Source organism: Prinia subflava, chromosome 2, assembly GCF_021018805.1.
Source record: "Prinia subflava isolate CZ2003 ecotype Zambia chromosome 2, Cam_Psub_1.2, whole genome shotgun sequence".
NCBI lineage: Eukaryota > Metazoa > Chordata > Aves > Passeriformes > Cisticolidae > Prinia > Prinia subflava.
In genome coordinates this window covers 12,977,058-13,049,146 of record NC_086248.1, presented here as the reverse complement: position 1 = coordinate 13,049,146, position 72,089 = coordinate 12,977,058, and the positions used below count along the sequence as shown (strand labels likewise).

The following is a 72,089-nucleotide window of genomic DNA, read 5'->3' as shown; positions in this document are numbered from 1 at the left end:
AGAATCTACAGAAAGCCTATTACACAGAAAAATAAGTATAAGGGATAATTAAAAGGTGAAATAGAGATGGGGATGCATAACAGCCATTAGATGAAAGGGACAATACTGCAGTAAGGTGGTATTTAGTATGAAAATATTTAACAAGAGGAAACTAACCTTTATTTCTTAATGCTCCTGGCCAACACAGAAAAGGAATTTTCTTCCTCAAAATCGATTGAAATAAGAAATTATCCTTGGGAAATTTTCAAGGCATTGTTACAAAATGGAATGCTTTGGGGTTTTTGGTCTGTTTTATTTTATCCCCAGATAGTGTCAGTATCAAAGTTTCATTTTCTCGTGTGATAGGGTTAACCTTATTATTTTGCAGGTGGATCTCTGCACCCCTGTGGACTGTCATGGGCTGCAGGGGCACAGCTGCCTCACCACGGTCTGAGCCATGGGCTGCAGGGGAATCTCTGCTCCAACACCTGGAGCATCTCCTGCCCCTCCTTCTGCTCTGACCTTGGGGTCTGCAAGGTTGTTGGTTTCACATATTCTCCCTCCTCTCTCCACCTGTCCTTCTGCAGCAGTTTTTTCTCCCTAACTCTGTTATCTCAGAGGTGCTGCACTGTTGGTGATGGGCCAGTCCCTGGCCAGAGATGGGTCTGTCCTGGAGCTGCCTGGAATTGGCTGTGCCTGACACAGGAGAGGCTTCAGGCAGCTTCCAACAGAAACCACCCCTGGAGCCTCCAGAGGCTTGCCATGCAAACACAAAAAATGCATTTGGAGAAAAATGCCTTCTCTTTCTTCTGGAGAAAAATGGTTTTTGCCAAAATCTTATGAGATTAATGGAGGAAATGGTGGCAGTAAAGGTAATGATGGAAAAATACACCCAAAGGATACAGAATCTGCTTGTTCATTAGGGAAAAACATCACATTTCTATAGCTGTGACCTATCACTGCCATCAGATTATACAAATAAATTGCAATTAATAAATCTGTTATTAAATACATTGATCAATAATAATTTCAATAATTGCATAATAATAACAACCTAAATGTTAAATAGTTATTCCAAAAAATGTAGAGCAAAATAAAACAATAAAACATCAGAACAGTTATTCCTGTAAGGTCCAACGGTGATCTGTACCTACACCATAATGTGATATATTTGCTAGTAATTACTTAGCAGCTTTTGATCACCACACAGTATTGTTAGCAAGCCATAGGGATTGCACTTGAATTGAGAAAATTGAAACCCCATGTACTGAATGAGCATAATAGACTGCTCTGTGTGTAAATTATATTTATTTGGCTGCAGCCAGCAAGATAAAATGCTTAATCTAAAAAACTAATAATCACAAACCAGAAATTCATCACTATAACTCATTTCTGTGGTACATATTACAAATTAAAAAATAAACACTAGAGGAAACCATCTATAAAGGATCCCAGAGGCTCTTAAAGTATTCTAAATGAATCATAATTTAAAAGCTGAACTATGGTAATATTACTTTATTGATGGATTGTGCTCGTAAGTTGTGACTGTGCAGATAAATTAATGTTTTTAAAAATCAGAAGCAAATAATAGAAATATATTAATGGTGCTATTGAAATTCAGATCTTAAGTTTCATAATTTTATTTGCCTTCCTCATGAAAAGGTTTTTCCACACAATTAAACAATCATTAGTCATCTTTAATTGATGCAGGTGCTTATCCTGCTTTCACTGAAATTAGAAAGAAAATTTTATGTGTTCAAGAGTAAAAGTAAAATAGTAAAAGTATTGTTTCCACTGGATGGATAAAATAAGATACAGATTTCAGAATGCAAAGATTGATTGAAAATCATACAATAGAAACATAGAATCTTTTAGGCTGGAGGAGATCTCTGAGGTCATTGAGTCCAACTGCTAACCCAGCAAACCCAGGTCCACCACTTAACCACGTCCCCAAGTGGCACATCAGTATCTTTTGAATATCTCCAGAGATGATGGCTAAACCACTTTCTTGAACCACCTGTTCCAATAGCTGAACAACTCTCTCTGTGAATATTTTTTTCTTATATCCAGTGTAACTTTCCCCTAGCACAGCCTAGGATTGTGTCCTCTTGCTGTGTCACTTTTTGCCTGGAAGAAGAGACCAACTCCCACCTGGCTGCAGCCTCCTTTCAGGGAGTTGTAGAGAGTGATAAGGCATTCCCTGAGCCACCTTTTCCTGACCTGTGCTCCAGATCCTTCCCCAGCTCCACTGCCCTGCTCTGGACAAGCACCAGCACCTCGATGTCTTTCTTGTGATGAGAAGCCCAAAACTGAACAGAGGATTTGAGGTGCAGCCTCACCAGTGCCAGGTACAGGAGGACAATCACTGTCCTTGTTCTGCTGGCCACACCATTTATTTCTCATACAAACCTAGATTCCATTGGAAGATCCTTCTTGGCTATTTGGCCACATGCTGGCTCATGTTCAGCTGGTATATCTTCTATTGAGTGAAAAAAACCCAAAAAACACTGCTATATTTACAAAGAGAGTTATGAGAAAAATGAATGTTCCATTTAAAATTAATTAGTCACTTGTGCAGGCTCTCATACTGATGAATAAAATAATCTTTATTTTCTGAATTAACCTAGAGTGGTCAAAGACTACATTAAATTTGAAGACTACAATCCTAGATCAATATTATTTTTCTTGGACATTCTCCTGCAGACAAACTGCAAGACAGTCAGTGCAGGGCATATACAATTACATGATTGTCTGGTTGTAATCAATAGAAAATATATTATCAGGTTCCTGATTAAAGTTAGAACATATATTGATCTATTGATTTACTTGTTAAGCTTACTTACAAATATTTCCACTCTGGAAAGCGTTGGCATCTATATAACTGGTCCAAAAGTAATAAATTATAATATATCACTTTTCAATTTTGGTTTTCTTTAGGAAATCTTATCCACTGAAAATGTTGTCAACTTGTTCAATGCATTTCTTGGCCCTCAAAATTACATCCACAAAGTAGAATGGTATAAACATAATCTTCACAGGTACTTTGAACTTTCTCCTTGGAAATAAGTGAGAAAAAAAATCATTTTACACTAAGTCAGTCTTTTCCTACCTATTTTAACTATTAAAATAAATGTTAGTAGGGGACAGAGTGAGACCATGAAAAGAAAAAAGATAGATGCAAATTTAATAGCTATACTTGCTAGTGTCAGGCCAAATCTTACAAACATTTCCACTCTTGATATTGCACAGGAATAGTCATGTTAAATTTGATTCTGTAAATCATGAATCAGGAATATTAAAATCTTAAATAATCACAGTCTGCAATTCCTTTTTTACAGAGCCTCTAAACTCAAAAAAGGATCTTGTTGATGTTAATTAGCAGAAGAGTACCACAACAATGGCAAATGAAGTACAATTTACAGGTGACTCGGAAGTCTCACAATTAATTGATGATCAAGATGAAATTTAAAAGAATTAAAAGCTGAGTTATGTCTATTACACCTGACACATAATGATCTGGATGAGAAAAAACTATAACTCCTACCTTTGGCTGCATTAGTAACATTTTAATACCCAATTAAAACATCCATAAATATTTATCAGTTTTCATATATATGTGCACTCAGTAAAATATAAACCAAGATTCTTCCACATGATGAGAAACAACATAATTTTAAATGATAAGGGGTTTTTATGCCAGTAATGACAAATAAATCAGTCTTCAGAAAGTCTGTTTCCAGTTGTCATGCTAGAAGTAGCTTAAAAAATTATCATATCTATAAAGGGTGGGAATGAAGTTCTCAATTCTATTCATGTTTTATACATTAAGCAATTTTTGGATTAAAACACCCAGATTCAATCTAGGAAAGGAATATACCTCATTCTTGATGCTTGTCCTTAAAATTCTTCCTCATTAAAATAATTTTTTAAAAAGCAATTTTCTTCTGTTCTTTAAAACAGATGAAAGTGAATCAGCTTTTTTTTTCATTCACCATGAATCTAACTATCTATAGTTAGAACATATGTTAGCTTTTTAAAAATTACATACCTGGTCAGAAATTACTTTAGCTGAATTTAAAAAGAAATAAAAGTAAAATCTGAGCTTTTCAGCTTTACTGGAAACATTTTATATATCCATCTTGAAGAACATATCCATCACATTTTATTATAAATGTGAGGAATCTGTACATGTTTAACCATCACTTGAAGCTAACAAGGATTCATGCCTTTTTTATTGGACTCCATAGGGATTTAAGCTAACTCAAAAAAAATGCTGAGAACTATTTTAAGAAATTAAAATCTGGATGTGAATCCAAGTAGTATGTTTGTTGTAAACATTGGTATTTATAATATACTTATAATGTATTCATATATATTTATATTCAAAATATATTCTGTATTAATTTTGTCTTACTGCCAAATTTACTGCATTTCTTTAAAGTGCTGGTAAGAATACTGTAGCTCATTACCAATGACATTACATTGTGCTCAATCATGTATCTATATGAATTCTATTTAATGAGTTGGAAATGCCAGTAGATTATTATTATTATTAGTGAAATGGTGAATTTCTATATTGAAAGAGCCCAATTATAACCACCTGATAACATTCATCACCTGCTCCCAAACAAGGTGATGAGCTGAGAAGGCTTACACTTAAAATGCTCCCTCAGAATAGGAGACTTTTATACAAGGATTTTAATAATCCCTATTTAGAACAGAGATCAAAGTATCTCAGATATCAGTATCAGATAATTTATGATCAGAGGAGATACTTGGACTGACCTTGTCATGTAATGCAAGTCAGGTAAAAGCAGCAATAAGAAAATGAAGTTTCAATCATTTGTCAAAAATTAATCATAATACAGATAGTTGTATTACTAAATTTTGATTTGAGTTTGACCTCAATGGAAATTTGGTGTAAAAGATGGTGCTTTATAAATTTGTCCTTTTGTGTTTTATGTATAATTTGAAAAGGCAGTATAAAATAGGTATTTTTTCTCAATACTAGATGTAACTAATTATGAACAGCAAATGTTTTTAAAGCAGAAAATTAATTTACAAATTTTTTTCCAGTTCTCTACAATAAGTATGAAAACCAAAAAAACACAAGTGCTCTATGAAAAATACCTTTCTGCTTCTGTGTATACATACATATAAATATTTTTGTATTGAATAGAGGCATTCTATTTTCAAGAAATATCTATTATAATTTACCACTCACCTGATGCAAGAAAGTCAGATGCAAAGGGCTTTTTATATCTGTTCAGTACTGACTATTATTTATATTTTAATCCTGTTACTGATGTTTTGTCTATCAGAATGTAAGTACATGAGGTAAACTCCAATATAGCTGAAGTATTCTGCTGGAAATTCTTAGGCCAGGTGAAAATTCTTGCTGGCCCATATATTTTCAGTCAGATGAGCAAAAAACTGGGGTAATGAGGGTTTGGAAAAGGAGGGTTTGGAAAACTGCAGTGAGATTTGTTGCAGGAAGTTAGTTTACTACATGAAAATATCCATTCTATTGTATGGACACTTAAATATATAGACTTCATAGTTTCAGGAATAAACCAAACAGAATTTATACTATTTCTAAATACATTGATATATATATACATACATATATATATATATATATATATATAAACTGTTAATTATAGCTTTACATCATTATCATGATTGTCATGACTTTTTGAATGAATGGGAATGACATTCCCAGGATTTGAAATTTACTTCAGACAGTGATCATGGAAGAATATTGTATAAGTTGACAACAGAGGAATGTATTTCTCATAAAGTGATTTAATTAAAAAGCACAATTAAAAATTAAAACTGCTAGGAACAGTAATTGCTTTACTTAAATGGGAGTGACTATGCCAAGGAAATTAAGTAATGTTAATAAGGAAGTAATTACTGAAGAACCATGATAACCTTACTGAGATCTAGGCAGTGTTCCTGAAAATCTTTTCAGACTGAATGACTGAGTTGACTGATTCTGTAGTTTATATTTTTGCGTTATTTAAACTGTATGATGAATATTTTAATTTTCGAGGATTTTAATTTCCTTCTTATTCTCTTGCTGTTACTTCTTCATACTGAAATGAGTAAGTGAAGCCATTCAAAACTTTTTTTTTTCAAAATAAAGTTTACCCAAAGGATCAGATTTGTAGTCAGTCTTCACTCAAAATGCCTTCAAAAACCTCCTGAAACTTCATTTATTATCAATAGATACTCCTGAAATATTTCAGTTTTGGCATCATTGTTAAAAATAAATTTTAAAAACTTTATTCAGTATCCAATCTTCATTTTTTCTTGGCAGAATAATCCTTGATTATTTTCTATTGTGAAAAATGAACCAATAATAAAACAGTTGTTCAAGATGGAAGATTCTGAACAGAGAGATTAATATGCTTAAGCAATTGTTTGATATTTTTCTGACAGGAATCATAAAGAATTTAAATCCATTTTTACTGGAAAAAATTACATTTACTCAAAACCTAATGTTTCATCATATAATATCCTTGACTACAAAGTTTTGTCAGGCCTTACCTACCTGAGAATTTACCTGCTGCATCACTAACTTCTCTAGATCCACCAACTACTTGCAAGGACAGCTATTGTTGCTCTCTCAAAAAGGGATCCAGGCTCCTAGATACATTAACACTTTCAAGCTGACACTGTCCCAAAACCAAGGTGCCCTCATTTAACCCCTCGCTTCAACATTTTTACTACTCTTTGTTATTTCTACTTACTGAAAACACATCTTTATAACATCTCCAGAAAAGCTGGACATGTTTTATAGTTATAAGAAAAGGACATATTTCTGTCCTGATGGAGAGAGAATATTGGCCTCTTTTATTTCCTCATTTATTTAAAAAATAAATTAAGCTAGAGCGCTTTCCAGCTCAGCTGAGAACACAGAAAGCATATCACAGTCAAAAATAGGCAGAAGAGGAGAGGTGGCTGCAGAAATACAAAGGATCTTGGCAGTTCTTGATATGGATTCACAATGAGAAAGCAGTTATTAAGACACATCAGAATAACTCCTGTTTTTCATAACCAGGCAACATCTACCCTTTTTTGCTGAGCTCATAAGGCTGTTGTAGATTCAAAAGGTTAATATAATTTTTTCATAAAGGACTATATTACATAATGCCAGTGTAACTGCAGACTCAGCTCCATTTCTGCTTCCTAACTACTTTGCCACCCCATCCTTTTGCAGCCCCACTCATCACTACTTCTGTAAGAGAGGTCACTCATGGCCAGCAGACCCCAGATTACCTCTCCTGTTAGGACAGTGGGAGCCTGGGAGTCATGCTCTGATGTCTGTTCAATGATAGGGCACCTGCTGTTTGCAAATGCAAAACAGTGACTGGTAACTAACCACCATCTCTTCATCCTCTACACTTTAATCATAAGTTGTTTCAAATTAATTTGTTATAGTTTTCTATCCTTTTTGCACTGTGCATTTTGTTTTAATAGAGTCTTACATGCTTCATTGCTCACTGTGGAAGTGTAATCATATTTTTTGGCCCTTCAGTGTAAGTTAGTGTCAATGACAAAAAGATCAGAGCTGGAAGAAAAACCTCCAGAGCTGCCAAATGCAGTTTTTGGATCCCAAAGGCTACAGGGTTGGGATTTAAAATACAGCTGAATCTGGATTCCCAGCTTCAGGCCAGTGGCTGCCAGAGGCTGCACTGTGAGAGCTCAGTGACATCAGGGAAAAGAAGGAAATGGGGGGAAAATTATGGGTACTTATTTTAATGACTTGCATCTGCTATCTATGAAATTTCCCAGTGCAGGCAAAGAGCTGTCAGAAATTTGCAAAAAAATTTTGCCAGAATATTCCCTACAATTTTTCACTTCTGGTTCATGTAGGTTAGCAGACCAGACTCAGTTGGCACAGGTTGTAGATATGGCTTTACTTGATCTTCTGCTCCTGTTCTTTTTTATGTGCCCCTTTTGCTTTTGCAAATACCAAACAAAATTGAGACTAAGTAAAGAAGAGTGATTTAAGTCCATTCCTCCATGAAAAACTTATTCCCTGGCCATCTGGCAACTCCTTAGGTGGTAGCTAAAGATGTAATGGTGACAGATGAGGTTGCATTTGTGAACTTTATGAGCCATGGTAATAAGAATCTCCAAGTGTTCTTCCAAGTAACAACGGCACAAGGGCTCCATTAATCTTGTCTACACCAGCACCACAGTAACACACAGATGTTTCCCTGTTGTACTCTAGGAAGGTGGTGTGAGCTGGGCCACCTTGTATTTTGCTAGGCCACCTGACAGTGATGACAGTTATCCACAGACACATTCCTGTAAAATGGTGGGATACCATCCCTTTTGTTTCCTGAAGGATAACTGTTGGGGAGTCTGTATAGATTATGTCTGTGTCATCAGTATTGCCAGAGCAGATGAGATGTTCACTGGGGCAAAGCCTGATATGATTGCACACACCACTGCTAAAAGGTGTCATGGATCAGGAACAGGGAAGGTTGATTTCCAAAAGTTTTTTGAGTCCCTGAATTTACTATTGGCAGAGCAATGGTAGATGAGATTGTAAGCTTCCAAATGAATGAATTAAACTGTCTTCTTGACAGCAACTTGTTGCTATACCAGTCCTTTTCCATTTTCTTATGTACAGAACACATTTTTTCATTTTACAGTTTTTCTTCTGCTTAGAGTTTTCAGACACTTTACATAACGACCCAGTGCAAAGAGGCATCATTGCTCTAACAGACCAGGCACTGGTGGAAAATGGTAGCTTCTCAAGGTTATTGTTTCCCTGAGATTCTCCTTGTGGTTGCTGGCCCCAAGGTAATAAGGTTTTTCCCCAGGGTTGCTGTTTCCTGAGGGTTTCCTCTGGGTTGCTGTTCCCAGAGGTAATAAGGTTTTCAGTCTTCTCTTTGCCCTAAGTGTTACACACCAGAGGCAGAGACAACAAGCTGAGTCCGCCGGTGCACATTTCCAAGGTTGTTTATTCTTCATTATCTCAGTCCTTTTTCAACTCTGCCAGGCACTTCCCTGGCAGGGCACCTTATCTTAGTTCTTTCTCAGCTCTGCAAGGTGTCTCCGCAGAGCAGGACACGTGGCAGACTGGGCGGATCAGAGAGCCCCGCACCTTATGTACGGTACCCTCGACCCAACCACTGTCTGAGACGTATTTTTTATTTACAAAATTTTACCAATACCTATTACCTATACTAACATATCAGTTCTACTCTAAACCAATCTCTAAAACCCAACTCAGCACAAGATGGGGGACGAGAACAAGAACAAGGAAGACAGGGGCCACTCCTCAATTCCTCCATCTTGTCTCTTCAGCCCCATATGCTAAGAATCCTAATTTCTATAGTTATATTCCATAATAAACCATCCACTATTTATTTTAAATTCTTAGGATTTGTGATTCTTCCTGCATGTGAGTGTTCACTCCCATGGACAGGAATCAGAGTCAGTGTCCTCCTGGGATCTGTGTGGGTCTAACTGACCCCCCTGTACAGATCCCAGACCCCCCTGTCCGGTCTCCAAACCCTCCAGGGTGGCCAGAGGGATGTTCTAGACTCCGACAGTAGCTGAGTTTCATTTTCACTTTCCCCCTTCTTTCTAACAAGAACAGATCTGCCAGTTTGGAGTAGTGTAAATTAATCTGCATCTGAACCTTGGCTCTGAACAGCTAAGTTCAGGTATAGTGCAGTGCTGCTTCTTAGACCAGTGCCTTTGATGGATGCTGCTTGTTGCTATTGCTGCTGATGTGATTGCCCAAGGCAAAAGATAAAAACTAAGTGGTCCAACTTTGCCCCAACAGTTTGGGGTACAAAGAGTCATTTTTACAGTGGTTGATCTGATAGCCAGAGCAAATAAAAGACACTCTTGAAATGGTGACAGAAATGTCTGTCATAACAAACCCTACAGGAAAAGCAGGAACACAATGCCATTAACACAATGAATGCAATGCAATGCGAGAAGCAAGGCAGCACATCTGTGATGCCCACTCACAGAATGGACTCCTCTACTTTCTTGTCAGCTCATTGGTTCCTATTTGGAACAGTCATGTACCATCCTGTATACAGTCTCAGTTTCCCACATTTGGTTATGTTTATCCAGTACCAATTATAACCAGACTAAAGCTTTCTTCTTATTGCACATTTTGTAACTTTGTCTAGTACCGAACATAACTCCTTCCATCCTTCAACTGTTTCCTTTTATGTATCTTAATGGGTTGCTCATGGTTTCAGTTTCAGTTCTTGAATGTCTAATTGTTTTAATAAATATTCAGTATATTCATGACTTACTTTGTTCTTGAGGTAGAAGAACTTTAAATTAAACTTTGTTTTCTGGTATTTCTGTGAATATGTTTTCTGTGATAGGCTTTAATTTCCATCCAGATTTAATAGGATTCAGAAAACTTGAAAGAATCAGTTTACATGTATGAGTTTTTAAGGTCTCAAAACACTCATTTAAACTTTGAGTTGTTCTGAATTTACTAAAGCTCACTTTAAAACCTAATTGATCATTAACAAAATTATTAATTTTTCTTCCTAACAACCTTATGAGAGGTGGCTCTTCTGAATTTTTTGAGGTCAGATATTGCCAGGTAACTAATTCCTCTGTGAATATGAATTCTCTCATCTCAATTTCTGTATTGGTTATTGTCCCTGTAGTATTAAGACACTTTATAATATTGCACAATAATTCTTAATATTCTTAGAACTATAGAGTGGATTGGGTTGACTGTAAAGATCATCTAGTTCCAGCCACCCTACCACAGGCAGGGATGCCTCCCACTAGATGATGTTGCTCAGGGCCCCATCCAACCTGGCCTTGAACACTTACAGGGATGGGGCATCCACAACTTTCCTGCACAACCTGTTTTAGACCCTCATCACCCTCACAGTAAAGAACTTCTTCCTTATGTACAATCTAAACCTAACTTCTTTCCACTCAAGAGCATTCCACACTGTCCCATCACAAAACCTGCTTTCTTTTTTTCTCCTTTAGGCTGAATTAACCTAGATCTCTCAGCGTGTCTTTGTAAGAGAGGGGCTCCATTCTGATCATCTTTGTGTCCCTCCTCCAACTTGTGGACTCGCTCCAACAGGTCCCTGTCCTTCCTGTGCTGGGGACCCCAGAGCTGATGCAGCCCTGCAGATGGAGTCTCACCAGTGTGAAGTACAGGGGCAGAATCCCCTTCCTCTCCCCATTGCCCACTGGGGTTTCAATGCAGCCAAGGAGGTGATTGGCATTCTGAGCTGAGTGCTCACTGTTGGCTCGTGTCCAGCTTTTCATCCACGAGAGGCCCCAGGTCCTTCTCAGCAGGGCTGTTCTCAATTCCTTCACTGCCCAACCTGTACCCAACTGCATGAAGCTCATACAGGCCCACTTCTTGAGCTTTGGCAGGTTCCTCTGGATGGCCCTATCCTTCTGTACTTATCCTTACCTCCTGTCTTCACATTATCTGCAAACCTGACAAGAGTGCACTTGATCCCACTGTCTGTGTCACTGATGAAGTTATTAAACAGTACTGGTCCCTATACAGAGCCCTGAGGGACACCACTCATCACTGACCTCCATCTGATCAAAAGCATGGATTGCACTGCAGTTTTCCCTCTGAATGGCTGGTTGAATTACTGTTCTGGAACTGGGACTACCCCAAGGGAGTATATGGTAATGGAGGTGCAGGTAACCTAGGTCTAAATTATTTTAAAGTTTTCCAGAATAAATTTTAGAGGTACCTGCATATGTCACACAAGCATGGGTATATCTTAGCTGTATATGGGATACATCATTGCATTAGGGATTTTCAAGAAAATACTAGTCAGTATAGACAATATTTTTTTCAACTGAGGAAGTATTTAGTATTTGAAAGTCATTGCTATGTAGTAGCATGGACTATCAGAGAGAAAATTTTCAAGACTTACCTTCATTAACAGTTTTAAATGCATGCTACTGGTCATAAAACTGTTTATGATAGCACTATTTTCTATACCAGCGGAGTTATGTACAATGTGTACCAAAAAACACCTAAAGACAAAATGAGGCAAACAAAATGTTTTCTTATTTTTGCAGGCCTCTGAATTGTATTTTTGAGTTGTATCTTTTCTGCTTAAAATGATCCAGATCAAAAAATACCCAGAACTTGTTTCTAGCTTAAAATATTTGACATCATTAAGCATTATACTAGGTCACTAAAAATGAAATATTTCTGCCATACCCCTTTGCTCTGTAGCCTCAGTAGGCATATGACACTCACTGTTTTAGAAATCTTCTAGAGAAGTAGTATTGAAGTATGTACTAACCAAGAGCAAGTTTGGCTTCTTTATTTTAAAATCCACAGGACACACTGCTCTGTACACTTTAAGGTTAAATCTGTCTCAGAGCTGTTTTCAGTCTTTAAAATATCCAGTTGTAATCGTGCTTTGCCGTACTTGGGGAGGACACTCATATGCAGAGGTTACTCATCTGTCCACGGAGCCCTGCAAGGATTTGTGAAACTCCAGTCTTCCTGATTCCCAGCAAACCCAGCAGGATGATTGCATGTATGTTCATTGTCGTTGAGGGTAGTACTGAGCTGATAATTGTTGTATTTATATTTTCCCTAAATAGCAAATTCTGACTTTAGGGCATATTATTAAGTCTGAGGAAATTTAAATGAGGATGTTAAAAATTTGGTAGAAGTGAGCTATGAGACCCTCAGGACCTTCACGGTATGCTCTCAGAAAACTAATCCTGTACAGCATTAAACTGCTCCACCATCCTTTAGGACTTGTATGCTTTTCATTTCATATAAGCTAATTCCCCACCATTGTTTGAACATATATACTTACAACTGTGATTTAGCATACCTTTCTCATTAACAAAAATGAGCAGCTTTTTTTCTTCATTCTCCATAAAAACATCAGCATCTGTGTTAAAATATTAAAATGTATTTTTATTACATTTTTTAATTCAAAATAAATTTGAGACTTTTGAATGACTGCCTGGTTTTATTATTCTCTTTTTAGAATATGGCATCCCTCTAAGCCGCCTTTGCTGGATATAATATTTTCAAGGATTGTTTTGTTTCAAAAAGGAATGCATAGCATTGATCTGAGAGCAGCACTTGAAAATTTATTTCATTTACTGCTTTTTCCATAATTAATTGAATTTTAAAAAGTCAGAATTATTAAAAAAATATTTTGATATTTACATATGAATGTGTAATATTGAAAACTATTGAAAACTATTTTTGGTCATTAATTTGATAAACAAGTTATTCTAATGATAATTTCAGTACTACAAAGATCAAGCATGTGCATTCCAACCACAATTTGTAACCCTTTTCAAGGTGCAGAGAATTTTTCAAAAACCTTCCATGATATGGCAAAAGCTGAAAAAGTACTGTACATGACATCAAGGAGCCATCTTCTTTGGGAGTTATGATACTGAAGCTCAAACAGGGATACATGCAAAATATATTACCTTTAAGCAGTAGTGCTTGTTACTTTGAATCTGCTCTATGGGTAAAAGGAAGGCTGGAATTCAGTTCTCTCTCTCTCTCTCCCAGTATATTCTTAAGTACATTGAATGCCTCAAATGTGTATCACTTTGGGAAGAAAAAAATACTTATCACCATCCTTTTTCGTAAGTCTGGAAGTAACGTCTTAGATGTCGTTTGGATATTCACCAAGACATATTCAGAACATGTAAATTTATTTCTTTTCTCATCTTCTAGAAACAGATTTATTTTGATAGCAATGGACAACTGTGTTTGCTTTAGTGTAATGTAATGTAAAGGAATACAATTGCAACATTTTCATTTTAAGCACATTAGACACACAATTGTATCTGATGTTCTTTGTTGATTTGCTAGGAAAGTTATGGATTTTAGCACACAGTTTCTGTCATTATAGAGAACTGATTGTGTAACTGATACATTATTTGAGTACAGAAAAACATACTGGGAGTCCTTTCCCCCTTGAACTTGGAAGGCACTCTACTTTCTTGCTCTAAAAATTTCAAATTTCACCCTCCCACTATTCATGATGAGCATGAAAGTTAACACATTTCTTTATTTTTTTCCCAGATACATGTCTTTAGGTTACCCAAACACTATATCAATACCTAAGTATGGAGTCACCAGATATCTCATAAGTAGTAAAACAATAGTGAAACCCCAGAGGAAATATTCCTGTGGTGGGACTCTGAGAATCCTCTCTCTTCAGTAGAATTAGAACAAAAAGTTCACATTTGTGTACATAAAACAACATAATTAAATGTTCAGTTAACATAGTCATTTAATTTGTATGTATTTTTAAAGTAGAACCATCCTAATACATTATAGTAAAACCATCCTAATACATTATAGTAATTTATATCACACAGGCTATCTGCATTGACTAAGCTATTAACTGATATCAATTGCAATAGCTGAAATAAATGTAGAGTTTTTGTGACCACCAGTTAATAAGAAATTGCTGTTTATTTTAATATCTTTCTCTTGAGATTGACATCTCCTTGTTCTTTTCCTTTTTCCGGCCTTGTGAAAAATTACTACCAGTATCCCATTTTCCCTTGTTTAGAGAGACAGAGTGGTGATCTATGCATCCCTTTCCACTCAGTGTACAGAGCTTGTCTGACATTATGAAGCTGTTTCAGGGTACATCTTTTTAACAGAGGCATCTGCACATCCAGCTGTATTGACAAGGACTCTAAGAACCCTCATCCATTAATATGGGTGTGATGGAGAAGTGTCAAGTTTGAAAGAGCACTTTGACCAAGCAGCTTGTATTCTGAAGAGGGTTGTCAAAATGAGAAGTAGCTCTTCTGCTTATCTGCAGTGAAAAGGTTTGAAGACTAGAAATTCTGCACATGAGATAAAAAATGAAAAAAGATTCCCATCAGAACCTTAAAAAAAAAAAAAAAAGAAAAAAAAAAAGAAATTAAGGTAGCTATGCCAGTTTGTGACCTCCCTGCTTCACAGTGTGCTGTTCAACTCCTCATCTGGTTGTTCTTCCACTGTGTGCATCATCCTTCCTTCCCTTGTCAGAGTCTTCTAGCTGTCTTCTTGGCTGTGATCCAAAGCGTGCTTCTGATACAGCATCACTGCTAATCTTGGTTCAGATTTCTAAGAAAATGTTTAAGTGATAAACTTGGTTTTTAATCTATATTGTATATAGATAGATTAGGACCATGCAAGATGAAGAAACTGAGACCGAGATTAAAGTTTACAACCAGAGTAGATAGGTAGCAGCACAAGTTTTTAAGAGGGAAAAACATTAAAATGACAAGTTATACAAACATAAAGAAAAGAAAAAGGCACCTGGAAGACAGCAACTTAAAAATCATCCCACTATAGGAAAGAGCAAAGAACAAGGCATTCCCTTATAGAAAACTGCCACACAACCACACCATTTTAGCAGGGATTAAGCGGGGCTAGTGGGTCCCTTGATACTACCACCTAATATTTTTATTTCACATTAATTCTCAAACAGGATTCATAAAGAATACAGGGAACTATAGGCAGGAAAGTTAAAACTTTTATCTGTATCAAATAAATGTAAATAAATATAATAAAAAATAGAAATAATGAATCAATGGAAAAATATTTCATAATGGGCAAGTTTCAGCCCAAGTCTTAAAATGCAGAGACAATTACAAAGACAACAGTTCACTTGGATATCTAAGAGAAACTCAGAAAACTTGCTCACCAAATGCTTTTAAAGAAATAAAAGTGTTGTTAGATGAGAAGGAAGGTCCTCTTGTGTATTGGTAACTCATTCAGAAATGAAGTGTGGGAATAAATAAATAAGCAGTTTCCTCACTGCAGGAAGGGGTCTCAGAGGAATCTGTGTTTGACATTTTGTTACTTAACATTCTAACACAGGGGATTGAGTCTGCCATTAACAAATTTGCAGATGACACCAAGTTGTGTTAAGAGTGTTGATCTGCTGGAAGGCTGAAAGGCCCTGCAAAGGGACCTGGACAGGCTGGAGCAATGGGCCAAGACACAAGGCATGAGGTTCAAACAGGCCAAGTGCCAAATCTCATGCTTTGGCCTCAATAACCCCAAGGAGTGCTGCAGGCTGGAGAAGAGTGGCTGGAAAGTGGCCAAGAGGAAAAAGATCTGGAGGTTCTGGTCAACAACAACCAAAGCCAAATTGTGCCCAGGTGGTCACAGAATCACAGAATCACTGGGTTGGAAGAGACCTCCAAGATCATGGAGTCCAACCCAGCCCTAACACCTCAACTAAACCATGACACCGAGTGCCACATCTAATCTCTTTTTAAACATCCAGGGGTGGTGACTCCACCTCCTCCCTGGGCAGACCATTCCAGTACTTATCACTCTTTCTGCAAAAAACCTTTTCCTAATATCCAGCCTAAATTTCCCTTGGCACAAGCTTAAGACTGTGTCCTCTTGTTCTGTCAGTTGCTGCCTGTGAAAAGAGACCAACCCCCATCTGATACAGCCACCTTTCAGGGAGCTGTAGAGAGTGATAAGGTCACCCCTGAGTCTCCTTTTCTCCAGGCTAAACAACCCCAGCTCCCTCAGCCATTCCCCACAGGGTTTGTGTTCCAAGCCCCTCACCACCCTTCTTGCCTCCTCTGGACTCACTCAAGCGTCTCAATGTCCTTCCTAAACTGAGGGGCCAGAGCTGGACACAGCACTCAATGTCCTTCCTAAACTGAGGGACCAAAACTGGACACAGCACTCGATGTCCTTCCTAAACTGAGGGGACACAGCTGGACACAGCACTCAATGTCCTTCCTGAACTGAGGGCCCAGAGCTGGACAGAGCACTCAATGTCCTTCCCAAACTGAGGGCCCAGAGCTGGGCACAGCACTCAATGTCCTTCCTGAACTGAGGGGACACAGCTGGACACAGCACTCGATGTGTGGCCTCACCAGTGCTGAGTATAAGGGAAGAATGACCTCCCTGCTCCTGCTGGACACACTGTTCCTGAGAAAACCAATGACATCCTGGCCTGTACCAGAATAGTGTGACCAGCAGGACCAGGGCAATGATCGTCCTGTACTGGGCACTGGTGAAGTCACACCTTGAGTGCTGTATTCAGTTCTGGGCTCCTCAGTTCAGGAAGGATGTTGAGGGGCTGGAGAAAGTCAAGAGAAGGATGATGAAGCTGGTGAAGGGTCCGAAGCACAAGTCCTATGAGAGGAGGCTGAGGGACCTGGAGCTGCTTAGCCTGGAGTGAAGGAGTATCAGGGGAGAGCTTATTACTCTCCACAGCTGCCTGAAAGGAGCATGTAGCCACAACTCTTCTCACAGGCAACAGGTAATAGAACAAGAGGACATAGTCTCAAGTGCCAGGAGAGGTTTAGGTTCGATATTAGTAAAACTTTTTTCACAGAAAAGGTGATTAAACATTGGAATGTGGCTTCCAGGGAGGTGGTAGAGTCATCATCCGTGGAGGTGCCAAAGAAAAGAGTGGATGTGAAACTCAGTGCCATGGTCTTCTTGACATGGTGGTGTTCAGTCATAGGTTGGACTCAACCATCTCAGAAGTATTTTCCACTGATTCTTTGATTCTGTCACTCATAAATGATATTGAACAAGGGTTAAATGAGCACCAGGTCAGAGGTAACATTACATCATTTTTGACACTAAACCCACTATCTCTACATCAATATTTTAACATCACTTAACATTTCATCTGTGCGATTGGTTATAGTCTCAAAAAGAACTCTAGATTATGACATGCTTTAAAACCAGTCAGGATTTTTCACATAAATACAAGTTTTGAACTAATAGTGATCTTTTCTCTAAACTAAAACTTAAATAAGAAAAAAACCCACTGATTTCTATTTGTTATTTTTCACAAAATGTCTTCTGTAGATTACTTGCAAATATATTAAGATTAATTAAATGTTACATCTGACTAAATAAATAAACAAGCTGAATTTCATTTGGCATCTCAGCAGATGTTCCATTTAGTTAAAAAATAAGCTTTGACAGGATAGCTAATAGTGATATTGCGAGGACCTGAGATACTGGAAACCCAAGGTCAAAAACTTGTCTCTATTTAGAGATATTTGTGAAACTCTCAATACCTCACTTCAATAAATAGCTGAAGTTGTGCTTAGGAACACACCTAAACTCCCCTTCAGATGGGTAAAAATTCTTGACTTCATTTATGTGGACCAGAAAATATCTAAGGAAAACTTTGATGAAATACTAGAGTCCTTCTAAAAGAAAAAAAACAGTTAATATAAGAAATCAGCTGTTAATATAATAGTTAATATAAGAAATCGGGAGCTGGGCTCAATGATCCTTGTGGGTCCCTTCCAACTCAGTTTATTCAATAATTCTTTGATTTTTTGATTTATTATTTCTAAAAAATGACATCCTTTCCTTTTTACTATTTATTTGTCAAATAGTGTCCTGAAATTTTCGTAGAATACCTTACAAATGATGTTGACTTTAGAAAGGTATCTATCCTTGGAACTACTTGAAAATATCTGCAGTTTTATAAAAATATAATATAATGGAGTTAGTTTTATAGTTTTCTAAATACGAATCAGAAAATCATGTAAGAAACAGTTAGAAAGTTTTTGATATAGATTTTGCATTTTACAAAATGAGAATAATACATGCAGAATAAAATGCAAGGCTCTAGTCTGCTCCTTTTGGATGAGTTGTAACGTCTCCTTTTCCCCATGATGTAAGATCAAGTTTTGAGTTAGCTTTGAGTTCAGGAACTTTATTAATGACAGAGCTTCTGGTGGAGAGGGTGTGGGGAGGTTGTTTGCCCGCCGAGATAATTTCAATTCTCTGAAAATACATGTAATATATCCTCCAAAAATATTTATCGTTATCTCCCCTTTCTCTTATGAGTGAATGTTTTAATGGTCTTATCTTAAATCTCTAAAGCTCAAAAATGGCAACATGAAGCACCATCAAAGGTCAGCAATAGCACAAGACTAATGAATCTGTGAAATTGAGGCAAAACTGTGATTTCAGTGCAAAGTTTGTTAAACAATTATTGATGTAATTTATTTGATGTTTCAATAACAAAAAGTGATAATAACATTGCAGTGTACTTACATAATTTCTTGATTCATGTTTGTCAGACACATCACAAAAAACTAATCATAAGATAAATCATTTCATAAGCTTCAAATAATGTTTTAATTTTCAGATTCTTATCCTCTAGAGGAATGCAAGGAATTCTATTAAAACAAATGAATTCTGAACAAATGTACTATAGCCACACATCCCATTTTAACATTGAAATCATCACTAGCAGTAACTTGAGGGCATTTCGCTTGATTGGCACTCAGAAAATTTAATTTGCATGTTTGACAAATGTGATAACTCAGGAATCCTGAGCTCCAGTCCTGATTTTCATACACTGTCTTTAGGCTCTTGCCCATACAAGTGACTGGGTTTTTTCTGTATGAAGTGACTGGTTAATTTACTGTCATTTTCTGTATGATTGTAAATTTATATATCTCATAGGTTTGAGTAATGTTGGCAAAGCACCTTGTAGATAAAGTAAATTATTTAGGCAATTTTAATGTAATCAAATCAAATTTTAGGCAGGGTAACTTGTTCTCCAATATGAGCTTTTTACTGAATAAATCATTACATTTGGCGACTGATTCTTGTTAATGAGTCAGTGGGCCATCTATTCCCCATTTTAACATTTTAGGAGTATTTTTTCAGACGGAAACTTGATACAGGGCTTTCATTAGCATAAATATAGATTTTTTGTTACAAACAGGCTTCAAATTTAGCAATTCATGTATTGTGGATTTGCAGTATAATGTGTTACAGTGAACCATTTAACACTTGCTTAATCATTTTAGTATGAACTTGTAAACAACACGGCAAAAACAGTGAAGGGAAAAATGAGAAATAAAAGAAGAAAAAAAGCAGTTGGATTGTTAACTCAGCCAAAGTTGAAAGATGAAATTTGAGCTAGCTCCAGCTGATATAAATAGGATGCTCTTTATTTTCTGCAATTACATTTATGAGCAAGAAGAGCAGAAAGATATGTATTGGCTGTATTTGGGTTAGGTTTGGCAGGGTGTCATGGAAGACAGATGGGACCAGGGACCACAGGGACTTCCCAAGGCATCAGGACAGGCCCTTACAGAGCATGTTTCACCACCCCAGCAGGGCATAGGAAGAAAGATCACTGCCCTGCATGTGCTGGATACACTCTTGCTGTTACCAGAGAGGGTTTATTTGACTACCTTTACTAGCAGGGTGACCGTCTCATGTTCAACCTGTAGCATGTTAGAACTTCCAGGTCCTGTTCTGCAGAGCTGTTTTCTCCAGCTGACCCCCAGACTTTGTGTGGATTTACCCCATCTCAGCTTCAGGACTTTCCATTTGCATTTACTGAACTCCATAAAGCTTCTATCAGCCCATTTCCACAATTTGTGAAGACACTGGAACTCTGCTTTCTAGAATAGCCTCCTTCAACAAACTGGTGTCACCTACCAACAGTGCATTTCATCATCCAGGCCATTATTAAAGTGTTAAACCTTCTCAGTTCCAATCTCAGCTCCTGAGGAACAACACTAGTGAGCAAATAAAACATACCAGTTAGACTTCTGTCCTGGAGGGACTTTATTAGCACTGATGAGGCCACATCTGGACTGCTGCATCCAGTTCTGATATTCCCAATCTTACAGGGAATTTACTGGAACAAGTCCAGGGAAGGAGCTGCAAAAAATGATTACGGGACTGAAGCACTTAGCTTAGAACATTGAGAAAGCTTAATCGTATTCAGAATGACATTTAGAGTAACATTAAGAACCCCCTCAAACATGTCATGAAGCCATAAAGGCAAGACAATCACTTGTTGTGTATTATTAATGGGGTTCTCCAGGTTAAACTAATCATATTCATGTACTGTATTACAAAATCCAAAGTTCTCAAATTACCCACAAGTAATTTAATATACTTGAATCATATGTCTACAAGCACTGCCAAAATCCATTTGCATTCTTTTCATTGAATAGGAGGTTATAGAGGGCAATTTGATAGAAATATACTTTAAAATAAAATCTTCCTTCGGAATATCAAGTGGATATATACCATAAGCAACATCTAGGCTCTGTGCTTTAAAAGATGGATTCAGGAATATGGTGCTGCAGTAGGGCAAAAGTACTTAGATCACTGATGAAAGACTTCATGTCAAAAGCCTTGTACAAACCTTATGGGCACTGACCCACAGTGACAGCTGTTATCATCAGCTTCTGCTGTATCTTGCAGGATGGAACAGAAGAGAGTCTTCCTCTAAGAACAACTTTCTCCCCACTTTACAGCATATCGAGGGAACATATTAGTCATTGTCAGCACTCAGGCATTGAGACTCTGTGTTTGGCAATATTTCATTAAGTACCAGACATCTAATGAGGAAAAAAGAGTTCGTGTTAAAAATTTCCATTAGATGAAAAATATTTTAATAATTATACAGTTATATATATACATATATTCTAAAGCTTTGCTGCTATTGGACCTACCAAGGAAAAAAATGAAGAAAATAGAATATAGAAACTGAGAATTGTTCAGGTTGGAAAGGAGCATCTGAGATCATCTGGCTCAGTCCCACAGGTCAAGGCATATATTATTGTGAAAACCCTAGTAATCGTCTCATCTTTTTCCTTGGTTCTGCACAAATACAATTCTCTGACACAATTTTCTTCATTTTTTTTATTGTCTGGCTAGTCCACCAGTATTATCAGCTCACAATTTTCATTAAAGGAAAATTTTGTCCTCCATACATTAATGAAAAGGTCTTATACAATGGACACAGAACAACAGTGGCATTTTTATTACCTGCAATGTAGGTTCTCCTGAAGTGGGACTCATACATAGAGGAAAATGCATAAAATCAGGTGACTTTGAGGGGAATTCTAATAACAAAATCTAAACATCTACATTTTAGATAGCCATCCAAGGTCTCAGTTATTTTAACACATGTCAACACTTCCCTGGGCAGAAACCACCAATAGTTATGAATTGTTCCCAATAAGTATTTTGGACATGTCAGCAGCTGGTATGATGAAAAAGCATGTTTAGGCATGTAAACATGAGCAGAGCTGTGTCAGTTGGACACAGAGACAAGGACAAATTCTTACTCCACTTTATTTGCTGATGCACACAGCTCATTTAAAACTGTTCATGTAGTGCCTGTAATACAGAAATGCAACAACTTCAGGGAAGACTTTCCTTGGCTTTCTTATTCATTAAGTACATAAGTAATTGCTATTTTTATGTTTCTCATGATAAGAACAAAAAAGATCTGAAAGCAGGAATGTTTGAAGTATTAAGGGAAAGGGGACAGCTCTTGTCTTTATTAGCAACTGTTTATACTACATCAGCTCTCAAGTAATTTTCGCAACATGAGAAAAAACCCAGGGGACTCAAATGCACTTTCTAGATATTCACAAGAAAGAATTATATACAGTTTGCATGATATTTAACAAACCCAGAATAGCAAGCATATAAGTTTAAATCTGCTAAATTGTGTGAAGTTCTGACATCTGTAGGATTGTTTATGATTTTATGGATGTTTAAAAATCCCTTACATTGAAAACTAAAATACAACTGCATTACAATAAGTGCTTAAAATCTCATGTTCTAGAAAATAAATGGTTTCAGAATGGCTAGATTTAAATTTTTAACTCTGAGTTCAATGAGTAAGACCCTTTTGCTCCTTATCCTTGCCCTTTTGACCAATCACAAAAAGTTAAGGTTCATTCTACTTTAGTCACATTGCCACAATAAGCCAAGAACTGTTTCCACACTGAAGTCTGAATAAGGCTTTCTAATACCTTTGCTAAGGATTCACACGGTACTGCCCCATGGTGAAGCAGAACTAGAGCTTAGAGAGGGCAGCAGGGAACTTACAAAGGATCTGAAAGAGAGGAGATGCCACATGATCTATTTGGAAGTAGCAGAGGGATTTAAAAAATTAATATGGATGTGGCATTAATATTTAAGTGCTAAAGATGCATTTGTAGGCAATTCTGAGTAAGGGCTGCATGAACTGGAAATACTTAGCATTGAAAATAGCCTTGATAATACTAGTCACAACTAGAAACAATAGATTAGAAAATACTAACCATTTTTTTTTCAGAATTTACTGGCATGCCAAATGTAAATATACTGTGGATTTGAAGTTTTGGTGGTTTTTGGTTTTTTTTTTCAAGTGTGTGAAATCTTCTCAGAATAAATCCTACAGCAGGAAGATATGCCCAGTTAGCCAACCACAAACAGCTTGGCAGAGCCAAGAAGGATTCTGGTCAACATGTTGATGACAAAAGCCATTAGTGGAATTCTTACTAGCCTGACAATTAAATCTTGCAGAACGAGAGAGTGTTTGAGCATTTTTATACAACGGTCAGAAAGAAGAATTAAGCTGTTACTGGAAATTTTGGGTTGAGAGACTCAGTTTGGAGTTCCTGCTCAGAAACTGGTATTTCTAAAGAATGTAGAGCTGGTAAGTTTTTTAACGCACGGGAATTTGAACCTAATAATTGCATGAAGTTTGTTTAGTATCTTTTACTATAATGAAATTAAACTTTGGGTTTTTTCCAACAACCAATAATTACAAACTAATTGCAATTGAAATAAACAATAATAATAGGATGCATTTTAAATATCTTATGGAAATTAGTGTCTCAAAGTAGCTGGAGAAAATTTTAAAAAAAGGAAAATTCATCTTTTGGGGATGTCTCATGATATTGTCTCATTCACATACATATATGTATGTACATCTCATATATATAATATACATAAATATATAACAAATATATTCACAGGCATATTTAATGAGACAAGAATGACAAAATATCCTGTTAATAACTGCCTGAGGTCCATTATTAGAAGAGTTAACACTATTTAGTAAAATCTTTTGGGTTGGCCATTTTTTTGGCTTGGGTTTTGCAAAGCAGAATTACAATTTTCCTATCACATGTGAATCAATGAATTAATGAAGTAGAGTCAAGGCCACTAAAGAACAAGTAGTAGACCGCAAGGAAAATGATTTATCACAGATACTTGAGAGAAACATTTACAATTGTATGATCTAGACAATTTACAGAATGGAGTCATGTAGGAGTTGGTTGAGCCAATTATTGTTATTCTTTTTTTCACAGTTTTTAATCCTAAAGAAAAAAAAAATTAAAAGTCAGGCCTTGAAAAAGTAGTGTTGTTTCTCAGCGCTAAAGAAAAGTTATCAGGGACAACCAGGTGGTTCAAGTTAATGTAGCCTGGTCTGAGTTTCAAGAAAAAAAAATAAAGAAAAAATTGCTAAGCGATCTTTTTTTCGTAGAGAATTAAAGGATTAAATCATAGTTAATGTCAATTAATGAAAACAGGTCTTATTAAACAAGGATTCCCTTCTTTCAAATTAGAAATATATTTTATAATGATAATTGCACTGATGGAAACACCTTCCTGTAGGGTATTTGTGACAAAGTTCTGTGTATTATTTGGAATAAATATTAGCAGTACTTGAAAATAATAATGCAAATATGAAGTGAAATATAAACCAGATGATAAATCATGACAGATGGAACACCATTTCTTATGTGAATTTCTATTGACATTCCATAGGCATGGTGACTTCCAACATTGTTCAACCTTTAATCAATGAACCAGAAGTATATACAAAATCACTGCCAGTAAAATGTGCAGATGAAAATACTGAATGAATGATATATGATGAGGAGATACAAGTCTTGGAACACTGAGACAGTTCTAACAAAAAGAACTTAATAATCAAATTCTGGATCAGGACTGTGCAAAAGGGGAGAATTTGCTGTCTGAACTATAGAGTGATACACAAGATATATGAAAAATCTTTTTTTTTCCCCCTCCTGGATATGCCATTAGAGCCATGAAACACCACCTGCACTGTTCATGTCACATTTGAAAGAAAATATCACAGTTTTAGAAATATTGAAAGGGATAAATTAAATGCCAGAAAAGCTCCTAAGGCTTGTAGGAAATGCTACAAAAGAATTCAAAATACTCTATTCGTTTATCTTAGTGGAGGTGAGACTGGAAGATGACTGGGTTACAGCGACTCAGTGTCTTCACAGAGGTAGTATACAAGTATTGATGGAGTCCTGAACTGCAGAAAGGCATATCATAAATCAGTGGATAGTAAAGAAGGCCTTATTTAAACTAGAAATCACATACATCACTCTATAAAGTAAGGGCAATCCTTTTAAAAGCATAGTCATGAGTTTCTTAACTGTCTTTATGTACATCTTCATGTCAAACCACATCACAGGTATTGTGAAAAGATGTCAATATGGAGGACGAACCAGCCTGGAACAGGCAAAATATTAGACAAAATACAATGCCATCCTGTCTCAAAAAATCTGAATTTCTTTCAGAAATGCACAGCAATAGCTGCAAGTTCTAATGATGAAGTTGTATTTTTGCATGTAAGTCTTTAACTTAGAGGCATTTTTTTCTGCATGTATTTGGTGGCTGCATAGCACATTTTAATCATTCCTCCTCACATTCCTTCTCATTACCTCATTCTCTGCCTGATTCTGAGGTCGAATACTCTAGAAGCAGCCCTCTACAAATTAAATTCCTCTAATTTGTACAGAAATGTATGAACAAAATAACTGTGGCATTTATCCCAGACTGAAACATCAAGCTAGGCAGAACAGAAGAAGTAATTGCCTGTTCTTAGTAAGATGTCAAACCTTTTAAAACAACAAACACACGGAGGAGGTCTATTCATTTTTCCATGCAGAGTATATTAGCACAGATACTTCCCATTAGTACCAAAAAAAAAAAAAGCATGTAAGCTTTCTGCATGCTGTATTTATGGGATTATAAAGATCTCTGATGGTTTTGCCTTCAATGATAGATTTTTCTTTTAGAATTTTTATTGTTGGTGCAGATGGGGGACTTTGGATGTAGCTGTTAAACACAGCAGGGCCCTTTACCTCATTTTAAATGGTTTGGTTGGGGAATTAGGACACACCTCATACTGGTGGCTAATGTAGTTGAAATATTGACACAACTTTTGCATTTAAATGGAGGAAAATACTCCCCATTCTATCCTACTTTTAAAATAATGCATTATATTTTGCTAATTTTCTTTTCATTTTGTTCTATCTAGAGATCAATGAGATCTGTCAGTAGCGGCTTGTTACCCCATTGCCAGAACAACTCACTTCCCTACTGACGTTTTATGATTTTCATTTGATAAACTTTTCATTTGTTAAACTTTTCATTTGTTAAACCAGTGCAAAGTTAGCTAAAAAACAACACAACTCCACTGCCCCTAATTAGTGAGGCAGTTTAGGTAACTGCTCTGAATAGGACTACCAGTGCTTCTCTGGCAACTGGTAACTACCTTAGGTTTTAGCTTATATTGAGATATGCTGATAGAAATGAAACAATTTCCTTTCTAGTCATTATAAGATGAGAATATCCACTTAAAAAAACAAAAAAAAAGAGAAGATATGATCTCATAACTCTTTATTAGAAAATATTTTGGCTAGTTTGATGATATCCACCTCTTAATATTTGTCTTTTCTTTTTCTTCTTTTTTTTTTCATCCTGCAGTGAGATAATGCCTTTAGACTGGGGTAGTTAAACTTACAGGCTCTTCTAGAGTGTCTGAAGAAAAATGAGTACATTCTTTCGTTCATATTATGTCTCCAGCTTCAGTGCAAGAAATCACCTTGGGAAAATCCTGTTGGGAAGTCTGAATGAACTCAACCTCTCTCAGTGCAAACTAGCTCTGTGAAGTTCTTTCCCTTCTTCTCTCTGGATGGGAGACAGTTATCCCAGCTAAGAATTTAGTCTTCTTATCCTCTTCATAAAAGAAGTATAGCCTAGCTAAGCTTTCAGCTCCTCTGCTGGATGTTAAAAATACATAGAATCAATTTGGTCTCAAGAGCAGTAAAACAGAAAATGACAAATACTGGAGGGTTACTTTTTCCATCTGTTTCAACACTTTATGAATTTTAAACCCATTTGCTTGTTAATAATACATTAAATATACTGTACCTATGCAAATATCTAAATATATAGAATAGCTGAAGTTCAATAAACACGCCTTTTTTTGTTAGAGAAGCAACATACATATTTTAGGCTAAATGTCACCAACAGTTCTGTTTACATTTCATTTTGTATTTGTTTGTAATGTAAAAATAAGGACAGGAGCTGTCCTGGACAGGGCTCAGCTGACAGGCTCTTTTGTCTTAACATTTCATAACATCACATGTTTGTATACATGTCAGCTGTCAGAGCTTAAAGAAATATAAATGCCTACCCAAACAAAATGTGTACAGGCAGACAGTGATGACAATGATGAGGCCAAGAAAATTGAAATTGGTATGTTTGAATGAATATACACAGTACTTCTTTCCAAGAGGTCTTGAAAAGCTAATTAGCAGTTACATACCCTTCTGTTTTGTTTAGTTTTCCTGGTTTTTTTCATCTTCTTTCATTGAACGGGATAATTCATACCTAGAAAAGCAAACAAGAATATTGTCTCAGTATAGTAAACATTCTTTTCCTAAATACATAAAGACGTTCAGAATTTACTTTCTCTGTTTTGCTGTTGGAAGGATGCTCTCTGTGCTAGGAGAGAGAATAAACACTTCACAGTGCCCATCTCAGATACTAAAACCAAAATGAGTGCACTCTGCTGTATTTCCACTTAAGCTGGTCCTTGTCTTGAGACTTACTGAAATATATTCTTGACTTTCTCAATTTAGTTTTAAGTGTAATTAAAAGAGATACAGTTCCAGCATGTTGGTTGTTAATTAATATTTTATATCAATAATTTTATATTTCTGAAGAATGGAAATATATTAAATATTGACTAAAGTATCATTAATAATGAATGCTTTTTTTCTGCTGAGGCAAATACTTTTTAATAAAAAATACAATATGACACATTATGCTCTATAAGGGCTGTGCCTATTAAGCATCAATTTACAGCTTCTCTTGAGCAAGTGTAGTGTCCACGAAGTGATTGTGTGAGAAAAGGAGGATAGGGAGGATGGAAAAGATGATAACTTTATTTTTCACCATTCCACCTGTATATTGTCTCTAAGATACCAAGAGTGAGTGTTTGAGGAAATAAAATGTTCTTTTGTACTCTACAGAAGACTGGCATTCCACTCACTCTTGTCCTGGTTCTGACTGTTTCCACTTTCTGCTGCTTGAACATTGTTCCATTTCTCTTTTCCATTTTAGATTCTTTATCTTTTGTTCCTCCTGCTAAGTGTAGAAAACTATGTACAAAAGACTATGTATAAAGAAAGAAAACAGGGTGGTAGACATGATTTCCTTTGACTTGTTTTAAAACACGAATTAGTTTTGTGACATTGGCATCAAACTTTAATTCTGACATTGTTTCTAGGTCAACATGGGCATATGGAAATGTTCCACCAAGAGAAAAGATAGTGGAAATGTTTTCCCAAAGTTGTTCCAGTATAAACTTGTATGCATAGGAAAATGTGCTTGATCGGCAGCCATACTCTATTGCAGTGAACATCAGCTTCTAACAGTCTTTTGATCACAGAAAACCTTGTTATTTCCTCCCAGCAGAATATTCTTCACCATTGCTGTATTTTATAATCAAAAAAGCTTAGTGATCAAAGGGAGCCATTTTCATTTCTGGCAGAAGTTTTTACCATTAGTGTGTGAAAAAGCAGTTATTGTTGAACACTTTTTTCCTTCTGAAAGAGTATTTTGGGCAGAAAGGAAGGGGTTATTTTTGTCAAATGCATTTTCTAGGGGCAGTACCAGTCTATCACTTTTTGCTAGATACAGGCTGAAAGCATGCAGTTTGCATAACCAAAAATAGCTGTGTTCCAAGTACTATATTTCCCAATAAACTCACCTTGCTTGACACCTTCAGTGCCAGATAGAAACACTACTGAATATTTTAATCTAACGTGTTGCTGGTTTATTACAAACATTGAGGTTTCAACTGTTCCATCCTAATTATCTCTTCCTATTTCCTTGATAGTGAATATTAGATTGCAGCCCTTGTAAAGTTGACATCCACTCTGACTGCCTAATAAAAGCTTGTAATAGTCACACAAAAAAGAGTTAAAACTTGAAATGGATCACTCAAGGTGCATGAACTGGATGGTTTGCAGTAAGGTCTGATTAAAGATAAGATGATAGTTCAAAGCAAAAGAAAGAGTGGACTGTACGTCAGGAAATTTATATGTAAACTAGAACATAAAACTAGAATTTATTCTCAAGTGAAATGTTTCAAGAATCATTGCATGACTAAGTTAAAGTAAATTATGCAAAGTACAGACTGTAGGGAACAATTTTGCAAATGAATTTTTATCTCTAATTTCCCAAGCTAAGAATATCCATGATACCAGCAAATCCTGTGTGGGGAAAGTGACAATTCCACTATGTTCTTTTAATGGATCATTATTTTTATCATTCTCTGGAGGACTCTTAACAAACAAGGGATTCTGTCTTGAAACCATCAAAGGATATTTTTACTACATAGGATATCTGTCCAAAATGGATCTAAAAAAAGAGTCAGAAACAATAAAAGGTAGAACTACCAATTTTTTCAGTCCTGATCAGTCCAGACCACTGGACAGAAACCAATTTGCCATCAAATGTAACAGAAATAAGAAATATTCTTTTGTTTGTTCATTTTCAGACAACAAGCTAGATTTAAGATGAACTGTTTTGTTCTTGTAAGTTTTGCCACTGTAAAATTATGAGATGTTGCTGTTGCCTGGAAAACAGTGCTGCTAAAAAGTGATCGTACAGATATCTCCCATCACCACAAAACATTTGGAAATTTCAAAGCTGTCGTGGTTTGAAGGGAAGTGAGTTTTTTTGGAAGTAGTGGTCAAACCAATCAGTCCTTAGGTCTGAGTATTGGCACCTTTGTTGGCCACTAAGAGGTTGGACACGCCTCTGAGGACACGAGGGGTTAAAAGCCGGATTTCCCAGCAGGACTCCCTCTTTCCTGCTCTGCTTTCGGAGAGGGAGCGTCTTCTCCTCTCCCCTGCCCGGGCCTGGCTAGGCCGGGTGGGGGAGGGGAGCAAGGTGGGCCTGGCTGAGCAAGGTGGGCCTCGGGGTGGGGAACAGAGGGAGCTGGAGTGGAGCTGGTCCAGCTTCCATCTAGAATGGAGGGGTGGAGGGAGAACTTTGGAGGTGCCTTCCGTCCCCCTCCCTGTCCCATCCCGTTCCCCCCCCTTCCCCCCCCCCGGTCCCGTCTCTCTCCTCCCCCCACAGAGAGAAGGTGCCGAGTTGGAGCTGCTTGTGAGAGCTGCAGTGTCTGCGATCGCCTGTGCCTGACCTTGGTGGTGGGAGATAAAGCTTTTAACTCTTTCTAAGGCAGAAGAGAGTTATCCCTGGACGCTGAATTCTCATAGTTGGTGGTTTTAGAAGAGAGAGGACAGCCTGGGACCGAGAGGGTAATGTGAGATGAAAAGAAGCCCCTTCGATTGCCAGAATGAAGAGGAGTGGCCTATTGGGCCGGACCTTTCCTGCATAATGATAGCCATAGACGGACCCTGGACCCTCCTGACTATAAATAAGACTGTGTTTGGGTGGATGTTTTTGGCTCAAACCCAGAGACGTTCTGGCCTGCTTCTTGGAGCCCCCGGCCCCAGGGGTAAATGGGGGGGACCTGAGTCCCAAAAATGAGAAGATGGCTGGTTTTTGGTACTTGGCCAAAACATCCTTAAAAAGAGCCCTGTTGCAGTGCAGGTCCATGGACGGCAGTGAGAGTGCTGGACATGGAAAGGAGGGTGTCACCCTGGCAGACCCCTCGAGGCAGTGCCATGGGTGACGTGGGAACACGGGATGGTGGACCTGTGTTTCCTGTGGGGGGGGGGGTCTGTGGTGCGAGAGAGACTCCTCTCGTCCTGGATGGGATGTGGATTGTCTGAATTTTAAGGGATGATGATTTGGATTAGGAACCCAGGGTTGTTGAGGGATTAAGCAAGTAGATGAAGGTAATGTGCTGGAGTCAACTGAGTGAGCATGTATGGAATGGAAATTGGGGGGAGGAGAAGCAGTGTTTTGGGAGGTTTTCTCTTCTGCTTTTGGGTGGCTGGGTTTTTCTTTCCTTTCCTATTGTCCATTGTTATGTAGTATAATAAATTGTCTGTCTGTTTCAAGTATTAGGCCTGCTCTGCTCTGTTCTTGACCACATCTCACAGTACTTTATTGGGTAAAATATACCCTCATGGGTGCATTGGCATTTTGCCTAATGTCAACCCATGACAAAAGCCTTAAGGAGATAGGGTTTGAAATATTTAAATTCTGTTACACCACACATTATTCCAAGGAATTTATTTAGCTCCTGGCCCTTGCTTATCCCAACCCTCTTCATAAGCTGAGAATTACATAAACTCTCACAAATTACATTCCCTGGAAGACTAAAAGACTCTGGAAAACCCAAGCAGCACTTCACATACACAAAATCTATGGATATAAATTAACAGGTTTTTCTAGGCTAAGTAAGCAAGATTTTCTCTTACATTACCTTTGATCTTCTGATCATCTGTTATATTTAATCTAATTTCTTTAATTCAGTGCTAATAATATCAAAAATCTTTCATGATATAAACATAAGTGAGTATATTCCCTTCTAGGTCAGACTCGATTCAGATTCATTTGACAGTCACTCACTGACCAAAGATAAGAAAACTAATTAAGCTGATATTGAAGAAATATATGCTTTGAACCATCTAATCTAAAAGCTATTTTTGTTCTCTGAAGTTAACTTTAAGCTAGTCTGATACTAAGCTTGAGATCAAGTGTAGAAAGAAGGATCTTGTGTCTAAATGCAGAACAATCAATTATCAAGATGTGAGTGAAAGCAGAACTACTCACATTCTTAAAAATCAAGCTTAATATATTCAAATGTGACTTTTCTGCTTCAACCAGTGGGAGATGTTGCTCTCAAGGGTATAAATCTTGTTTAGCATTATTAAAAATAAATGTTTTATTTTCAGAAGTCTTTCTTTACTTTTGTACAGAGGAAAAAGAGGAAATTCTCTGTAGGAGGTAGGAATGGATGAATAGGAATTATAGTTCCATGGCCTCTTAGACATACTCATATTTCAAGTAAAGAGCAGGGGAGATATGTACAAATATCATTGCTTTTGTCATCAAATTGATTTCAAAAGTATAGCACAGATATAGCACTATAGCACCTGAAGCAAAGGGGAATGATTGTGAACTAAATGAACTGAACAGAAATTTTCTGGACATTTTAAAGTGGTGATTGCAGACTAAAGGAATGATATGGTGGTGAGGCAATGGAACAGATTGCTCAGGCTGGCTGTGGAGCCCTCATCCCTGGAACTGTTCAACACCAGGCTGGAAGGGGATCTGAACTTCCTGGTCTGGTGGAAAGTGTCCCAGCACATGTCAAGAGATTTGGAACTAGATGATCTTTAAGGCCCTTTCCAGCTGAAGTCATTTTATCATACCTAAGGGTTTATCAAAGGAGAGGAAGAGAGGGGCTAATGAGGATGTATTGGATAATGTGGGACCCAAGCATGCTACAAATGGTGTGGGACAAGGGGTGTAGTTTGCAATGATTTTATTTGTGATGGATGTAACTTTCCTCATAGTAACACATCTGGTGCTATGTTTCTGATTTTTGAGCAAAACAGTGTCGATAGCCCACCAATGTTTTAATTGTCACTGAGCAGTGCCTGTGCTCTGTCAAGGTGTTCTCACCCCTGCTTCCCACAGTGAATGGGCTGGGTGTGCTCAGGATGTTGGAAGGGGACACAGCCAGGACAGCTGACCCCAGATGACCAAATGGATGCCCCATACCACATGGCATCATGCTCAGCTTCTAGACCTGGGGGAAGAAGAAAGAAGGGGGATGTTTGGAGTGTTGACATTTCTTTTCCCAAATCACCACTGCATATGCTGCAGTTCTGTTTTCCTGGAGATGGCTGAACACCTGCCTGACACTGGGAAGGAATGAATGAAGTCCTTATCTTGCTTTGGCTGCATATAGCTTTTTCTTTACCTATCGAATTGTCTATGTCTCAGTCCATGACTTTTCTCACTATTACACTTGTAATACCTTTCCCCATCCCTCCAGGGGCAGGTTAACAAAGTCTTGTGGGACATTCAGCTTCCCACTGGGATTAATCCACAACACTGCATGAGAAACTTTTAAAGGAAGTCTTCTTTCCCCTGGGCTTTCTTCCTCTTTCCTGTTCAATATCACATCATTGACCCGAAGATTTTACTGTGAAGTACACAGAATTCAGCTCAGCCAAAACTTCTCTGTATAGCACAACTGACCTTAGTTGTCCTAATTGTATACTTGAATGGTGGGTGAGGTAGATACATAAAACATTCATGTGTTTTTCTGTCTTTCAGCTTATGAACTATTTGTGACAGGTGATTTGTTGTAGCTGCAGCAGCATCTATTACGTGATAAATGCTGCAACCTGCATAGAGAATACAGAATTGAAATTATTAGCTTCTTTTGTTCTCTGACCAGCTTCCAAACAAAAATCCTGTAATGCTTTTTCAGCAGTAAAAAATGAAACCTTGTGAATTGCAAAAGGTCTTATAACACCAGGCAGAGAAAAATTAAAGGATTGCCTTTAGTTGCAAAGTAAGCTTTCAATTCTGCAATCCACTTTTTACAATTTAAGCAAAGGCAATCAAGTCCTCTGGAATAACTCCAGAGCTACACTGACCCTAAGAGCTTGTGGACTGGGATCCCAAGTGAACGCCCTTCACCTTTTTTTGACACTAAGCTGAATTTACTGTTTTATTTTATAGGAAATTTTGCTTTCAGAACATGGGTGCAAAATACACTTGTTTTCATTTACTGGAAGTTAGTTTTTTCTATGCATATCAAATGTTAATAAGAAAATAAAGCAGAGATCCAAACACCTGTCCTTCTAAATATCACATATGAATTACAAGCAATTAATGCCAACAGTGCACAACAACCTAGACTGAGAACTCAGTTCCCTCCACAGACATAACAACAGCATGCAGAACTTTATAATACTGAGATTACCCTGTGCATCTGTGTATATTCGTGACTAATGACACTTGAGCTGTGAAAGTCACAGGTAGAAACTGTGATTCAGTATTGATCAAAACAGAATTATTAGTTTCCAGCACCATCAGATTCCATGAGAGGTCAGTCCTAGTTTAATGGACTTCAAAGAACAATAAGCACATGAATAAAGCTTTGATGTGCAAAGTTTGCTATTTAAAGTGCATTTATCTGACCCTTAACAATAATGTAAGCATTTCAAAATATGCAATTCATGCATAATTGATTTTTTTTTATTAGACCTTATTGGGTAAATGCTTCATCAGCTTTATAAAGGACAGACAATTATGTACATGTTTTTAAAAAACCTGTCAGGCTCACTTAATAATGTTATTTATTTTTAATTTTTTATAAAACAATGTGAGAAACTTAGAGGTAGAATTGTCTACAATACCACTCCTAGTGGGTATTTCTACTGCAGAGCTCAGTTCTGTACTGATTTTTTGGATCACTACTCTTTCCTTTTCTAGATGCTATTGCAGCCAGAGCACAGGTGCCTTAATTCACTGCAAAATTTACAGGAGCCCTAACACCTCGCTGGGGACGGCCATATTCCAAAGTGACTGCAGTCATTCAGATTTCTTTTTCTCCATAAACACTGCTCCTTGCTTTTTACTAACTTTCTAAATTTAGGCAGAATCTATACTAAATTCTTTTTGAGGTTCCTCCAGACTTGTCATTTTTCCCTTACTTCTTTCTCACTCTACAAATTGATAGTACCATTGCTCAGTGTTATAACCTGTGTTTCAGAGCCTATTCAGCCAAGAGATTGACTGAATGCTGAGGTTCATGTAGAGAATGGACCAATGGGTCTCCTCTTTATTTCCTCTGAGTGAACAGCTCTATATCATTGATTTAGTTTTATTCCTTCTATATTATGTTTTCTATTATTGTTATAATTTTTTTTAATAAAAAAAAAACCCTAAACACTCACAAGCAAGATCTTTACTGCACAATTTTATGAAATTATCTGAGGAAGCTGAACAGGACCCAAATCAATTTGATGTCTCACAGTAAATGACATCTGGTGTAAATGACTGAAATATTCTCATATGTAATACCCCAAAAGAATCAGCAGCCTGCTTGAGAAAATCACTATTTCATTATTTTAAGTTAAAAACTATGTCTTAGATTCAGTGCTGATACAACAGAAGGCCAGCAAAGGACAAGAAGCACAATCTTTGAGTATGAATTATAAGCAAGTCTTTTATAAGGGTTGAAAAATTCAGAATAAAGAGAATGTCCACCTTTGTGATGTCCTAAGAGCACACTGCTTTGCAAGCATAGTAATAAAAACACTGAAAAATATATTTAAATATTATGAGTAGGATGAGTAGATGGTGAGATAGGACTCTGTCACTTGTTGCTTTTTCTTACTTCATATAGTCATTGACTTTTTGGTGCATCATCTACCTTTTTTTTTGTGTAAGACTGGACATAGAAAATCCAGGCATTGTCTATGATTCTCTTAGGTACTATAACATGAATATTGAAAACAGACACCTTATATTATATGCTCTGATTTTACTATAAGAACAGTCTGTATACCATGAGTCAGTGTCACATAGTCTTGTTTTGATATAAAAAACTGAGAAAATTATAGAAATATCATTTTTTTGGTAGAAGAATACTTAGCATTTATTGAAGCACCTAACAGCATATTATCACAAATCACAATAAAACACAGCTGTTTACCCAGTTTAGAACCAAATTCACAGCTTTTTGGTTAAGTTAATATAAAAAAAAATCACACTAAATAGTTGTTTGATTATTATGAAAATTCTGTGTTACAGCCCCTTATTTTAGTCTATATAAATGCAAATATGCTTAATGGAATTAAAACAAAATTGCATCATATTCCGATCTTTTGCATTCCTTATCTGAACTTTAATATACTTTCAAAATAAACACACACAATGGTATTTCTCTTTGAAAAACCTATTAAAACCCTTTTTTTTTTTTCCAAAAAAATTGAGCTAGAGACAAGAATTAATATGAAATTTTCAGACATATGAATAATAAGAGCAAAATAGTTGCTTATTTGGCTGAGAGTTTTCGCAGCTGGATTCTCTGGTCTAATCAGAACAAGCATTTTTCTTACTATGATGTAAAAACTGGAAGACATGGTTTGCATTTCTTTTTTTTAAAGTTCTAATGGTAGGCACTCAAATATGAAAGTGTTGACCTTTACTCTGTGCATAGAATTAAAGACTTAAATTGCTGTGACTTTCTCTCAGTGTTATCATAATTGAACATGTTGAAAAATTGTTCCCCTATTTTTAAAAGTCATATAAGAGGATTTCTTCCACTAAATAAAACTGACTCATTATAATAAAATTAAAGAGATCAAAAAGCCAAGAGTAAGTTTTAACAGCCTTAAATAAAAAAGGGGACACCAATAAAATGGAAAAGGTTCAGGTCTTAAGTGAGAACAGTCCTAAACAATCTCTCTCCAACAGCAGACCAGAAAGCATAAGCCTGTAGCCCTTTTCTTTTTTCCTAGCATTTCCAAAGGGTGTTTCATTGTTCCAGCTGAAAACAACATCATGACATGACATGATTATGACCCATCACAATGCTGGCACTGCACCAAATATCATTAATAAAAAGGTTAAATTCTTAAAAAAAATATTCTCACAGGCTAAGCAGCAGAAATTCAGTGAGGTCTCTAAATAATTAGGTCCCATTTAAAAGTTTGTTCTCATAGTTAATGTCTTCGCTTCTACATCGTACGGTTAGACAGTTCAAGATGATTTACAGTGGATGAATAAAAAGAAACACAAAGTTCCCCGTTCTAAGTTATTCTGACTGTAAGCCAGGTACAAAGTATATTCACTGGCAGAACACTTGCATGCAAGAATGCAATTGATCTTGCATTAGTATCATGCAAGATGATTTACCAGCACAAATGATTTCTCTGCTGTCACAGAGACTACAGCATGGCTGACTCCAATGTAAAAGTCTGTCATAAATATCTGCATTAAGACACGTGAGCTGCTATTCATTACTGTCAGCCAGCTGAGGATGCTCAGCTCCTGGTAGGATGCAGCTTATCAGCCTCACGGAGTATTTATAAAGGCAGTGGGGATATGTTAAAAAGCCAACAAACTCCTCTTTGGGAAGTTGTCTACTGGATTTGAGAATTTTGTTTTATTTGTTTCCTTAAGTGGACATATTAAGGAATGTGAATGTTTTACTTTATTATTTTATGATGGAAGAAAGTAACTGTACTCTGAAATTCACTTGGTTTTCTCTCCTCATTTATTCTACCTGCATTTTCTCTTTTCTTTTTTCTCTTGTATTTTCCTCATCAAAATGATCCGTCTGCTTTCAGCTCCGTGCGTGGGACTCTATGCAGTGTCTTCTAAAAAAATTAGTTAATACCAGAAAAATGCCAATAAAAGGCAATTCAGATGGAGGAAAGATACTTACAACAGTCTATTGCAAGTGTAAAAGCATGACTAACAAACAGAAAGTTTTTAAGGTATTGTCATATTTAAATATATTGTAGTCAAATTTCCAGTTTTAAGGGAAGGTAGTATCTGTGAAGTTAGAATTATTTGGATTAAAGGAGCTTTGAAGTTTCTCCAGTATATCACAATAATGAAGTGAAAAAAAATGTTGTCCAAAGAACACTAGTAATGCTGTGCTTTACTGTTAATGATTGCTGTGATGTCTGTTCCAGAAGTCAAATGATAGGGTCACAGAGAGATGCAAGCTGAATGGACTATAAGAATCCTAATGCATTACAAAAAATAGTAATATAAAAGTAATAACATAAAATACAGCTTATTTTATTTGCCATTTGGAAGTGCAAGCACAGATAAATCAAAACTTCTTTTAAAAGGTATCACCTCTTACTCACTTGGCATATCTTAATCTTGAAAGGTGTTTGCTGTGAACAATCTGCACTCAAATAGCTCAACCCTGCCTGACTGTAACTATCCTTAAATATCTTGGTAGTAGGACTGACTTCCACCTCTAAGCAGAAGTAAAATAAGGACGAGGTTTGGTTCAGTGAGCGCAAAATAATTTAGTATAGAGGATTCAGAATATCTGAGATATTTCACTATCTGTTCAGCAGATTGTAGGCATAAGATTCCATGAAAGAGAATATAGACAAAAGATGAAATCTTACCTTCTGCCATTTTCAGAGTCTTTCTAAAGATATATATAGCAAGCAAAAATTATATATACACAAGCAAAAATTTAATTATATTTTCTGTTTGAACAAGGCAAATACAGAAAGAAACAGAAGACAGAAAAAAATTTAGTCTCAATATTTAAGAACATAGAAACCTTAGAAATTAAAACATAGAAAGCCAGAGAATTTAAAGCTTTATGATCTTACTGATATGGATGTCATAAAAATGGCAAAAGTTTCCTAGGGATTTATGTTTCTATTAAAGAGAAATCAGGAATGCTAGAGAAATGGCACTCATAGAGAAGGAATACCACATTTAAATAATTTTTTAGATGTTCACTAAAATCCTAAAATATCAGAGGTTCTCCTGAGACCTGGGCTTTGCAATTTGTTTTAAACTTTAAACGTGTTTTCAACTGCAGGCACATTATTGTAATTGGTAATGGATGGAATTCATTAATTACCCCTGACTTCAGACACAAGCACATTTGTTCAGTTTGTTAAGTCCAGTGGTAAGGATGCACTTGCCAGTGCTTTATTGAGCTAGTTTTGGCTGGAGTAGAGTTAGTTTTCTTTGCAGGCTGGTATGGGGCTGTGTTTTAAATCTGTGCTGAACACAAAATTAATAATACAGAGATATTTTTGTCATTGCTGAGCAGGGCTTGCACAGAGCCAAGGCTTTTCCTGCTTTTCTTACTGCCACACTGGTGAGGAAGTTGGGGGTGCATGAGTGGCTGGGAGGAGATACAGCCAGGACAGGTGACCCAAACTGACTGAAGGGAGAGTCCATGCCATGGGACATCATGCTCAGCAGGTAAAGTAGGGAGAAGAAGGATGAGGAGGGGATGTTTGGGGTGATGGAGCTTGTCTTTCCAAGTTACCATTAGTGTAATGGGGCCCTGCTGTCCTGGAGATGGCTGAACACCAGCCTATCCTTGGAAAGCAGTGAATTAATTCCTTGTTTTGCTTTGCCTGTGTGCCTGGCTTTTCCCTTCCCTATTTAACTGTGTGATCTAACTTCTGACTCTCTCCCTGACCCGGCTGGTAGGGGAGTAACCAAGTGGCTGAGTGGCACTTGGTTTCTGGCTGGAGTGGAACCACAAGATTCTATGTTCAAAAGATATTCAGAGTGTAAAACAGACAGAATAATTGATCTTGGGAACACAAAACAAGAGAGAAGCTCACAGAAAATACTTATTCAGGGGAATGATTTGATTTCTAAATACCATGTTATAAAAGCTTGTAATAAAATTACTTTTATGTAAACAAAACTATTACTCATGAACAAAACATAATAATGATCGCAGAGGTCTTGTTCTACTGTTTATTACAATTGGAACATATGAAGTTTCTTTAAAAATAGGATGCTTAAAAAAGAAAACATAGCTTCTCTAAATTGTTTTCCACAATTCTAACTTTTTTCTTCTCAAATATATTTGCTTGGTAAAACACCCAGATTTTAGTTTGGCAGAATTTAATCAAGATGGTTTGGGTCAGTACATCTAATTGATCTGGAATTTAAATTATGGGACAGCCAAAACTTTCTTTGTGCCTACAAACGAGATAATGACTTATAAATGGACACTGGCTGAGATGAGACTGCAGAAGAGTAGAAATGGCAGCAACATGGTCAGCAACTCCCTTTCTGCAAAACAGAAACCATGAAGATGTCACTTTCAGAAGGGTCTGAAAGTAAAAATTAATTTTAGTTTCATGCTGAGCTGTCTCCAAGTAAGGCATTTGGACAATTCTAAATCAGTAATTCAGAGTTTTTCTTTCAGATCAGGAAGCTGGAAAAAGGTGATTAGAAGGGAGTAAGAAATTTAAAGGCTAAACAACATAATACATTTTTATTTTGATGTTTTATGAGCTTCATATTATTTCAGGGCTAAAATCAGAATCACTTAGAAACTGAAACACAGATCTCTATTTTATTCAAATTTCTTAGAAACAGTAAGTCAGGTTTTACTATACTGCTTTGTAAATATTGAGTTTCTCCATCTGACTTGTTTGTTGTTTTGGCTTCTCAATACTCTCCCAATTGTTTCAGTGACTTTAGTATCATGACTTGAATAACGTCAGGTCAGTTCTGTGTTCGTACTGGGAATATTGATCCCAGTAAAGCTGCATTTTACTGAAGTAAATTGAGACAACAGTCATGCTGGATTTCTAGTATTATTATGCAGAACATTCCTCTTTCTACTGTGTAGAAAATTAATTTCCACATTCCCTTAGTTCTGTGTAGATCCTTGCATTATCTTGAACAACAGATCCACATACATTTTATTAAAATACATTATAAAATTCTTTTATTGCTTCTGATCAGATTCTCAATTGTCCTGTTTCTCCATTTTGTACCTGCTTGCAGTAGCCTTATAAAAAAATACAATTAAAAAATACAAATTAAAAAAAAAGAAAAAAAAAGAGAAAGAAGAAATATGTTGTAAGAACTTAATGCCAATGTCCATATAGTTAAATTGTCTGAATTCAATACATTTTACTGTAATATAATATCCCAGATGTGCTGGTAAATAGTGATATTGCATCAAGATTAATTTTTTTTCTTCATTATAGTTTATTTAGGCCAACTTGTCTCACAGTTTCTGATATATTAATTTTTAACTTTCTCCTTAATTCTTAAGTAAAAGATCCTAAACCATAATTCCAGCAGGTAGAATAATTTATTACATTCAGCTCTTCAAGATACTATATGCTTTTGAAGATAAATCAGCAGAATTAATTTAAATGATTGCGATGTTTTATGTATAGAAAATGAAAGACTCATTCTGCACAACAGGCCATACCTGATACAAGGCACATTTTAAAATTGCAGAGAAAACTGACACAGGTATTTCTGTGTTTATATACATGTATGTGTATAAATATGCACCTTCACATGTGTAGCTGTATGCATGACTCCCTATACAACATCTGACAAGGCCATGAAATCTGTCACTGTATTTGTTCATCAAGGTGATACTGATTAGCCAAGTTCCTTATAAGACAGAGGATTTAGCCACCGTTAAAGCTTTGGGATTTCAGGGTATATTTGTGAGTTCTGAGCTCTTTGTCTGGGATCTATTTTGTGCTGCAGATATCTTAGTAACTGATTCCTTCCTAAAATTTCAGGAGAATTCACTTAAACCCTTTCAGAGTTACAACTGTAAGATTGCTTACCTCTGATCAACTCAACCCTTTCAGAAATAAATCATGAGGAGAGAAAAGAATAGAGGTTTAGTAAAGGCATCTACTAACTGCTATGAGCTTAAGAGTAAAGCTAAGCAGTGTGTTTGGAAAACTCATCTTTTATAAGAGAAATTAATCAATTGAAAGGTGCTTCCTCCATCCCTAAACATCATCTCTTGTTTATATTTGCAGACCATGGGGAATGCAACAACACCAACAGGATGGAGAGGAATCCTGCACTGCATGGAAGCTGTGTGAAAGTAAGTTAAGAATAAAGTTTAGAAACACCTCATGTCCTAAAATATACCTGTTATCTTACTTCCAGCTGCTCCATGTAAAGGAAATAGAGGTAATTTAGAGTGACAGTTGCAAACAACAGTCTTTAGACCGAGATGTTTTTTTTCAACTCAACACACTGCTAAAAGCACTTACTCTCATGTAGAAAGTGTTGTCAAATACTCCTGTCAAAACCTCTTCCATCGTCCCTCCCTTTGCTGCACAGTTAAGACACACTTTTCTCTCCCTCTGTCTTACTTCAAGTACATCAGATTTGCTGCTTTTTCCAATTTATTATATTTTTCACTTCTCATTGTGTGAAAAGCTGCTGAAAGCTTAACACCTTCAGTTTTCATTGCCCATATTTTGATACTGATGGTCTTTTTTACGTAATGAAGGTAATGAGAAAAAATAAATGAGTCAAGACCATAATTCAGAATATACCTGTGTCCTGGAGTTCTTGCTATTAGAGTAACTTTACTAGAATTTACTTTGGAGATCTGACGAGGAAAGTGTACCTGTTCTCAGTGAGCGTAAATTTTATGAGAAAAAAACATTAAGCAACAAAATGGTATCATTTTGGAGAAATTTGCAACTAGCAAGTATTCTTTATACATATTCTTTCTTATAAAGGGAAACAATGCAATAAAGAATTTATATTTATATATTCTGTTAAACTGATATTATTATACAAATCCTAGATGAGTCAATATAGCTGGAGTTTTTTATGCTATCCAGGCAATATCTCTAAATAATTTGTTTTGACAGTTCAGAGTTACAAATTTTGTTCAAATCAGTGCATTTTTGCTTTCCATATCACAACTGAGAAAACATGGTTTTAAGGGGTTTTTTTAATGTATTTTTGTCCAGGTCTAGAACATTCCAGTAACCTTAAATTATTAGACATACTCCTTGGATCAAATCGGGCTGGCCCTCAAGGATTTTAAGTCACTTTTCTATTTTTCTAAGGATGTTTGTGTTACCAGTGTTATGTATGTTAGATATTCTAGACAGACCGGTAAATCTACACAGTTTGCTAGATTTACTTTTACCAAAAGGAAAAAAAAAGCATAATAAGTATTTTGAAAAGCATAATAATAATTTTGTTTTCTGATGTCTCTAAAACCTTTATATTATCTATTTTTAAATGTTTGAAAAACAAGCTGTGATATGCTGAAATGTTAAGGGTTAATGACTTAAAAAACTGACCATTTCCAAAAGCAACATGTGCTTTTCTGAGTCCCGGTTTGCATCCCCCAATCAAAGTGAAGGTTTTGAGATAGACAAAGGAGAAGGACAATAAGAAACAGATCCTGTGGAGAAGGGATAATGTTTTTTTTATGTCAAATTCCACACAGCTGGCTTCCCCTCTGGGAGAGGCATTGGGACATTCACATGTAGGCCTGAAGGTATTCATCCCCTCTGATGGGGGAACTGGAACAACTACACTGAAATGAGAGGCAGCTGTCATGTCTTAGAAGGTGTCATGAACCATCAAAGTCCCCTGAAGCACCCTTAAGACTTATTTCTGGGACCTTCCACCAAATAACTGCACATGATCCACAGTGCTGCAATAGACAATTTAACACTCCTGCCTCCCCAGGGGAGTTATCTGGCCATTCCACGTGAACCTGTAAGTATATTAACCCACTGAACTTTGTGTTTCCTGGGCTTCCCCCACCCCTGATGGATCAAGAAAGCAACCATCACTCTTACCAACTGACATTCAAATTGCAACAATCAAGTCTTGTTGCTGGATCCACATGTAATAATTTGCATCTCCCTTCCCTTCCCTTCCCTTCCCTTCCCTTCCCTTCCCTTCCCTTCCCTTCCCTTCCCTTCCCTTCCCTTCCCTTCCCTTCCCTTCCCTTCCCTTCCCTTCCCTTCCCTTCCCTTCCCTTCCCTTCCCTTCCCTTCCCTTCCCTTCCCTTCCCTTCCCTTCCCTTCCCTTCCCTTCCCTTCCCTTCCCTTCCCGCACCTTCCCTTCCCTTCCCTTCCCTTCCCTTCCCTTCCCTTCCCTTCCCTTCCCTTCCCTTCCCTTCCCTTCCCTTCCCTTCCCTTCCCTTCCCTTCCCCTTCCCCTTCCCCTTCCCCTTCCCCTTCCCCTTCCCCTTCCCCTTCCCCTTCCTCTTCCTTTTTATGTAACAGAAAAACAGACAAATGAGGATAAGTGCTCTGAGCCATGTATTATGCCATAATCTTGAAATAACCATGAGAGGTTTATGTATCTACAGCTCTTGGTGGCTGGTTTTGGAAGTGATCTCCAATGTGTTTTATCTGCCTTCCATTCTGGTTTACACAGAGGTTAAAAATCTCATTTTGCAGCAAAAAGTACATGACCCTACAAACAGACTTCTGATTTTTCAATTTCCTTTTAAAAATAGTAACAAAAAATATTTAAACAATTATTTCATCAAGTCAGAAAATATTCCCACTAAAAACACACAATTAGACAGTTACAGAGCTAACAAGACTAAATTATGAGTAACCTTGCAAAATTAATTCCAACATTTATTTCTAAAATTTAACTACTTACATTTTTATTGTGGCTCCCAAGTTGATAAACATGGTCAGTAAATGTGGTTTATATAGACAAATGGAGAAAGAAAGAAGAAAACAGAAAGAAAGAGCAACAATGCTATTATTTTAGTTTGTCTGGAAAATGACTGGCTGAAAAGTACCACAATCATATATAACTTTTGCAGCAGCTTAAAAGCAACAAGGTGTTTTCTATTATTTGTACAATTCATACTTTCGAAAAAAATATATGCTACAGCCTGGGCAACTCAGACATGCAATAATCTAGGTTGCTGCTAGTGGCACAATGAACCCTCAAAACTTACAGCTTTGCCACCTGATACAAAAATATCTAAATAAATAAAATGCATTCCCAATTGTACTCTCAGCTCACAAACATATTTTCTCATAAGCCTGCCAATATAAGTTATTTGGTGGAACAATTTATCTGAACTGAAAACAGCCTTACCTGCCAGTTGAAAACAACATTTATTTCCCAATCTATTTATCCAAATTAAACTCGGAATATGTGACTGTCATGGTAAGCTGATAACTGTACACTGATGTATATTATGCATTTTTAAATGATTGTGTCTTTGTCTGGTATCTGCTTCTGGGAGCTGTACAGCACTTCTGTTTACACTTTAGCTGATTAATTTTCCAGAGTCTTTCCATTCTTAGTCGTGGTTACACTTTCCTAGCCAGGAGCTTTCAGCAATATGGTTGAATGTCTCAATTATATTTATTGTCATCTGCCCCTTATATGGTTGTATCCAGACACATTCCTGCATCTTGCTTTGCAAACATGGATATTAACAGAAGGTCTAAGATGGACAAGGGGCAGAAATATGTTTTGCCCACTTTTTTCATTGATGATGTTTTACTGGACTCCATGACTGTATGCTAAAGAGTATAAAGATCATTTCCCTAACACATTTTTAGAGTTTATTTTCCCCAATGGACACTTATCTAATTTGTTAGTAAGCGATGCATTCCTGCTGGAGGACATGCACCTTACATGTAAATGATACTAAAAGAATAATGCATTTGTTTCTGTTTTCTTTTGTGAACATGAAATTTTAGGTATCATGTCTTAAAAACTCTCTGTAACAACAAGAAATTTCTTTTAAAGAGGTGTGTGGAGACAATCATAAAGACACAAAAAAATTATTGGATGATATGGGGAGAAACATTAAAGATGATCAACTCAAGAACTTCAGGAAATATCATTTCCCCTTAAGAGCAACATCTTACATTGTTCTAAAGAGAAGTAGAGCTCTCATAACCCCATATTAGGAAGAAGTGGAGAATATCTCATTTATTCAGACATATAGCAGTCCAGGCCCTGCACTAGTGTAAGGCATTGACAAGTTAAAAATCTCTTTGAGATTCATGGATGAATATTTACTTCAAATTGATTCTTTCTCTTCTGCTAGGACTAAGAAAGAACTAAACTACCACAACTAACTTCTTTAGAACATCCTTTTTGATAAATATTATGTTTTAAACTGTTTTTAGGACTTAATATTTTCACTTGAAATAGCATGGACTACTCAGTTTGTTTCTTTTCTAATTTTTCTGAGGCTGAATCTTTGCAAGATCTACTGAGGATACAAAATGGCAATTATTATAGTCAAGAAGTACATTATGTGAAGAATTAGGAAAATTCCAGATTATTAGTCTTTTTCATCTAGAAGGTTACTAGTGGTGACTTGTTTTTTGTTTGTTTGTTTGTTTTATACAAGAGAGAACTGAAAATGATGACTGGATTGATTTTTTTTTCCATAGTAAAAAAAGAAAAAAAACAAATATTAGTAAATTAATAATACAGTTAGAGATGGCAGCAGTGAAAGCACAGATATAGTGATGATGATGATGCTATCAGCTATCATCTGCATCAAGCAGTGGACAGCTCTTGACAAGTGTATACTGCTAGTATATATTGCCTTAATTCAAATGTTCAAAAGAATTCTCTAGCCTCACACAACAATTTCTGGATGAGCCATTAGTACCCTTGCTGTGCATCCTTCTTTCAGCAGTCACCTGTCAAACAAGTAGCTAGCTCTGCGTGAAGAAAAGAAAATATGAGCAGCAACCACAGCAGCAACAACTTCTAGTTAACCTCCAAAGAGATAAATAACATTTTAGGAGTTTGAGGATAAACTGTTGCTTTAAAATGCTAAAGGTGATCTTTCATATAGAGAAAACTGTTAATAACATCTGACACTATACACTGACCTCATTACATTTGTGTTTTCTACCCTAAGATGTCATTTGCCCCCTACCTGATTAGTCTTTCATTCTGGAAAAGCAACTTAGAGGACAGAACTCCTGCAGCCCTTATACAGAAGAGTTTCTGTGCATCCTCTGGAAGTACTTTAGACAATTTCAGGAACTAGCAGATAAACATACTGAGAAAATGAACTTGGTGATATTTTTGAAATTTGCATCACTTAATGATGTAAAATTGTAGCATAAAAATGTCTTGATTCAAGTTTGAATCTGCACCATGAATCTCAGAGGTCAGAATAAGATAATGTTGGAAACACAAACTGATAAAAAGAATATTTGTGCAAAATCGTATTTTAATATCTGTGTTTTCATCTTTCCTCTACAACCTTGAGAAAATGATATGGCAGAATTATTTTTATGTGAAAGTCAAAAGAACTTATGGCATGTTTTCATACAAGTATTTAAACTGTAACAATTTTCTCAGACAGAAAAAAAAAATGAAATGTCACTGCAAGGGGTAAAAGGCAGTCTTATTATCAGTAAAGAGACCTCCTGGCTTCTCTGACACCAGCCTGCTATCCTATGACTCCATCTCTTGTGAGCCACACCTGGGGGAAAGAAAAAACCCACCAGCAAACAAACAAACAAAAAATCCAACTCATAATTACATTTGATTTGATGAAATAAAGTGGATGTCAGTGCTGTGCAGCACAAACATCCCTACTGACCCACCATCTGCACAGTTTCTCTTTTTCAATAGATCTGAAGTAGTTTTGCAGCAGAATTCTTTGCAGCCAGTGGAGAATAGTGGAGAAGACAGCAAGACCATGAAACTGTATGATAGATTATTTCTTCTGCCAAAAAATGAATTAATTGTGATAGATGTAAGAGTACAAGAGGTACCATGAAATCCCTTGTTCATATTGTACTTGTTCGGCACTCTGCTTTGAATTTACCAAACAGGTATACAAGTGACATTTGGGTCTATTAAAAGGCACTTTGTCAGCCAAACATTTCTTTTCTGTGTTTTGGTCATTTTTGGAAGTGGTATCAGCATAGGGAATCTAATCCAGTTGAAGAAGAATTCAGCATTTTGGACTTGAATGTTCCCTATATTCCCTGAATTTGGAAGTAATAACAGTTACAAAGCTTTATTGCAGAGACTTTCACTTTACCCAAGACTACCAAAGAAAAATCAACGCACTTCATTGGACTTGTGCTGATTCCTGGAAGAAGTTGCCTTTTTTTTTTTTCACAGCTGGCATCTACCTGCCATTGACTTCTCTTTCTTGACATCACCTCTGGCTTGATGTCTCACTCCTCACTTATATCTTTCTATTGATCCTTCATTATTGGTTGCTGCTTGACCAATTCCTTCTCACCTCTGAGGCTGTCCTCTGACTCCTAAAGATTTGTTCCTACATCCCAGCCAGACCTAAGTCTGTTCTTCCTTAATATCTTTCACTAGTTGCTCAAACCTGCAGGTTACTCCAGATTTCCACCTAATGTTCACTGGTTTCCTGCAATATCTGCCTCTTCCTTGGAGCTCTCCTGCTCTTTACTGTCTGATGTACTGTCCCTGCCCCACTGAATTTTTTAACTCTAGCTAAAAAAAAAAAAAAAAGATAAATGGAGATAAAAGCAACATACTAACCTAGCTGAGCAGCATCCTAACACAGCTGTCATTCAAGCACAAAAGGAGCAGAAACACGCCTGAGGCTAGTAGGACAATGTTATTATGTTTCTCTGAACTGTAATACTTTACTTCCCACAGGTCACTCAGTAGATTCAAGAGTCTGGTTCCAAAGAAACAGACCAGGTCAGTCAGTTCAAAGAATAGGAAAACTGGAATTCTCTGAAATGCAAAAAGACTTATTTTTACAACTACGAGATGAATTTTTTCTTTTTATTTCTTTTGAATTGGATTTTTTCTGTGGAATTCATTCGCATAAATACTTCAGTAATAGCAGCAAAAGATATCCAACTCTATCTATTTTCTTGTGTTAGTAGATAAGCTGGTTCTTGAAATAATGTCCTTTTGTTTGGGAAAGCATAATTCTGACTCTGAAGCTATATTGTGCTCTGAGCATCTGAATGTTGTTATATATGAATTTTTACACTGAAGCATAAAGTTTTCCTGGTGTATTGTGAAAGAACTGAATACAGACTACTGCAGAACACTTTCACTTTCAGTCATATACACAAAACTACATTATTTTTACATTTTCTTTTAATAGAGTTGTGAGGTATAACATGACAAGGTCTCTAAAATCTGTCTTACTATGCTTGACCTGAATTATAAAATTTCAGTTTTCATAATTATGAGACAATGAAGAGCTGTGGCAGTTGTCTGTCAGCTCTTTCAAGGCATGGCAGTGAATCAACCTGCATGGAAAGTTTGTGATCAAGGTCACATAATTTCTTACCTGGAGGAGGACACAAGCTCTGACTGCGAGGAAAAGGAAGCAGCACCCATGTTTGAACCCCAACAGAAAACATTCAAGTAGCTTTTATTAACAAAATAAGCTGATTTGGAAAATAAAACATGATAAACCTCCGTTTATGAACTGTTCATTGACTGCTGTGAACTGCAGTTTTCCTATGAGTTTCTGTATTCCTTTAACAGGCAAACTGCCTTTGAGATCAGCATAGACTCAGAGCAGGATGGAAATGCTGTTTTGCTTTTGACCCCCACTTTTTCTACTTTGTCATTTCTTGGGAGAAAAACAAGTGCACTCCAGCACACTACCTAGAAGTTAAAAGAATTTCTAACAAAATGTTTCTTCATCCAGTCTTCATTCCTAGAAATAGGCTAACAGGTAGAAAATGTGAGTTGTTATCCCACTCCTAATTTTCAGAAATAATTTTGCTGAACATGATGTTGTATCTATTATTCTTCTTTGGTTGCTCATTGCCCAAAGAACTTGCTGCTTTTAAAATTCAGCAAACCTTGGCTAAGATTTCTTGGTCCACATTGCTCTTGGCACAGATTTGGAAGCAGCATGGAAATGATAGAAGTAATTTGTCCTAGGCAGGACAACTCTGTTGAAATCTGGCAGCAGAGGTATTCTCTGCCTAGACCAGCTGTACTTCATGGATCACAGTACAATACAGTTGTTCCCGCATTTTTCCAAGGTAAGTCTTCTTCATATGAGACAGTGAAGCCAACTCACATTTTCATAAGTACATTTTCTTTTTCTTACATGATCACTCACAATTTTTTTATTTTCATGTCTTGGTCCACACTAAATATAATTTCTTTTGAATTTTTTTTTCTATTTTATATATAATCATGTAAATAAATGTAAGGATCATGAAATTTATAATATGTAGTAGAAGTTGATGCATAATGTAGTTTTATATGTAAAATAACATATAATTTTATAATAAAAACATTGTTACTTATAGAGTAAAATATATACACTTAATATGTTACAAAAGGCCTGCTAGCAATTTTATGCTGTTTAAGGACAGCAAAATACAATTATTTAACCATACTTATAAAAAAAATGCATTTCATAAATTCTAAAAAATAGCATACTTCATCTTTTTCTTACTCAATGTTGTGCTCATTTTACTTTAAAAGTAAAAAAAAAATAGAAATGTTAACTCATCAGAGTTTTATAAGCATTCTGTTATTGAAGCTTTCAGTGAAAAAATATTAAAATGAGGGCATGTATAACAATGAGAAGCACTAAAATATAAGATCTATAAAAGTTAATCTGAAATAATTTGGCAGTTGCACTTGTATAAAAAATAATCTTCACATTCTGTGTCATCACAGTTTTCTTTATGATACTTTGCAATGTGAGATTTAAATAAATAATTCCTGTCATTAGGCAAAATATCACCCACAGTTTTAAAGACAAGTAAGAATATGTTTATATGTATGAATGAGAAATTTACAGATGGTTATCAAAGGAAAGTAGTGTCTATGTTCCCCAAACCACCTACAGTCTTATTGCAATATCCATAAGTTACTAAACATCTTGAAATATTGTCTGCATATTTCTGAAGACAGTTTTAACTCAATGTCTGTTGGGAAGTATATTCACTGTGCTATCTTCAGGGAGCCCACAGTTTGCTCAAGAAATGACTGAACATACAGACACACACAGCACTAATGTTCATATATGAACGTCTAGAATGCACGACTAAATCAAGAACAAATATATCTATGCATGCTTTGACAAAAAAAAAACAAAACAAAACAAAACAAAACAAAAAAACAAGGGGAAACACAACTGAACTGAACCTAGTACTAATTACTTTTATTTATCTATCACCTGCATCTGTCTCCCAGTCAGTAACTTACAAGGAAATTTGGTCTGATTCCCACTGTAGTATCAGACCTTTAGTACAAATTCTCTTGCAGTCTTAATTGCCCTGAAGATTCTGAAATGGTTTTCAATCCATCATTTTCTTTTTTAAATTAATAGTATGAAGGCTTGTAATTTATATCCAAAAAAAATTACTTTTTTTCTCATTGTCCTCATTCTCCATTAAGATTGCAATTATGTCCAATAATTACTATTATTACTGCTAAAGTAACAAATTACTGTAAAAATAACAGAAGTAAAACAGTTTTTAAGTGAAAGAAAGAAAAGAGAATTTTCAGATTGGAATACTTTTTGGTAGGGACAGTTTGAAAAAGTTAATAAGTATATTATCAGTATCATTTTATAATTCCTGTTATTTAGGTGCATATTAACATAAAATTAACAACTCTAAATTTCATTCACTAGAGGGAGTGCTTATGACTCTCAAAATTTTGTTTTTTTATAATTTTTCAGACTGTTTTAATTTATAGAGAAAAAATTCTCTTGACATGAAAAATAGCTTGCAGAAAAAGTCACTGTAAATGACGAGTTGTTCTGAATGAACAATGTACTGTTATATATTCTTTCTTTTCCAAAATGTAATAGAAATTTAAAGAAAAGTGTGTTGTTGGTTTACATAAGATTCATTTAAAAAAAGCGTCAAATTTAAAAGTATGACAACCAAAAAAGAAAAGACCTGGTTTAGTGTTTCCTAAGTGGATGCTATCATTGCCATGATAATTAGTCTCTTGCCCCTTTCTCTTCACCATTTCATTTGTTAATGTCTGTAAGGCAGAGGAGATGCAGTTGTAAAGCAAACTTTCCTAAATACATCTGTCACACGACTGAAAAATTACTGTGATCTCTCGCTTTTCATTTGCCAGATGTAGACCAGCCCCAAAAATCTTCATCTGAACAGGTCGGAGAGGCTTTGGGGGGTACCTGCCATCCAGGCAGGGTGAGCCTGCCAGAGGCAGAGTATGACTCTGTCACATCACGAGCAGAACCAGCAGGCCAGTGGAACCTCACCAGCTTAATCTTGATGTACAGAAGAAAAATAACTTCTGCTTCTTCTACCTCTCTTTTTCATCTTTCATTTCCTTCTTCTCCTCAGCATCCTCTCCAGCATCAATGTGACTCTTCCCTGCTACTATCCCAGACTATTCCTTATTGATTTTTTGTATAGTCTGTCTTTATTATCACCAATATCATCTCTGTATCTGATCAAAGGTCTGTCAAAAATGGCAAGAGCACTCTCACCACAGCAACTGCATCATAAACACATCCCACTTTATACTTTGGATACCTATACTTAAAAATATGATTTTTTTTCCCCTCAGCAAAGTAAACTCCATTTAACCAGCCAATAGAGGATTAAAGTCAGTTCTGTCAAAAATTTTGGGATTACTTTCATTTCCAAAAGTTGGTTCTGGGCGTCTTTGGATGGGACATCTAAAAGTTTTCCTAAAATAGAAAGATTTCTTCTAGAGAAGACAGGAGGACTAGAGCTTCTTTCTGATGATGGTTTTGTAATACCATCATCATCATCATCATCATCGTCATCATCATTCAGCTTCTCCAAGGTACTGTACTTCATGTACTGAAGAACATGGGGGTTTTTTTTTCCCTTTTTCTTTTCTCTTTTTAATTAAAAAATGCAGAGAGCTGCTTCTTTCTGCTTTTGCTTCTTCCTATCAAACCAGGAGACAGCATCTCTACATGTCTAGGAGATGACATTGAGTTACTGAAGGTTATTTCACGTTGAACAAAAGACACCCAGTGAATTTTTGGAATAGAATTACAATTAAGGATATTGCTAGTATAAATTTGAAACTCCTTTTTTACTCCTTCTATGTGCTGCGTATTTGCCTTTCAGTCCTTTGTTCTACCACTACAACCTGAGTGTGACTAAACAGAGAGAGAACTAACACAGTTAAAAGAAAAAAGGGAGAGAGAGAAATATTCTATTTTGTCATTTCGCCTAATGGATTCAATAGAAAATGAATGTTGGGCAAAAAGTAAAAGGGCACACATGGGATGGCAGGACTAGTGACAGAAAGGTCAAGGTAGGAAAAAGGGATGTGTATTTTATACCAAGGAGCCCTTAAAGTGTCTCAGGCATTTCATATAAGTCCTCCCCTGTGTTCACCTAAGAGTAATTTGGAACAAAGATTTGTGGAGCTTTTTTTTACATATCAGCCTTTAATTGTTCTATTTCAAACACCAAAATGCTCCTCACTTTGTACTTAATTTAAAATGCTTATGTACCCTGCAGAATCAGGATCGAAAATTCTAATTCATGTTTGGAACAGGAGGTGAAGAAGGAAATGCATTATGTATTAAAATAATAAAATGACCCAGAAAAACAGTCAGAAAATGGACTTTTCTGACTACTGAGTTGCAGGCATGAGTATATTGTATTTTCTGTAGTAGAGAAGTATTTTCAACCAACACTGATAAGCCAGGGAGCCACAGACCAAGTTTATCAGGTCCATTTTGCACATCCTATCAGTGATTTTCATGTGCAATTCCATCAAAAATAATTGCTGTCAAATCAAATAAAAGCATTTTCAGCCCTTTTTTTTTTTTTTTTTTTTTTTTTTGTGGAATATTTAAGACAAATTGCTTTTAGCACTCCATAAAATCAAGTGTGTCATGTTTGATAGATCTTAAAGACAGGAATATATTTCAGAAAGAAAGTGATTCTGTTATATTTCATCATGTAAGTTCTTTCCCATGAAATTTTGCAAAGTTAAATTATCTTGAAATATACATCAGCATTACATTGCAAAGACAAAGACTTGATCCTTTGGTAGTCCTAAGAAAACAACAGAGTTCAATACATTATCTAAAAAATCAGGAAGTGTTTAATGTGGGATTTTGACCCACAATCCCTACTGGCATCCCATCTGTTTCTTGAATAAATAATAGAATTCATCAGACAGAGAAAGACTTAGGCCGAAACATCCAGATATCAGATAAATCCCCAAGTTAATTCTAATACAGTTTCTCAGTGAGGGAAATCTGTAGTAACTTGAATAACAGTTATTATTACAAACCTAGTATAAATATTCAGTCATTCTAAGTCAATAAATTAAACATTTTTCCATTGAGGGTAAATGGAATTGTGTCATCTAGCCATTGGTATATGCTGAAGTAATATACAAATATCTCTTTCCCAGTGATTAGCTTTGAATGAAGAACACACTGGCTATGTTGGAGATGTATAGCTTATATGAAGCAGATTAACACACATGGTCATTTATTACAAAACCATCATCACAAAGCAGCTCTAGTCCTGCTGTCTTTCCTAGAATAAATCTATTTTAGGAAAGCAGAGGCTTTTAGTTAAATGGAAATCACTAGGTTAATGCCTCTCTGGAATGGGTTATCTCCATCTTTGCAAGTTTTCAAACCTTGGCTGGAGAAAACAGACTGACTTAAACCTAGGGGTAGCAATAAATTCAGCTGAGTCTAGTCTGAAAAACCTCCAGGATTCTCTTCTAACTAACATTTCTGTTAGTCTTCCTGACTGAACTGCCTGATAAAGACATTCTCACCTGGACAAGGATGTTTCATACTGACAGAGAACACAATCCAAAGTGTTCCATATATTATTCAGTGGAACTGAAGATAACCGCTTTCCAAAAATGTCAGTTTGGATCCTCTGAATGACTTCATTTTAACAGTGAAGGTTTACTGTGAAGAACAATGAAAGATCCCCTTTTCTGAGAGGTTTTTAAAGAAGCCTGTATGACAAAGATAGGAAAAAAGGGAACTAATGGGACTTTTCCATATCCAAACTAGTCATGGAGCATTTTGTAAGTTTGGCCAAGCAGTTCTTAGACAAAAAAATATACTGAGTGATCTGGATTCACAGAGAATTCAGATAACAGGAGAAGAGCTGGGGATTTCCAGACAAATTAGGACAGCAATTGCCTTGGTGTCTTGCTGCTGAGAGATTAAACACAACACATGTGCTGACATGCTCTCCAGCCAACAACCTAGGTCACCAGAGCAACTATTGTCAACGTGTTTTTATCACTGATAAATGAAAGACCAGTAGCACTGCCAACAAAACAGTTGGATTTGAAAATTAAATGATAAAAAAATATTAAATTTTTGTTGCAATGTCAATAGTGGGATTTGCTCTGTGAGAAAAAGCATCCCTTTTCCTTTATCAATGCAGCAGTGTTATGTCCCTCACATTCCTTACGGTTTTTTAATCAAGAAAATAGATACCTTGTTCAGCAATTGTTCAAAGGCAAGAACTTTCAGGGGTTTGAAGAGCATGTGAGAAGTTTTGGGCAGAAAGGCCACGGGTCAGAGCTCTGATGGCAGCAAAAATGTAAAGAGTGCAGGAAGATGTGTTATTCATTTAGTAGGTGACACTGCTGCCTCAGATGGTAGTAAAACTCTGACCTAGAACATATTTGATTGGTTTTGATCATGATACTATCTCTTAGAGAAAAGCTAGGGTCAAACATTGTTGGATATAAGGTAGTACAAAGTATCTCCTGATCATTTACATCTCCTTGCTGAATTCATATGTCAGTACAAAGTGAGCTAGTACAGGCAGGATTTAATGCAAAAAGACTATTTAAACCAGTAGGAATGGTGTCAATGCTTAATGAAGACATAAGATGACTTGAGGGAAACAGTCAATCTTATACATTTCCAGAATGATTTTCTTTGCCTTAACCAATCATTATTCCATATTCTTTTTTAAAATAATCTACAAATAACAGAATGAATGCATAGGTTTTTTGGACACACTTAGAACCTTCTTTACAGTGCCAACAACTCTGAAAACTATTTCAGTTCATTACAGAAATTTCCATTTTTTTAAATGTAATTACAGAAATTACTTCTAAAACCAAAATATATATAGTACGGAGAGACAATTACAGCAATTGTTTATTATTTTTTACTTCAGTGATTTTATGAGTAGAAAATGCAAACTCAGCGAATCTGCAATTTAGTCTAAAAATACATTTTACTTTTCAATACTGCAATAAACATATAGCAAGAATCAACGTGAAACATGCCTCAGTACTTTCCCTTTCCCTCTCCCTTTCCCAAAGGGCAGGGAAATATACCATTTATAAATGTATTTTAACCAAGGTATGAACTAAGTTCCAGGTTGCTCTGGTCAAAATTACATCAAGAGCGTTTTGAGGAGCTTTTTTTTCCCTTTCAAGGAGTTAGAAGTTAAAGAGGTAAAAATTCAGCACATTTTCAAAAAAATTCCTCTCATTTCATCCTTAATTGTTACCCTTTAATTGTTCCCAATTTTTAAATGCTGAACAATGCTTAACAGCAAACCCAAAAAACTTTCATGCTTTTCTAGTCCTGTTTTTTGGTGTTTTTTTTTTCCTTTTACATTATGCTCCCACTTGCATAATTCAAGGTTCACCTACAGTGGTGTACACGTGTGCCTGTCACTACAGGAATTTTTTATATTGCTGTGGCTGTACCCCTTTGTGATGTACTGTCACTTGTGGTTCCCCTCCTTTTCACCTTGTCTGTGGGGTCCTTGACCCAGAATCCATACTTAAACTAAATTATAGCATAGTTTTGAGTTCATTAATATTTTTAAATAATTCAAACACCTGTCCTAAATTAATCAGGAAACAGTTGCCTCCAAAGGTTATTGGAGTAGTAGTTGCAAACAAAAGGAGAAAAGACTAAAACTTTATTTCCTGCTACAGTTAGATGTATATTTCTACAAAGTAAGTTGTCACTTTGATCTGTTTTGGAGGATCAGGATCTTTATAAGCTTCAACAGAGTAAACAAAAAAGAATTGTCAATGGGTCTTGCAGACACATTTTAGACAATAGAATAATTCTCTCCCTTCAGCTTTTCACAGTCTTAACTTCATGCATCTTAAAGACATTGGTCATCAAATTGCAGTTAGATTATATAGAGCTTACTTTGTAATTTCTTACTGATTTAACAGTTCAGTTTCAAGTGATAATGTGAAAATTGTAATTGGAATTCACAGTTTGACTTTAACAGAAACTAAGAATTAGATGTAGATTTTGTATTTTTTCTTGCTCTTAAAAACTTACTAAACTGCAGAAAATTTCAAATAAACAGAACTTATATCAGTTATGATACATAATATAAACAGTCTATTTTACATCCTCATAATTACATAATTTTTGTTTTTGAAACATCAATTGAGACACAATGAATGATTTTACGAATGTTTCATTAAAGTAATTTAAGTTGCAATGTTTTTACAAAAATCTTTTCAAAACTCTCTGACCTGTAAACCTTTGTTTTCTCTGTGCAGACAGGTTGAAGCTGTAGAAAGGGTAAGCATGTAGAGCACACATATGCACAATGTATATATGAAAATATTTACCTGACTGGCTGCACAGAAAACACAGGCAGAAACATGGAGCACTCAGAAAAACAGCACAAATGATCATATTCTGCCCCCCTTTCTGGCTGGTCCTTTCGTGAGAAAAGAAATATATACAAAATATATGAATATATATATTAGATAAATATATATTAATATATTAGATAGAACATAAATATATAAACATGTCTATCTATACATCTATAAATAAAGACCTATGTCTGTATGTACGTATATTTATATATTTTTATATTTTTGTGTATGTGTCTATATATCTTATGAATTTCTCCAGTGGCTGTGCTCAGACACTCTGCCCAGTTCTTGGCCTCTGCATCCCAGCCTTCCCAGCTGCTGGCACACGGACAGACGGACTCTGAGGGCCCGCGGGCTGCTGGTATCGACCGCTCTGTTCACAAATCACACACACAGGAGCACACACAGGAGCACACACACACACACACACACACAGGAGCACACACACACAGGAGCACACACACACACACACACATACACAGGAGCACACACACAGGAGCACACACACACACACACACATACACAGGAGCACACACACAGGAGCACACACACACAGGATCACACACACACACAGGAGCACACACACACACACACACACATACACAGGAGCACACACACAGGAGCACACACACACACACACACATACACAGGAGCACACACACAGGAGCACACACACACACACACACATACACAGGAGCACACACACAGGAGCACACACACACACACACACATACACAGGAGCACACACACAGGAGCACACACACACACACACACAGGAGCACACACACACACACACACAGGAGCACACACACACAGGAGCACACACACACACAGAGCCAGCTGGGGAAGCCCTGCTCACTTCGACCTCTCCAGCTGCTCCCAAGGTTTCACAAACCCCTGGATCCCAGGCTATGTCATCTACTCACCACCTACTCTTGGGGTGGTGTGTGTTTTTCTTAATGCATGTCTTTCTAGTCCTTCAAGATGGCTTACTCTCTACCCTCCTCTTTCCTGTATTGTTGGTTCTGCCCAGACTTCACTCGATTGTCCATCCCTCCCTGTCCCTCATTCCAGACTGTTCCCCGTCAATCTCCTAATCCCCGATCTCCTATTGGTTGTTCCTATTGTTGCTCCCTCCCTCTCTGTTTTCTCATTGGTTCCTGTGCTTGTGCCCCTCTCCCTATTGGATCCCTACCCTGGACTCCGCCCCTCAGCTGTCCCTTAAAGCCTCCTCTCTTGCGTTATTCGAGGTCTTTGTCTCTACTGTTCCTTTCAGTTGGGTTTGTTTTGGGTTTCTGTTAATCAGATCGCTCCTCAGCTTGGCAAGCAGAGCCTGTGCCGTTCTTTACACCCTGATTCACCTGGTGAGCGCTGAGAGCACTCAGGAGCCCGGGGGGAAGGTGTCACAGCCCCCGCTGCTCGTGGTCGTGGTCCTTGAACCAACCCAGAAGTGTGCACCAGGACATACTCTGGTTTGACCTTGATGCTATGAGTTGTTCCTATCAATAATATGATGTTCCTATCAATACGATGTTCTTATCAATAATATGTCAACCTTGGGAAGCTGCTACATACATCTTGTAAGTACAACTGTTACTAAATGCTATCGTATTAAACAACTAAACTGATGGCGTTTGAAAAGATGCCAGTTAGGAACCATTTCCTTCACACATTTAGATGAAATTTTAGAGTAATTCAAGGTTATGTCCTTGTCCATGTTATGGAATCAGTGTTCTGCCATCCATGAAATCACATGTGGCTCAGGGGAACTTCTGGTTGTTGGAGAAAACAGGCAGAAATCTTTTTGAGAAGACAGGGAACCTGTAAATCATGATGGAATTTATGCACAATGTAAAATTACATATGTTTTTCACTAGGGAATAAAAGCAATCATATTGAAAAAATGTACAATCTGATCCAAACTAACCTGAAAATGATATAATTTAAAATTAACTGTCTTGTGACTGTACTCATCACTGAGCCACAGTAGTCCAAGCAGTTCATATTAAATGTGAAGGAATAGCAACTATTTCTATTGAGACATAAATTGCAAATATATAGGTGGTTTTAATAATGTCAAAGAAAGTCCTTAGACCTTAATATCAGGAGCATACACTTTTAAAGAAACAGTAGGGCATTTCTTTTCCAAGTCCAGAACACTATTTATTATTATTTAACATAAGCTTAAATTGTTTTTGTCTCCAAAAAAATTCTGGTTTGCATAGAGAAAAATAGGATTTTGTAGTGTATTTACTTATTTATTTATATTTCATTGGGTGAGTTAGAGGACATTAGATGTTATATATATAACTGTGTTATAATGAGATGATTGATCTGAAAATCAGAATGTTCTTGGCTATTTGAAAAGTTGTTTGAGTGTCATCAATTATTCTCTGTGACAAAGACAAGAAGATAAATTAAAACTTCATTTTGCCCACTCACCAGGAAATGCAAGAAAGATGCCCAGGGCAAACAGTGGTGTTCCCTGTCAGTGTCACTGCTGATCACAAGTGTCCTGAGGTTAAGAGTTGTCCCACAAGTTTTTTCAGTACCACACCTCATGCCTGAGTGGGGAAAGACACAAGTGATGGGCAGGTTACCAGAGGGGAGGAGGATGCTTGCCCATCAGCTTATGTTGCTGACCTTTAGGAAAGTTGAAATACAATTTGTTTCTAGGAAAATTTGAGGTCATTTAGCATCCTCAGGCTTAATCAGTAGTATCTGATCTAGATAGTCAAGTGAAACCTGTCAGGAGTGTGACAAGTGTCAGGAAGAGAGAGAAGAATTGTTTCCTGTGAGGTTGGTCTACTTAAATGACTTTCTGCTTGCAAATGCTGCAGTGACACACTGGCTCTGGTGGTGATTGTACCCTTTGCAAGGGCTTTGGAACAGTTACAGCATCAAAGCATAGCACAGCAAACTAAACAAGTACAAAGCACAAACACAAAAAAGAAGAAGATGCAATCTCATGGCTCTATAGCTGTGTTGTGGAATTTTTTGTGAAGGCGCATAATATCTTGGAGGTGACAGTTTTGACACTGCCCTTGTTTGGTGACTGAATTACCTGACCCTGCTCCCACTTACATATCTCTTCAGGGTTTTATCAGGAGTTCTTTGTTTGCCCATGCAGGCTTCCTGCTGCCTTTCTGTTGTTTTATGTGTTTCTGATTTGTTCATTCTTAAACTTAAAGGTCCTTTAAAATTAGCCAGCGCTTTTGGACTCACTTCCAGGATCCAGGAAGATATCTGAACAGGTCAAAAATTTTTTTATCTTGATAATTAGCGTTGCAATCCTGCTATTTGCATCTTTGCCTTTTCCCAGGTTCCTCAACACTACATCTCATTCTTTAAGGTAATGGACAGTATTCGGGGTGGGGGGGATGCTCTAAAGTATCAAGTCATTCCTTCTGCCTTATAGGTTAATATTTGAGATCCTGTGAGAGATAAAAATCTCTGAATTTTCTCATCAAGGCATGGACAATTGTCATGGTACTTTCTGGGATGTTCACAATAATTCCTAGTCCCATATTGGGGAAGGGTAGACAAGAGTAGAACTTGGACTGTGTATGTGCATAGCCTGGATGCTGACACAGCTGCTCACAAAAATTTTGTCTGTAATGTTGATAAAATTCCTTCCTTGTGAGGAAGATCATTTGAAGAGTTCCATTTTTACCAGCTCATAACAATTCGATTTCTCTCTCTGTCCATTTTCTTCATTTGCTCCACAATCTCTTTTATAATCCTCTTTTATACTAGTTACATTCAATAATTCTGACATGGTTTGATGTAGTAATTTGTGTGTGATATTATAGTTATATGGAACAGAAAATTATCATAATAATAATTTTTGGCCGTAACTTCTCTGAATATCTACTTTTATTCTAAATCTAAATTTGTGTTGTCACCCAGGAATACTCTGTTTTCCCAGAATATAGTAAAGTTGACCCAAAGCTCATGAAAATCACTGTAAAGCTGCCTACTGTCTTCAGGCCCCTACTGAACAATGAAATATTATAGACCATAAAGCTCCTAAAAATGTGTAAAATAAAGATTTAGGATATAGGGACTGAAATCTTCATTATATCTCTGCCAAAATACTACTGTTGAGCATATAAAAATTCAACCAGTCTCACTAGTAGCTGTTCATAGCTCAATCTAAGAAAAATCATATAAAAATGGTATTTATGTATCTCAAATGTAGTTAGCAGAGTTGAAGTAGTAGAAATATATTATTTATATTTTTAGCAACCTTTGTATAACATTATGCCTGAAAATCATTCAAAGTCTGATCCAGAAATCCAAGAGGAGTTTTAACACTGATCTATGAGGGAAACACAGGTAACACAAATTGTGAGGTAGAAAAGAATTCAGGTTAAATTGATGTCATTGCAAAGACTGCTGAAAGGTTTATAAAATCTCTTTTTTTTCCTTCATTGTAAAAAGAATAAAATTCCAGTAGCCTTATCTGTGGAAATGGAGTAGATGGCCAACCCAAAATTTAAGCTAATTTTAAAAGAACAGAAAAAAATATATGAAGCACTCTTTATGGTTCATCTGAATTACTGAAGGTGAACTAGCCCTTTCTGTCTCATTTTTACATTTATAAAATCCAAATATTACACACAGACTGTAAAGTAGTTCCTTAACATTATTTTCACAGACTGAGGAAAATATGTATGTACATACCTGTGACTAAACACATTAAAACATCTGTTTTAATGAGATTTTTCTCACAGTGGACTGTGTAAAGAGTTCTCTTGTAGCAATTGCCTCTCTGGGAACTTTGTTGAAATTTCATAATGTAAGCTTCTGGAATACAAGTATTCCAGTATTTACTGGAGCCTAGCAGTTTTTAAGGTTATGGTGGTTTGACCCTGGTCAGATGGCAGGGCCCCCCTAGTTCTGCTCTATCATTGCCCTCCTCAGCTGGGGAGATGGGAAAAAAATCAATGAAAGGCTTGAGGGTTGAGATAAGAGCAGGGAGACATCCCTCAGCAGTGACTGTCATGGGCAAAGCAGACTCCACTTGAGGAAAAAATGGATTTGATGTTTTATCAATTACATAAGAATCGGGAAATAAGAAATAAAAAATAAACCTTCTCCCCCTGCCCTTCTTTCTGGACTCAAGTTCACTCCTCGTTTTTCTGCCCCTAAAATTATATTTCATTTTAATATATACAGTAACAGATATTTCCAAAATATTTTAAAATTTTGCATCTTGGCACCATGCATGTGAGACAAATGGTTTCAAGGGATTTACATATGTGTAGAATAAAATTGTATATACATAATTTTTTAAAATTTTGTTTATTTATATTTTCATGTGCTCAGTTAGGTATTTCTAAAGAGATTGAGTCACAAGCTGGCTTTTTCTATCCTTGGAGCTTTTTAACTTCAAGAGAAAGTTTTAAATGCTCATTTTATAATCTGATTTTCAGACTCTGAATGAAGAGCTACTGAGTTATCTAAGTTTAATAAAAATGGTATGAAACACAAAGGTTGGCAATAATGTTATCCTCACAGCATTATATTGATTTGAGCTTATAGATATAAGCTGTAATGTTATTTATTAAAGATTTAATAAACCACTGGCTGTCAATGAACCTTTAAAAACTAGAAGGAATAAAGAAAAACCTCCTGCTAAGAGTCAGAAAATACTGAATTTTTGTTTCTAATGAAATAAATAAGCAAGCAAATAGCAAAAAAAAGAAATCCCTTTCTAAATTATGCACTGACATATCCTATGCAAAGTATTTAAATTTTATGCCCACAATGGATTTAATGCACTGTATTTCATTCTTAGAATTAAATATTAGAAACCTATCAGGCATTGCTGACTCTTCACACTTCATGTTACTAGAACTAAAGACCAGATCTTTCAAAGACTTTTTAGCATTTTCCATGGGTTTGAAAGACAGATACTGAGAACTTTACCTACATGGATTTACTTCTCTTCCCATAACTGCTCCCATATATGATAATTTATGATTTAAGGTTTCAAACTGTATCATTAAATTGTGTGATTATGCTATGTAATCAAAATTTCCAAGCGTATTAAAAGATAAAAACTCTAGCACTTGTCTATCTAAAGTTCCATCATGAAAGAAAAAATAGCCTTGCACGTTTTCAATTGGATAGATGATTAAAATCTTTCTCAATTAGTTCAACAAATGAGTGAATAAAATAGTACCAGATTTTTAAATTTATGGCATAAAATAGTTTTTGAACACTCAATGTGATTGCGAACTTGCAGCAAGATTATCTAGTAATAACCTTCAGAATTCAAATCAAAAGAAACCCACATTTATACCTGCTTCCATAATACAAGTATTAAACTATTTTAGATTTTATTAATAATCTTGAAAGTGTGAGATCTCAGAATTTTTTCTTGCATTTAATTATAGAAGGTCACATCTAATAGAACTTAAAGCTTCAAATATTTGGGTTTCTTTTTAATTTTCGCAGAAAAGGAATTTAATTTATTGGGTTAAATAGCATAGGTTCTCACATTTAGCAAACATACCATAAGGATTATTATAATTTCAGAGGGTAAAAGTGAAGATGACTGAAAAGAAGCTGTTGTTAGGTAAGTTCCTCTTACCTAACAGCAGAAGGCAATGTTTTTGAAAATATATGTTTTGTGGTTGTTCAGAATGTTGGTTTTACCCTATCATGTTCTGCAGTTGGAAGTTTTCTGAATCCTTACCTCAAAAGGGAACATTCAATATTTAAATTACATCTAATGCAGAAGTAAAATAAAGGCACTATAAATTTAGTCTATAAGCCATTGGAATAATTTTGTTTTTGACAGTCTTTGATTTTCAGAGAGAATTCTGTTCATTATGATGACAAAGTTGTAAATAACTTGTTAAGATCAGGTTTTCATTTGTGTTTTTTTATGTAGAGGTAGGTGCAACCCAAAAGTTTACATGAGAAAGCTTAAAACTGTGAATTTTTTTCGGTTTTGAGATATGTTTTTGGTAAATCATTACTGAAATCACCATTAAGACACCAGTGAGAACTAATGTATATATGTTTGTGTGTTTGTAAACATCTTAATTTTCACTTAAAATTTATGATAATGGGAAATGTCATAAAAATCCTGTGCATTCAGGGAAAATCTGAGTTGGGAAGTCATTCAGGTTAGAAAAAATCTCAGGGGGCACCTAGACCAGCCACCAGCTCCAGACAGGGTGAAAACTGAATTCTGACCTGTTGTTCAGGGTTTCATCCAAATAGAATTTAGGATCTCCAAGGAAAAATACTAAATAATCTGTAAAGTACAACTCATCCTCATTTCTGATTGTTCATATAGTCAACCCTCCTGAATTCCAATTTATGACCAGTTTCTAACTTTCTTGCTGTACCCCTCAAGTGAAGAACCCTCTTTCTGGCAGTCTGTTGTGCAGTTTTGAAAAGCTGCTGTTGGGTCCTGTCGCTGTCCCTTATCTGGCTCAGGCAGCGGTGCAGGGTGTGAGTGGGACGCATCCCCCGGGCCGGTGGCGGGAGGCGCGGCTCAGAGCGCTCTGCTCCACGGGCACAGGGCTGGAGCAAGGACTGGGAGGGAGGGAGGTCCTCTGTGTGTGATCCAGAAGGTTTATCCTCCTGAACAGTCAGTGACAAAACAGGCCCCGAGCACAGGGCACAGCAGGTTGTAAACGGATGGGATTCAAGGGGCAGGTAACAACTTCTGACCAATAGAGAGAAGGTGTGGGAGGTAAACAAGGACTTCAGGAACTAATGGGAAACCAGTGAGAACAAATTATACAGACAAATAGTACGGCGGGGATTAAGGGAACCCCCCAAAGAGGTTCTGACAGAGGTTGGTCCAGTAAAAGATTGACTTGGAACATTCAGGGAAAAGGATTGGGGTCAGCATAACTGACAGCTCTGGGGGAGCAAATAACTTTTGGGACAAAACCATGAACTCAGACAAAACAAGGGGTACAGAACAGTCAAGTAACCTTAAAACACGAGCAAACTACAACACAGCCCCCCTCAAGACTTTTCCAGGCTAAACAGTCCTTGCTCCTTGACTCTCTCCTGGGCCATTAAAGAAGAAATAGTCTTTCATGTGATCGAGTGCAACTGAGTTCTGCTCAAATTATTCATGACATGCACAGGAAAATTTTATGTATCTTCAAAATGTTTTATAAATTTGTGTTCTTCACACCTTCCCCCTAAGGACTTGACCTATGGTTGAGAGAAGCCAGTGGCATAACACCTATTGATTTTTCAAGAGTTTTACATCAAGGTAAAACAAAAGGCATTTTTCAAGTTTTTTATGAGTTCTTGAACTTTGACTAGGAATTTAATATAGGAGTTTTTCAAATCCCAAGCACAGAACATTTGGGAACACTTAAATTGGAAAAGTGCATATAATAAATACACGAATGAATTGAAATAAACCACTTTTCTTTCTTTTTCTACAAAAGCAGGTCAGGAAAAAAAAACAAACCAGAAATGGGCTTTTTTGTGTTTTTATTTGTTTGTTTGTTGGTTGGTTTTTGGGGGGTTGTTTTGTTTGGTTTTTTGGTTGGTTGCTTGTTTTTTGTTTGTCTGGATTTTTGCTTTTTGATTTGTTTGTAGGGGTTTTTGTTTTATTTTTTAAATTAAGCATAATATCTGTAAGTTTCCTAGCAAAATGATAATCTCTTTATGGGGAAAAATTCTTCCCTAACCTATAAGAGTAATCAAATTAAAAGTTTTACAATGGAAAATCTTTTGCCAGTACATGTGAAAAAGATTATTTTTAACATAAAATATTTCAATAGTATTTCGAATAGGAAAATTGCAAGACAATATTATGCAAATTGCACTGTTAGTGATAGAGAAGCCAATAAGGAGAGGTGCTCTGCTGGACCTCATGTTCATTAACAAGGGAGGACTTACAGGAGAGATAAAGGTTGAAGGCACCATTGACTTCAGGGACAATGACATGGAGTTCAGAATCCTGAGAGGAGAGAGCCAGGCAAAAAGCAAGATCACAACCCTGGATTTTAGGAGAGCAGATTTTTTCCTCTTCAGGGATCTATCTGAAAGAATCCCATGGGATAAGGCCCTGGAGATCATGGAGATCATGGAGAGGGGCCCAAGAAAGTTGACTGATACTCAACAATCCCCTTCTCCAAGCTCAGCAGCAATTCACCCAAGAATGAAGCCTAAAAATGTTTGAATCCTCAGCAATATTGAACAGTATTGTCAGCAGGTTGAGGAGAGGGATGGTACCCCTTTCCTCAGTGGTGGTGGGGCAGCATTTTGTGCCTTGAATCCAGTTCTAGGCTCCTCACTACCAGAGAGACAGACATCCTGAAGAGAGTCCAGTGAAAGTACAAAGATGGTTAAGGAACTGGAGCATTTATGTTGTGAGGAAACACTGCAAGAGCTGGGTAACTTTAATCAGAATAGAAGGCTAAGAAACGTTCTTAACAATGTAAAAATATTTGAATGGAGAGAGTAAAGACCAAGACAGACTTTTCTTAGTGTCCAATGGCAAGGCAAGAGGCGAGACACAAACTGAAACATAGAGAGTATTATGTAAATATCAGAAAACACTTTTTGTGTTACAGTGACTGAACACTGGCACAGGTTGCCCTGAGAGCTAGTGGAATCTCCCACCTTGGGGATACTCTAAAGCCACCTGAATACAGTCCTGGGTAAGTGGGTTGAGCAGACAGACTAGATTGAAAGAGTTCTGGAAGTTCCTTACTCCAGAGGAAGCTGGTGTCAACTATTCTCTCATTTTGTTTCTCCGACTCTGTGGTTAATTGATCATATGCTCACCTATAAATTAGGAAGACTAAATGTGGATTTTTTTATAAGGAATGCACAATTCATTTTCATCTTCATTCATTACATCTGCCATATAATCTTATTCATCTTTTGAAAAGTGCTGAGAATAAACAGATTTGCAGTAAATTGCATATATTCTCCTATAGTAATCTCTACAATAGTTTTTTTCTCTTTTAATTGAAATTTGTCTCCAGGGTCAGCATTTTACTCTTGGAAAGTACTTAAGAGAAAATAATGCATCATATTTTAAAGAAATTTTTGCAAGCATGACTTCTTTTAACCTTCTCAAACCTCTGTTAGTCTTTCAGTGGTGCACTTTGCCTCATTTATCTGTACACTATCCACTGACTCTTACATGACAGAAAGTGAATGAACCATTTCTGCTTTAGCTCTCACTTTCCATTTCTTTTGCCAAATGCAGTACTTATGATTATGTTGAAAATGAACTTCAGTTAATTCTATTTGCTCTCATTAAGGATTCCAGACTGCTTTGTTATATATCGTCAAATAATCTAAGTGGTACTACAGTTGATATGGGCAAACCCTAGACAGATGTTAATATAGAAATATTGTAAAAATAGTATAGTTTGTTTTTTTGTCTTCTTGTAAGCACAATATATCCTTTTTTTATAGAATATAGCATACCTACCAAATATTATGTAATTTCAGAACTAACTGAATATAAAATCATTTCTCAAATTAAATGGTATTTAATATTAATATTGTATTATTTATATATTCACTCCTAAAGTCTATCAGTTTTTCTTTCTCTGGGGAGAGAATAGCTAATGATACATTTATAAAGCATGAAAATACTGTGAACATCTAAATGTTACTTTGGGCCTCAAGCAGAAATGGAAAAGGTCTAGTGACCTACTTACTATTCAGCATTATATATTGTCCACATATTTTCATTAATCTTTAATTTCTTTATTAATAGATGAAATACATATATGCAGACCCTATCAAAATGCCCTTTTTAATCAGTATTTTGCTATAACAAATAATTTTTCATGTTTCTACTGGGAAGTGAATCACAGATTGCAAAGAACATTATAGAAGATGTTTCCATTTTGTGTTCATTATGACATTTTAAAATTCAAAGCAGAAGTTTCCTACTGGCTTAATCTAGTTTAAATGGACTTCTGGAATTCAATTCTCTAGAATGGCCTGTCTGTCTCTTTTGCTTCCTTATTGCATAAACACAAAGGCTCTGCACTGTTGGCATTCATTATTTCTTTAACTTACTAAATTAACTTTGACACAGTTCAAGCCTCTCTTCCACTATCAGTGCTTAAATTTACATCATTTTAGACATTTCTCAGTGTGTTGCACTACTTAATCTTTACATAGGCTAAATGGTTCTTTGTTACCCAAACTGGCATCATTTATGAATGATATGGAACAAACAGGTTGGTTACCAAGATTTTGAAAGACCATTTGTAACTTATGGAGATGATTGTTTTGGTCAATGGCTTGGGTTTTTCTGTATGAGATTTACTTCTAAAAATGAGTTTTGTATATTAATTTGATAAAACCACTATTACAAACAGCCTGTGATAGATTCTCAAATTTTACCTTTTACTTTGCTTGAAGCTTGTAATGGTCCCTTCGCATGTAGAAAGGTAAGTAATGGGATTGACAGAGTCATTTGACAATGACTGGAGAGTTTGTGACAGCTGTCAGAATTCCCCTAGTAGAGATAGTTTTGCTGCACATCTGCTGCACTCAATTCTTCAGCTGTAGAACATTTACATCTACAGTGAAGTCTTGTCAGATTAATTCCTTTTACACTAGGAAGTGGCAATTCCACACCTCAAAGAAAGGATTAATTCTCATTAGATTTTCTCCCACAAGAGAGCTGTCTTTTTTAAAAGACTTAATCTTATTATTAATTTATGGGGTTCCTTTCTGAAGCCTTCACTCCAGGAGAAATTCTTCATGTCCAAATATACTTCCCCTTATCCTTCCCCTTCCGACCACCCACATTTCTGCTTTGTACTGAGCTGATCTTACAACCAAAGTTCAACAAGTGAGCTGAAAAAATATGAAAGCATTAAATGACTAAATAAATAGATACCATCAATATTCTAGTTCTCAAAAGAAAAGACAACATGACATACCAGACAGACACATGGATGAGAAAGATCAGACCTTTTAGCATACCTGTGAAGCTCCATTGCAGTACATACTACATATCATACTTAGGGTAACGTGTCAGATGAGTCATGGAAGGTGAAGGTTGGAAAGGAAATGTGAATCTTAACGTTCTTTTCCTCAAAGTGGCAAATCAAGTGTGAAATGGTATTTTCCACACTGGTGATCTAAAGTATAATTTACAGGGAAAATAGACTGTATGTGCCTCAGCCTCATATGCTTTCCCAACTATATATCAAATTGCTCTCGTAATATTTTTGATAATTAAGTAGTTAGAGAATTATCTGTGTTTATTGATTTTGATAAGATTCAGGATGACAGATTAGTGCATGTTCTGGAATATGCTGGTGACTCAGAATAAACCCACCATAATTAGGAAAATCTGTACTGAGCATAGAAAGAGAAATATGAATAAACCATAAAACAACACATAATATGCATTGTGCTCCATTTGAACAAAAATGTAGAGTAGGTATTGAAGCAAAAATTTTAGGAGATACTGAGAAGACTGCAAAATTAGTGAAATTATATGCATTAACATATATCATTAACAAAAGATGTATGGAATAATGAAGAAGCTATTGAAAGGTTAGAAATGTAAGAATCCTACAGTCTGTTTAAATCTAAACTGCTAAGATCTGTGTCAAAGTGACCAAGTGACAGACTACATGATAGATTTCTATGACACAGGAGTCTAATAATACAGAGAATAGAAATGAAAAAGTAAAAAGTGGAAGTATATTTATCTGAAAAAATACTTTTTACAGATTTTGAAAGGAAGTTTGGGATAGATTCTTTAGCTTCTTCATCCCTTTGTGACTAATGAAATATTATATGGCAAAAAAAGTGTAAGGGAAAAGATATGAAACAGTACTGCCATAAAAAAAGTTCTGCTTGAAGTGCTAGATGACTATTAACATGTTTATGTGAGTGATTGCATTTAAGCATTTTAATTTGCATTAACAAAACAAGGAAGTGGAGACAGAACGACAGATATATCAGAAATCTTGCAGAACAGAGTGCTATACAAGAGACAGTAAATGAACTTTTGAGGGTAATAAAACAAATGACTGACTCCCTGCAGTGGACTGACTCTGTCTGGAACCAAAATGCCCATCTAATTTCTCTCTCACCCTTTCTCTCCTGGACAGGGGGCAGAAGATGATCAGAGGGCTGGATCACTTTGTCTATGAAGATATGCTGAGACAGTTGGAGTCTCAACTCTCTGGAGAAGAGAAAGCTCCAGGCAGATCTCCTATTGATCATCCAGTACCTAAAGGAGGCTACAAGAGAGCTTGAGGGGGACTTTTTACAAGGGTGAGTAGTGACAGCAAAAGTGATAAGGGCTTTAAACTGAAAGAGGGTAGACTTAGATTAGTTATTAGGAAGACATTCCTTATCTGTGAGGGTGATGAGGCAGGGAGCAGGCTTCCCAGAGTAGTTGTGAATGCCCCATCTCTGGCAGTGTTCAAGATGGAACTCTGAGCAGCCTGGTTTGATGGAAGGTGTCCCTGAGCATTGAAATTAGATGAGTTTAAGGTCGCTCCCAACCAAAAACATTCTATGATTCTATTATTTTAGGATTTTTTTTTAAAATTTTATTTCTGGTATGTTGTCAAGACAGTCATAAATCTGAAACACAGCACCATCGAGGCTCCCATGAAGGAGCCTGTTTCCCAGACAGACCTAGAATAATCTCCACCCCTTATTCTGCATCAGTAACCTTATGCTGAGCAACATAAACTGAGGAGATTGGGTTTTTGGGGTAAAAACCATTGTTCAGAGACTCGGAGGGCATCATTGTTGAAGTCAATGACTGAATTTGCATTGCTTTATTTTGGTGGGGTTTTTTCCTTCCTCTTCTCCCCATTTTTGGAATGATGTTTTTTTCACCCCCAGCTATTCCTCACTTTTTTTTTCTTTTTTGGTCCCCCTCTCTTGCAGGGTCTGAAGTGAACAAAGGGCTGTGTAGTGCTCATCTGCAGTGATGTCTGCCCACTATACTCCTTTATTCAGAGGCCCTATTTCACAGAGTTGAAACTTAGCTGTAAGATTGGATGAATACTTGAGTAGCAGAGGTGGAATTTTTTTTTTCATCGTAGATAGTAACTTTATTGGTATGATCCGTGTTTTTATTATTCAAATATGAGTTATTGATAATGTAATACTTTACTGGATTAGAAGACTCAGCAAGTTCATAACACCGTTAGCATCTTCCTTATCAAGCAAAACATTTCACCAGGAATATATAATTCTGATAGTTCATCAGACTATGAACTTTATCACCTTATAGCCTTGTGTGACACTTCATGTACAGTTTTGCAGAAACCTATTGAGAATTCATTTTTTTCAGAAATCATTCTTTAGCCCATTGTTAAATTACTCAGTTTCTGGCATGAGTACATCATCTTGACCCTTTGTCATTTGTAAAGAGCCATAAGGCATTTGTCATGAGGGAATGTTGATTTAAAAAAGAGATCCCTCTATTCTCAGATAAGCAGTTTGTTAACTTTCATTGTACACCAGAATTCAAAACTCTAAAATTTTTGAGCTTAGGATCTGACCCTCGGAGTTGAGGAGAGTTGTTTTTATGCAGATGTTCCATAGAGAAAAGAAAAATGAGAGATCTAAACCTCCTGTTCACTCCATGTCACAGCTCGTGTACTTTCTCAGTGTACAGATGAAGGACAGAGGCCGGTATTGGTTATTATGATTAATAGAAAGAAATAAATAAGGTAATAAATAATGTTACCACAGCAACTTTATTCTACATTCCTAGCTCCATCTCCTCATTTCATTCCCCACAGTGACAACCCTTGAAGCCACAAGTCTTTAACTATCAGTCAGAGGAAACTGCATCTCTGAAATAGCCAATTTGCACACAGCCAGAACTGGGAAAATATATCAGTGAAGGAGTTGGGAGGCAGATAGAAATAATTACATGAAAATTAGCCATCTAGACTAGCTGCTTCTGGGGGGTTATTAGTGAGGTATTGGAAAGAATCACAGTAAAGACAGTGACTTGTTTAGTGCTC

At 36.4% G+C, this 72,089-nt stretch overlaps 1 long non-coding RNA gene across 1 annotated transcript; it reads right to left on the bottom strand.

Annotated features, from left to right (window-relative positions):
- Positions 1 to 20,305: 20,305 nt before the first annotated feature.
- LOC134547683 (uncharacterized) lies at positions 20,306 to 57,162 on the bottom strand. Its single transcript, XR_010079544.1, has 4 exons — positions 57,073 to 57,162; positions 27,384 to 27,448; positions 21,150 to 21,345; positions 20,306 to 20,656 (listed from the first exon to the last, which is right to left on the bottom strand). It is a non-coding gene; the product is annotated as an uncharacterized LOC134547683 (long non-coding RNA).
- Positions 57,163 to 72,089: the final 14,927 nt, after the last annotated feature.